At 44.5% G+C, this 72,089-nt stretch overlaps 1 long non-coding RNA gene across 1 annotated transcript; it reads left to right on the forward strand.

Annotated features, from left to right (window-relative positions):
- The first annotated feature begins 21,797 nt into the window (after positions 1-21,797).
- LOC120993515 lies at positions 21,798-37,425 on the forward strand. The gene is made up of 3 exons (XR_005777288.1): positions 21,798-21,809; positions 27,887-27,888; positions 37,274-37,425. It is a non-coding gene; the product is annotated as an uncharacterized LOC120993515 (long non-coding RNA).
- Positions 37,426-72,089: the final 34,664 nt, after the last annotated feature.

Here is a 72,089-nt window from a genome sequence, read left to right on the forward strand (position 1 = left end):
TCCTTTCTCAAGAATAGACCCCCCAAATGAATAGAGAGCAAGCCACACATCTGCAGCCACCCCTGCATTCACCACTATGTGACTTCTGAAAATAGCTGGGCGCTAGCTAGGTCTCCAGCAGCAAATGGAGAGGATGCAGTGCATGTGCTGTGTGCGATTTAAGATACAATAGTAATATTGCCATAGCAAGCTCATTGCATAAATACAGCACCAGAACCAAGCTCATTACATAAATACAGAAGCAGAACAAAGTGCATTACATAATTACAGCACCAGAACCAAGATCATTACATAAATACAGAACACAAATTAGTTTTTTGCCCAATTTGTCAAATTTTTATTTTATTTTTCTATTAGTACCCGAATCAGTTCGAAACTAATCAAAGTTATTCCAATTGCCTTGTAAATTGGTATATACACTCTCTAGTCTCCTAGGACTCTTTTTTTATGAACAGATGAACAGGTGATAATTTTGTACACACTTTTTCACTTTCTTCTCCCACCCCCCTTTTAAGCTCTTGAGCACAATTACAGCAATAAAAAAATAATATCAATGTAGCATATTAAGGTGTACGTAAATGCATGTTTGACAGTGTTAACAAACAGCATGTTTAAACCTCTGGCGGCAGATGATGTTTAAACACACACTGTTATGGGAAAAGACAGTGGCTTGTTGGAACCAAGCATCCAAAAATTATGCTTCAATGGGGGTACATCCCTGCCCCAGTTTATACACACAGATATTAATGTATTAAGAAACAGTGACTCGTTCTGTTCAAGAGTAAAAAAAATTATGCCCTAACAGGGGCAGAATTACGTCCCGTATTTATACACGCACAAAAAAAAAAAGAAGAAAGATTTGATCATTCTGCACAAATTTCCAAAAATTATACATTAACGGAGGTAGAATGCCTGCCCATATTTATATATCCACAAGTATTGCTGGTCAGAAGAAAGATTGTTCTGCACAAGCATTCGGAAATTATACATTAACAGAGTAGACTGCCTACCAGTATTTATACATGCACAAGTGTTAATTTTCAAAAGAAAGAGTGTCTTGTTCTGCAGAAGCATCCAATTATTCCTTAACAGAGGCAGAATGCCTGCTCATATTTATATATGCACAAGTGGCCATTGTCAGAAAAAAAGAGTGTCTTCTTTTGAATGAGCCTGGAAAAAGTATCCCTATTAATTGGGAGCAGCAACAGTACAGTGTGGATTTGGAAAGGTAGCAGCACAGCATGGAACAGACAAGGCAGTAGATGTGTGTGCAGCTGGTTAGGGGTGGTAGTAGTAGTTGTAGTGGGGACTGTATAGCAGGAATGGTAGTGGCAGTAAGGGTAATGGAAGTGGCTGTTGGGGATTAGCAGCAGGAATAGCAGCTGCAGCAGCCATACAGTACGGAATATGATGGTAGGCAGGCTGACAGCAGCAGTGGCATAATGGCGGCAGCAGGCATACAGAATTAAACATGATGGTAGGCAAGCCAACAGTGGCAGTGATATGATGACAGCAGCAGCAACCATACAGTATGGAACAGGATGGTAGACAGGCAGACAGCAGTGGCATGATGGGGCACCATTAGCAAGGGTAGATCTATTCATCAGCCTCAGCTGGAGGAGTGTGAAATCCTCAGAGATCCATGCCACGTTCATTTTGTCAAAAGTGATGTTTTGGACACTAGCAGAGGACAACTTTGTCCTCATGCCTCTCTGAAAACTCTCTGACATGATACTGGAGGTTGGGCCAGAAAGAACAGATAGAGCATACGGGGCCAGTTTGGGCCACAGTTCCATTCTGCCTGACAAAAAGCTCATGGGGTCAGGAAACACGGTATGTGCTGGAGGAGGGCCAAAGTCCATGTAGGACTGAACCTGGACATTGAGGCAATACATCTCTGTTTGCTGATTTGCCTCATTCTGGAGCCGCACATTGAAAAATGTATTCACCATGTTGATAATACTGAACTGGCTGCTGCAGCTCTTGCAACTTCTGCTGCTTGTGGTAGCAAAGACGGCAGGAGGTGGGTGACTCTGTGCGGAGCAGAGAAGGGACCTAGAAACGCGGACAGCAGACGTCTGCTCACCAAAAGCTATGGCAAGCTGTACACAGTGTTTCCTGTTAAATTAATTTTGCCTCCCATTTGGCAGGAAGAAAACATTGCCCCAGTTTGTTTATATAGTAAGGGTCTAAAACCATGGCTTTAGACTTCTTCATGTGATTGATACACCTGTCAGTATTTCAGAAAGCAAGCATACAGCTTGCCATTCTAGCAAGCATATCCAAGGACCCAGTTCTTTCCGGCTCCACCCCCCACTAAGATGATAAGCGTCATGGCCGGTGTCATTGTCATCATCATCCTTCTGCTCCTCCTCCACCACCAAAGTGGTGTATTGGCAGACTGTTATGTCTGCAAATCCGGAAGGGAGTTTCTTGCTACATACGAATGGCTGAAATGCAAAGACAGTCTCCTGGACATTGCCAGCACCTTCAGCAAGCCAGTGTAAAAAAAAAAAAAAAAAAAAAAAAAAAAAGCATTACACGACTAGGTTTATCACATGTGCCATACAGGGAGCATGTGCTATTTCCCCCAGGTTCTGCACAGTCACAATTCTGCAGCAATCGATGCCGACCAGCTCATTTGGTTGGAGTTGGTGGGGAGACAGCCATTGGGATGAGGCCGATCAGCTCTTACATGGAATGGCAATGATTCACTTTAGCAATGTAATAAGAGGGAAGAAGAGCTGGAGGGACACTCTTCCCTGAAGCTGTTTGGGACAGGAGGATGCCCATGGAGGAGGTGGAGGAGGCAGATAAGTGGCTGGTGTAGCTACCTTAAGGCACTTTACTACTTGGCTAAGTAGGAATTAGTCTCTTGCACCAGTGGATGGCTGGCCATGTAGAGTTCTTTCCTGGCAACAAATTCTGTTATCAATGCCTGATAGAGCAGAGGAGTCTGAGCGGGAGATGCAGAAACTGATGATTAGAGATAAGCGAATTTTGCGTTAAAAAACGCCTATTTCCTGGCTGCAGAGAGCCTGTACCGTGGTATAGAACACTGTGCCTTGCAGTAACACGCATAGGGAGTTTGCTTTGGTAGTGAAATAATACTGTGAGTCAGAATGGCATGCAGATGACAGGCGTCGCTCTTAGAATCACTGTGTAAGAAACAGTCATGTGATGTCTCTAAGTTTCATTATCCTGGTAAACTGTGTTGAAGTGACACGCCCCTTATGATGTCACCCTGCCTAAGTGTGAGCAGGAAGAAGGAGGAAGAGGGACTGGAACTGCAGCTGCCGACATATTGGCAAGATAGAAAACAAGTTCTGTGTTGTGTAAGACGTGTGTGGAGATACTAAAGGACATTCCTGTACAGCCAATCTGTGTGAACTTCGGTCTAGAGACTGATGGAGTACAAAGAAACCGTGCATTTAGTTAAGCCAAGTTAAAAGGACTGTGTGCAGCAACTAACCTGTGGAGCCGACATTGGGCTGTGTAGATTGCCCCAAACAGTAAAGAGACTCACAGTGCTGTCGAGGTACCGGACAGTAACTGTAATAATCCTGGATTATATTCAACTGGTTTTCCGGCCTGCTGAGGAGGACTTCTTTGTTGCGGATCCTGCGCTGATTAAAGAAAAGGACGACATCGGGCCCCACCGTGCACTTCTACAAACAGTAAGCGGTCCACTTGGACCACTGGGATAAGGGGGGTGCGCACCCGCTTGAAAGTTAGGGTCAGTTAGGGATAGTTTCTAGGACTATTCTTTCTTAGTGTCCGCACTGCAAATACGGACACAGCAAAGGAGAAAATTGTTGCAGTGTTTAACTTGTATTCTTTATACTGTTTTGAATATTTTGCTTGTCTTTACCTTTGTAACTGCATTGTTAACCTGCTTTTATTAATTTATAGTAAATGCAATTTTATTAATCTTGACTTCTGCGTACGCACTCTTTTCTGGTTGCGGAGTCAAATCACCTGCCTTGCTCTCGGTTCATAAATTGGCGTAGTCGGCAGGATCCGCCTACCAGAATGGACGGCGACGCACCCGTTAGGAGGGATGGTGCTGGAGGAAGAATGCCAGCAGGGGCTGTAATGAGTCAGTTAGCAAAGTTTGATGGCAATAATATGTCTGTGAGTGTGTGGGCAGAGCAGATACGAATGGTACAGCGCATGTACCAGACCGCACCAGAAGTACTAGTAGAGCTAGCCATATTGACGTTACAAGGAGATGCTAAGGCTACAGTGATATTGCGGCCATTTGAACAAAGACAGACATTTGAGCAAGTTGTCCAGATTCTAGAAACTATCTATGGAGAAACCGCATTGCTGGGGTCCCTGCAGGCACGGTTCTTCCAGAGGGTACAAAAGGAGAATCAAAGTCTCCCTCAGTATGAAAATGCCCTACAAGAACTGCTCCGAGATATTCAAGGGAAGGAAAGAGGGGGCTCACCAGCCTTCTGTAACCCTGATCGGACACTCCGTGACCAGTTTATTCTGGGGATCCATCCAAGCCCAGATGTCCGGACCCTACCAGAACAGATAAAATATGTGACCACTGATGAAGGCCTGTTGCGACCAAAACGTCTGGTCTTAAATCCACTGTTTGCACCAAGGATCTAATTGGGCTGTTTGGATGAATCACTGCTAATGCTTGAAAATATGATAAAATAAAAGAAGTTTTGTACGCAATAATCCAGCATCTGAGTGCTGCAATTTTCATTTTATATTTACTGACTGTTCGCAGTCCTTGACTGGCACCAGAGACATTTGATTGAGTGCGGTTCTTCACTCTACCACTTATTCTGGGGATCCGTGATGGCAGTTTGACTGTTGCTATGCAGGACTTTATACGACGGGAGACTGAGGCTAAATTTCATGACGTACAGGTAGAGGCCATCTCACGTGCCAATAGTATGGTTCAGAAGCCTCAGACCGCAGTTGGAGTTACATTGTCGCAGGGGGCTATCTCTGGGCCAGAAAAAGTGAAAAAAGGGACAGTTAAAGAGATACTTACAGTAATGCAGAAATTGCAAGAGCAAATGGAACACCTACAAACCAGTTGTAATGAGAATTCTATGAGAATTGCAGGCCTCCAGACAACTAGAGACGAAGGGGTGGGCCGTTCACACCAAAAAGGTCAGAATCACCCACAACTTTGCTGGAGGGATGAGGATAGGACCTACCGAAGGGGTCTCAATAATGTAGTACAACTCTCAGGAGAGACCGATGGGGCTTACCGAAGGGGCCCAAACCGATGGCCAGAGCGACGGGAAATACGCTGCTGGGAGTGTGGACGCGTGGGCCACATTGCTGCTAGATGTCCAGAGCAGCGACAAGCTTACGAAAGACCGCCGTTAAACTGAAATCCCCTGCTGCAGTAGGGTGGGCAGTAGGGGAAACTGAGAAGGAGACTATGAGGGGAGTATGCCCTGAAGAGGACCTGATCGCTGCAAGTCCCATTATACAGATGGAATTGGAAGGTATTCCGGTTACCGGGATGATTGACACGGGTTCCCAAGTAACGACCCTGAGTAGAGACTGTTACGAACTGTACTTTCAGCAACATGTGAAATATGATCCCCATACATTCATACGAGTGGTTGCAGCTAATCAGTTACCAGTACCGGTGGTGGGAGTGGCCTGGATAAATGTCAGAATATGTGCCCAAGACCTAGGCTAGAAAGCCATTGTGGTGGTACAGGAGTCACATGAAGTAAAGGTCCCTGTCACCTTGGGGATGAATGTGTTAAAATAATTGGATCAGATTCTCTTTGAAAAGAAAGGTCACGGTTATTGGAGAGAAACCACTAGCCATCGGCCTACTCAAACGGCCTTCCAGCGGCTGGGCCGAACATGTGGCTTACAGAAAAGTTCAGATGCACAGTGTCCTCTTGCTCGAGTTTCAGTCCCTCTGCATACAAAAGTTACGTTGCCACCCAGACAGGAGATGATGGTGTCCATGCCTGTAGGCACCTGTAGGAAACTAGAGGGCATAGCTGTGTTGATAGAACTACTGCCGACAGCTGGAAGAAGTGTTGATCCACTAGTAGCCCATTCCTTGGCAGTAGGCCGCAATGGGAGAGTACCCCTCCGATGTGTGAACACCCAGGATCAGAGTGTAGACCTAGCCCCAGGAAGGCTGCTGGCTTACCCCTATGTGACTCCGGAGGAAGTGAGGAAAGTGACCCCGATGCAGTTAAGGCCGGCTGAACGAGGTGAATGGACCGTAATGTGTGTATGGGGGAAGGCGATAACCCCACTCCTAAATGGAATGGCGGTGCAATTCGAGAACAGATGAAGATAGAGACTTCTTCGTGTTCTCTGGAACAGATCCGGAAGGTAGATGAACTGTTATGCCAAAACCGCACAACCTTTGCACGTCATGCTGAAGATTTTGGATGTACAACAGGGATCTACCATGAGATTCCCACAGGAGACACCCCTCCAATCAGAGAGCGCTACCGAAAAATTCCTCCACGGATGTATCAGGAGGTGAAAGAACTGTTGACCCAGATGCTGCAGAGTGGGATCATTCAAGAAAGCCAAAGTCCCTGGGCAGCTCCAGTGGTACTAGTAAGGAAGAAAGATGGGTCCATTCGGTTTTGCGTAGACTATCAAAAGTTGAACACCTGCACCGTACGAGATTCCTACCCCTTACCTCGGATTGAGGAGTCCCTTTCGGCACTAGGAAGAGCCCTGTACTTCTCCTCGCTAGATCTGGCTAGTGGGTATTGGCAGGTGCCAATGGCCGAGAAAGATAAGGAAAAGATAGCCTTTATCTTGCCATTGGGACTATACAAATTTAACCGGATGCCCTTTGGGTCGACAAATGCACCTGGAACGTTTCAACGATTGATGGAGAAATGTCTTGGTGACTTCAACTTTGAGTTCACTCTCATCTACTTGGACGACATTATAGTGTACTCTGCAACCTTTGAGGACCTTCTCCACCAGTTGGGACAAGTGTTTAAACGATTGCAAGAACATGGGCTCAAACTGAAACCCAGTAAATGTTGGTTGTTCCAATCTGAAATTGACTACTTGGGTCATCATGTATCAGGAGAAGGAGTAAGGCCGTCGAGGGACAAGATAGCGGCTGTTCAAGATTGGCCGACACCGACTACCCTGCGAGAGGTGAGAGCGTTCCTGGGAGTAGCCGGCTACTATCGACGGTTTATTAAGGACTTTGCTAGGGTAGCAGCACCACTTAATGCTCTCCTACGAGGCACCTCCGGGGGTCCAAAGAACCAGTCTGTGAAATGGGGCCCTGAACAGGAACACGCCTTCCAGGCATTGAAGGATGCTCTTACAACGGCCCCAATCCTGGCGTATGCTGATTACCACTTGCCCTTCCAGCTATATACGGATGCAAGCCTGTATGGTCTTGGAGCAGTGCTCTCTCAGTTCCAGGATGGCCAAGAGCGTGTCATAGCGTATGCCAGCCGATCTTTGCGAGATTCTGAAAGAAACCCTGACAATTATAGTTCATTTAAGTTAGAACTGTTGGCACTGGTATGGGCCATGACTGAGAAATTCTCTGAGTATTTGACCGGAGCTGAAGTCTTAGAACTGACTGACAACAACCCATTAGCTCACCTAGAGAATGCCAAGCTCGGGGCTTTGGAGCAGAGGTGGATAGCCCGAATGTCTAAGTTCAATTACCGCATTAAGTATCGGTCCAAGACAGAGAACCAAAATGCCAATGGACTCTCTAGGGTAACTACCCAGGCCCCCAGTGGAGACGTGGATCATGAGTTAGAGCATGTGGAGGTGCCTGACTTCAGCAGATTTTCACAAGCCTTGGTCATTGCTATGCAGTGTGCAGTGGAAGGGACTGAAACGGCTCCTTTCTTTGGCCCCTCACGACAGGAATGGGTGCAAATACAGCAGGCCCATGAGGGGCTGGCAAAAATGATCAAGTGTGTTGAGAAAGGCAAGAATCACTGTAAAGAGGAAAGAGAACGACTGACACGTGAAATGCTATCAGTCCTGAGTCAGTGGGAAAAGTTAGAGATGAAAAATGGAGTGTTATGCCGAAAAGTATATCTACCTTCTGAAATCAACATTCGTTATCAAATCGTAGTGCCTAGTGAACTGGCTCAATCATTGGCTATTGAGGCTCATAATAAGAATGGACATTTTGGTCATGAGAAGACCTTTCGTTGGCTACAGCGACTGATTTACTGCCCAGGCCTCCGTCAAATGGTCGAAGAAGTATGTCATAGATGTCGAACTTGTGAGATCCATAAGGCGATAGAACAAAGAGCTCCCCTGCAGACCATAGTGACCCAGGAACCTTTGGAGATCGTCATGATAGACTACCTAATGGTGGGCCCATCCAACAGTGGGCACCAGTACTGCCTCGTAATGGTGGACCACTTCACCAAATTTGCGGTGGTGACCGCCACCAAAGACCAGACCGCTGAGTCGGCAGCTCGAGCCCTATGCCAAGATTTCATCCGAGTGTACGGGTGTCCACAACGCATCCACACTGACCAAGGGGCTTGCTTTGAGGGACATGTAATGAAAGAAGTTAAAGTATCTACGGGATAAAGAAGTCGCACACGACTCCATACCATCCCCAAGGAAACGGAGCCTGCGAACGATTCAATAGAACTCTGCTACAGATGATGCGGACTTTGGAGGAGGACAAAAAGTTACAGTGGCCTCAGTTCTTGTCTGAGATGGTGTGGGCCTATAACAATCAGGTCCATTCTACAACAGGGTATTCTCCTTATACTCTCCTTTTTGGACGGTCTGGGCGAAGTGTCAGAGAGTTACAGCTAAATGATGTGGATGGGTTCCCTCCAAGAGATCCAGCCTCCTGGGTGCGGGCACACCGGCAGAGACTTGAGACAGTTCATCGATTGGTGCGGCAGCGTCTGCAAGAAAATTCTCATCCTGATAATACCCCGGTGCAAAGGGCACCATTGCAATCAGGTGACCTGGTGCTGGTACGTGTCAAGAAGCCTCAAGGAAAATTGGAAAGCAGGTGGGAGGCTGTGCCATATCGTGTAGTTGCCCGCAAGTATGCAAATGGGCCAGTGTACGAAGTCCAGAAGGAAGGAACTGATTGTGTCCGAGTACTTCACAGAAATATGTTGCGCCTGTGTCAATCTGAAGAAGCAAATTGTGATGGAACTGATAATGTCAACAAGCTCCCACAGTCAGAGACTGGTGGTGTGGAATGGGCTTATGATGATGAGGATGATTGTTGGCCAATCCCCACTCCTGAGGATGTTCCACCTATGACTACTGAGCCCCCAGCCTGTGCCCCCTCTGGTGCGGAGTCTGCTGGTTCTTCTCAGCCTATGGCTACAGCACCCCAGAGTATACCAGTGGTTCTCAGACACACCACTAGACCAAATGCTGGCACTCCCCCTGTTCGGTATGCGCAGGATGAGTTTATTTGGCCTGCCATACAACGGTACATTACCACTCTACATATAAGAGTACAGCCCTCTGGATATTTAGTCATTGGCAGGGACTGCCAATCTTAAAGTGGGGCGGAATATGTAAGAAACAGTCATGTGATGTCTCTATATTTCATTATCCTGGTAAACTGTGACAAAATTTAATGTAAAATGCCTGCAGTATTTGTTTGGTCAGTAGATGGCAGCATAGGAACAATTTGCATTGGAGGTTACCATAGAGAAAGTGTATTAATGTGATACTGGTCCTTTAAGGCAGCAGCTAAGTGTTGAAGTGACACGCCCCTTATGATGTCACCCTGCCTCAGTGTGAGCAGGAAGAAGGAGGAAGAGGGACTGGAACTGCAGCTGCCGCCATATTGGCAAGATAGAAAACAAGTTCTGTGTTGTGTAAGACGTGTGTGGAGATACTAAAGGACATTCCTGTACAACCAAGCTGTGTGAACTTCGGTCTAGAGACGGATGGAGTACAAAGAAACTGTGCATTTAGTGAAGCCAAGTTAAAAGGACTGTGTGCAGCAACCAACCTGTGGAGCCGACATTGGGCTGTGTGGATTGCCCCAAACAGTAAAGAGACTCACAGTGCTGTCGAGGTACCGGACAGTAACTGTAATAATCCTGGATTTTATTCAACTGGTTTTCCGGCCTTCCGAGGAGGACTTCTTTGTTGCGGATCCTGCGCTGATTAAAGAAAAGGACAACATCGGGCCCCACCGTGCACTTCCACAAACAGTAAGCGGTCCACTTGGACCACTGGGATAAGGGGGGTGCGCACCCGCTTGAAAGTTAGGGTCAGTTAGGGATAGTTTCTAGGACTATTCTTTCTTAGTGTCCGCACTGCAAATACGGACACAGCAAAGGTGAAAATTGTAGTGTTTAACTTGTATTGTTTATACTATTTTGAATATTTTGCTTGTCTTTACCTTTGTAACTGCATTGTTAACCTGCTTTTATTAATTTATAGTAAATGCAATTTTATTAATCTTGACTTCTGCGTACGCACTCTTTTCTGGTTGCGGAGTCAAACCACCTGCCTTGCTCTCGGTTCACAACTGCACACTTCACTTATTTGGGCAGTCACTGGGCCAAAACGGATCAAATAACTCAAGTATGACTCAGCCTTACAGGTCATTGTTGGCACCAAGAAGAAGTGCACTCCTTTTACACCGTCGTCAGCTGATTCCACATAGATGTCTACAGAACCTGTTATATTAAACGCTTATACAAGTAGAGCCCCCCCCGACCGAGTGGAGAGGGGGTCAGCAGTTTGTGTTGATGTCACTAATTATTTTGCCCGTCCCCTTATCTGTCAGAACAATAACCCACAAAAAACGGATCCTGTTTGTGGAGCATCCGCCTTCACTCGGTCAGCATTTGGTCAGTAATCCTTCAGTATTGCTAATGGAAAAAAATACAGGAGTGGATCTAAAAGAGAGATGACACATGAATGGAATATTTGTATGTCTTCTGTGTTTTGTATCCAGTCCTGCTTTTGGCTACAAAATCACAAGCCAATTCTGATGGGACCATACAGGCCTTACAGCTGCTACACTTTTCTTTCCTTCTGACAGATCAGAAGAAGGGTCAAATAAATGATGATGTCAGCCAGGCCAAAAGGCAACATAGTGGCCCAGTCATGAAGTGGGGAGGGTGGGAACAGCATGATAAGTCCACAGAGTGGCCCTATGACATAGTTATGAGGTGGAAGCAGCATGAGGAGACCACAGAGTGGCCCAATGTCAGAGTCTGGAGGTAGCGGCAGCATCAGGAGGAGGCCACAGAGTGGCACAATGACAGAATGTGGAGGTGGCAGCAGCCTCAGGAGGCCACAGAGTGGCAACGTGACATAGTGTGGAGGTGGCAGCAGCATGAGGAGACCATAGAGTGGCAAGGTTACATAGTGTGGAGGTGGCAGCAGCATCAGGAGACCACAGAGTGAGGAGGTGGGTGTCAATAACAGTACACGCTGATGATGGTGGGTGTGAGAATGAGCACTTCACATCAGATGTATGGCATCAGGCGGGTGGCAGCATAAGAATAGTAGCTGAGGCAGGTAGCCAGAAGAAATCGGTCTCTTTTGTCAAAGTGTTGGCGTGGCACCATAGATGATCTAGTCTGATGCATCAGGCATTGGTGGGTGGAAATCCTGCCTGGTCCATGCCTGATTCATCTTGATAAAGGTCAGTCTATCTGCATTTTGGGTGGACAGGCGAGTTCTCCTTGGGGTAACTATGGCCCCCGCCGCACTAAACACCCACTCTGATGCCACACTACTGGCCGGGCAGGACAGCTTTTCCAGGGAAAAGCTGCGGCCACAAATCCAGTTTGGCTGCCCAGTAGTCTAGTAAATCTTCAATGTGGGGTAGCAGGGTGCTGTCCAAGTATGCCACCACCTGCTGGTTCAGGTTCTGCTCTATGTCTATCTGCTGGTGAGCAGTTTCTTCACTATGCAGGTGAAGAAAGCTGCTCATCATCAAATCTAGACTCAGGCCTCTGCTGATGGAGCTGGTACTGCTCTTGCTACCCCATCCTTCCCTAGCAGCCGTGGCAGTGAAACGTGAGCGCAGAGGCCTCCCCCGATCAGACCTGCAAGAGGATGGACGATGGCGCAGATAGGCAGCGGCCAACTGACTACATAGGATGCCTCTATAGTAGTTCAGTTTGTCCTCCCTCTCAGTGGGTGTAAAAAAGGCCCCCATTTTGGACCGGTAGCGAGGGTCCAACAAGGTGGAGAGACAGAAGTCATCCCTCTGCAGAATGCTGACAATTCGTCTGTCACTACGCAAGTAAGTGAGATTGCATTGGGCCAATTGTTCAAGTGACTCGAAGGGACTCCCTGCCTCCATCTCCACTGCATACTGCCACGCTGTTTTGTCTTGGTCCTCTGCCTCGTCTTCCTCATCGCCCTGTAGCTCCTCTCCTCCTCTCCTGTCACCTATGTAGAAAAACCACCCATTTCACTACACATTGCTTGTGCTACAATGTCCTCCTCCTCCAGTTCAGCCCCCACAGGACTCATGTGGCTGTGAGATTTAGGTTCCACATCTCCAGTCCCCTGACCAGCCAGATTTACCAGCATCTGTTTCAGGACATAAAGCAGTGGAATTACATTGTTCATACCATAGTCCTGGTGACTGACAAATAACGTGGCCTCCTCAATGGGCCTGAGCAAACAGCAGATGTCACGCATGAGCTTCCATTGGCTGACATCAAAGTTACACAGGGTAGTACTCCTGTCCACTTGGATAATCAAGAAATTGTTTATGGCCTTTCTCTGTTTGTATAGTCGGTCCAACATATGGAGGGTCGAATTCCAATGGGTGGAAACGTCGCATATCAGCCTATGTTGGGGGATGCCGTTATGCCAATGCAGCTCAAGGAGGGTGTGCTTTGCGATGTACGATGGTTGAAGTGCATGCAAAGTTTCCTGGCCATTTTTAGGATGTCTTTCAGATGGGTGGAAGACTTCAGGAATCGCTTGACAACTATATTGAACACGTGTGCCATGCAGAGCGCATGGCTGAGCCCTCCATGACTCAGCGCCGACACCATGTTCTTCCCGTTGTTGGTTACCATGGTTCTGATTTTAAGGTTGTCACAGAGAAAGCCAGGATTCAATTTTTTGATAAAGGACACGGAGCAGTTCCTCCCCTGTGTGACTTCGTTTACCCATGCAAACAAGGTGCAGAACAGCATGACACCACCGTGCCCTGCACATGTGGTATGCTGGAGGGGCACTGTGAATTGTCCCTGCAGTGGAGGCTGAGGACACACTGGAGGGTGAGAAGGCAGAAGTGGTCATTGTCGCAGGACCAACAGCATGAGAACGTTGAGGCAGAAGCGGCAAGCGGCATCATCTGGCAAAGTTGCTGGTGTGTAGGAACCACATTCACCCAGTGGGCCATAAAGGACATGCATTGTCCCTAACTATAGTTACAGCTCCACCAGCAAGGCTGGTACTGCCTTTTTGGCAAAGAAATGACGGCTTGGGACTCTCCACCTCGGCTCGGCACAAGCCATCAGTTATCTGAAAGGTGCAGAGTCCATCACTGGGAAAGGGAGGGACTGCAGCACCAGCAACTTTGATAGGAGCACGTTCAGCTTCTGCACCGTTGGATGAGTACACGCATACTGTTGTCTATTGGCAATCGCTTCGGTGATCAATTGCTAACGGAATGACTGACAAGCAGTAGGAGGGCGAGGAGCAGGAGCATCAGGACCAGCAGATGATGGGAAGGACAGACAGCTCCCTTCGGCTGAGGTCGTGGAGCCTGCGTGCCACTGGGTTATGCAGTGGTTGTTATGGCAGGCTGGACCACCACATCGGAGCCACGGTTCTCCCAGGCCACTTCATGGTGATGCTGCATATGTTGACGCAGGGCTGTGGTGCCAACACTGACACCCTGGCCATGCTTCACCTTCTGCCCACAGATACTACAAATGGCTATGTTCACCTCCTTCGGTGGATTAACAAAATACTTCCAAACCTCAGAGTAGTTGATTTTACCCCCAACACTATGCCCTGACTGACTGCTACCGCCGCTGCCTCATTGAACCCATGCACCGCTACTTCCCGGGCAGGTAGGCTCCTGCGAAGCAGGTGGTCTACCCCGGGCACGTTTGGCTCCTGACCTCCCACTGATGCCAACCAGCTGACTCCCGGTCAATCTAGCGACTTGCTGGCTCCACTCTCCTCCCGATGATGATGAAGCCCCTTCGTCACCTGGCTCCCAAGTGCGATCAGATACATCATCATCGAGTACTGTCTGCACGTCACTGATGTCGTCCTCAACTGTCTCTGGGTCAGGAGCCTTACTGCTCGCAACACCAGCTCCCACGTCACTCTCCTCATCACTACTTTCCCGCCTAGTGGAGGAAATGGCAGATGTCTCCTCCACATCTTGACTTCCCAGTAGCTGCTGACTGTCTTCCAGTAGCTCTTCCTCACTGTATAGTGGAGCTGAGCCCACAGCATACAAGACTTCTCTGGGTGAGGGAACAGAAAAAGACAGAGGGAGATTGAGGACAGGTGAGGGCACAGGGCCTGCTCCTGGGCCATCTCAACTAAGGGTTGTGTCTGACGAACCCACTGACTCTCGGATCAGTTGAAGATAGTGTCAACCATTCAAGAACCACTGGGTTGCTGGTCAAGACACGACCGCTAGCTGACACTGGGAGCTCAGGCTTCTCGAAGTGACCCCTGCTGCCATGGCCCCTTACTCTGCTGCGAACTCTGCCTGCGCCATAAATATTTAGGCCTCTGCCACTCCCCTGTGCAGGGCCTGGCACTTCTCTGTCTGACATACTGTTAGATCAAAACACCCCAAAAAAGTCTGCAATTTTCTCACTTCACCACACAACGGCTAATAAGTAGGGATAAGCGAACCCGAACTGTAAAGTTCGGGTTCGTACCGAACTTTTGAATTTTTGGACCCCGAACTCGAACATTTCCGTAAAAGTTCGGGTTCGGGTTCAGTGTTCGGCGCTTTCTTGGCGCTTTTTGAAAGGCTGCACAGCAGCCAATCAACAATCGGTTAACTGTCTGACCTTAGAAGCCATCACAACCATGCCTACTAATGGCATGGCTGTGATTGGCCAGAGCAGCATGTGACCCAGGCTCTATATAAGCTTGAGTCACGTAGCGCTGCACGTCACTCTGCTGTTACAAGTGCAGGGAGAGGATGCTGCTGGACTTGTGATTTCAGGGAGAGAATAAGAGAGAATCTAACTCAGCAATCTACAGAGAAATAGTTGTGTGGGTGCAGGGCACAATCGTTTCACCCTGCCCTGAGGCCATTGACCAAAAAATAAAATAACTTTTATAATTCTGTTAGTTAGGTGGGTGGCGGCGGCGGGGCCATTTTATGCAAGCTCAGTGCACCAGCACTGCATCTGAGCTTTTGGGACATTGCAAATCACCATTTTTTTTGGGCAAACTACAACATCTGGATTAGGCCTAGTTCACACGAACGTCTGTGATCCGTGGCTGTATTGCGGCCCGCAAATTGCGGGCCGCAATACACAGCCACAGTTCCGTGTGCATTCTGCATCACGGATGCGGACCCATTCACTTCAAATCCGGAATTGCGGAACGGCCGCACGGAATGGGACCCTTCAGAAGCACTACGGAGTGCTTCCGTGGGGTTGCGTCCCGTACTTCCGTTCCGCAAAAAGATAGGACATGTTCTATCTTTTTGTGGAACGGGCGGATCGCGGACCCATTAAAGTGAATGGGTCCGTGATCCGATGCGGCTGACCTACGGTCGGCGATCGTGCATTGCGGCCAGCAATTTGCGGACCGCAGCACGGGCATTGGTCACACATGTTCGTGTGAACTCGACCTTAGGCCTCATACACACGACCGTTTTTTTTAAGGTCCGCAAAAACGGGGTCCATAGGTCCGTGATCCGTGTCCGTTTTTTCTTCCGTGGGTCTTCCTTGATTTTTGGAGGATCCACGGACATGAAGAAAAAGTCGTTTTGGTGTCCGCCTGGCCGTGCGGAGCCAAACGGATCTGTCCTTACTTACAATGCAAATCAATGGGGACGGATCCGTTTGACGTTGACACAATATGGTGCAATTGCAAACGGATCCGTCCCTCATTGACGTTCAATGTAAAGTCAGGAGTTAATATGCCATAGGATCTGAGTTTTCTCCAATCCAATGGTAAATTTTAACTTGAAGCATCCCCATCACCATGGGAACGCCTCTATGTTAGAATATACCATCGGATTTGAGTTAGATCGTCAAAACTCAGATCCGACAGTATATTCTAACACAGAGGTGTTCCCATAGTGATGGGGACGCTTCAAGTTAGAATATACTAAGAACTGTGTACATGACTGGCCCCTGCTGCCTGGCAGCACCCAATCTCTTACAGGGGGCTGTGATCAGCACAATTAACCCCTCATTAACGTACTCAGGAGAAGTAGGGCAATGTGTTTTGGGGTGTCTTTTTACAAATACCCATGCTGGGTGAGAGAAATATCTTTGTAAAATGACAACTTTGTATAAAAAAATTGGAAAAGTTGTCTTTTACAGAGATATTTATCTCACCCAGCATGGGTATATGTAAAAATACATCCCAAAACACATTGCCCTACTTCTTCTGAGTACGGTGATAGCACATATGTGACACTTTTTTTCAGCTTAGGTGCGCAAAGGGGCCCAAATTCCAAAGAGTATCTTTACGATTTCACAGGGCATTTTTTACGCATTTGGATTCCAGACTTCTTCTCATGCTTTAGGGCCCCTAAAATGCCAGGGCAGTATAAATACCCCACAAGTGACCCCATTTTGGAAAGAAGACACCCCAAGGTATTCCGTGAGGGGTATGGTGAGTTCATGTAAAATTTTATTTTTTGTCACAAGTTAGTGGAATATGAGACTTTGTAAAAAAAAAAAAAAAACATTTTCCGCTAACTTGTGCCAAAAAACTAAATATTCTAGGAACTCACCATGCCCCTCACGGAATACCTTGGGGTGTCTTCTTTCCAAAATGGGATCACTTGTGTGGTATTTATACTGCCCTGGCATTTTAGGGGACCTAAAGCGTGAGAAGTAATTTGGAATCCAAATGCGTAAAAAATGCCCTGTGAAATCCTAAAGATGCTCTTTAGAATATGGGCCCCTTTGCGCACCTAGGCTGCAAAAAAGTGTCACACATGTGGTATCGCCGTACTCAAGAGAAGTTGGGCAATGTGTTTTGGGGTGTCTTTTTACATATACTCATGCTGGGTGAGAGAAATATCTCTCTAAAATGACAACTTTGTATAAAAAAATGGGAAAAGTTGACTTTTAGAGAGATATTTCTCTCACCCAGCATGGTTATATGTAAAAATACACCCCAAAACACATTGCTCTACTTCTTCTGAGTACGGCCATACCACATGTGTGACACTTTTTTGCAGCCTAGGTGCCCAAAGGGGCCCAAATTCTAAAGAGCACCTTTAGGATTTCACATGGCATTTTTTAGGCATTTGGATTCCAGACTTCTTCTCACGCTTTAGGTCCCCTAAAATGCCAGGGCAGTATAAATACCCCACAAGTGACCCCATTTTGGAAAGAAGACACCCCAAGGTATTTCGTGATGGGCATAGTGAGTTTATGGAAGTTTTTATTAAGGGGGTTTAAGCTAGGGGAGATGAGGTGGTTAAAGTCATTTACCTATCCACATTTGTTTGCAGAGCACCTGCCATGCTCTTAACCACATTTTGACGACATTTGCAGCCCTCTAGCCCTTTCCATGACATTTTTACAGCCATTTTAGTGCTCAAAAGTTCGGGTCCCCATTGACTTCAATGGGGTTCGGGTTCGAGGTCAAGTTCGGGTCCCGAACTCAAACTTTTTTCCGAAGTTCGGTCAAACCCGAACATCCAGGTGTCCGCTCAACTCTACTAATAAGCCCATTTTTTTACACTAATACACACAAAAAAGGGCTTTAGAACACATAACTGCACTGCTGAACGGCAAATATAGTTTATTTTTTATGCTAATACACACCACAAAAGGCTTAAGAACATATAACTGCACCACTGAACGGCAAATATATTAATTTTTTCCACTTATACACGCCAGAAAAGGCTTTAGAACATATAACTGCACTGCTAAACGGCAAATATATTTTACTTTTGCCACTAATATACGACAAAAAGTGCTGTAATTTTAGCACTTCACCACACAACGGCTAATAAACCCTTTTTTCCCCACAAAGGCTAATTTCACACTCACGTTTGGTGCTGATCCGTCATGGATCTGCATAGACAGATATGTTAAGATAATACAAACGTCTGCATCCGTTCAGAACACCACTGAAAGTCAATGGAGGATGGATCTGTTTTTTATTGTGTCATAGAAAACGGATACGTCCCCACTGACTTACATTGTGTGTCCGGATCCGTTTGGGTCAGTTTTGTCAGACGTACATCAAAACGATGCAAGCAGCGTTTTGCTGTCCGCCTCCACAGCGGAATGGAGACTGAACTGATGCAAACTGATGCATTCTGAGCGGATCCTTTTCCATTCAGAATGCATTAGGGCAAAACTGATCCATTTTGGACCGCTTGTGAGAGCCCTGAACGGATCTCACAAATGGAAAGCCAAAACGCCAGTGTGAAAGTAGCCTAATACAAGCCAAAAAATGCTTTAGAACATATAATTGCACCGCACAAGGGCAAATAAGACGTGGAAATATTTCCTTGTAACAAACCCTGTTAATGCCTGTAAGACCACAATAACAAGAACGTTTTCCTGGAATTACAGAGCTGTATATTGGCAATTTTGGGTCTCCAGTCAGTGCATCAAGGTGTAATAGGATTGTTCCTATTACCCAGGCTGTCACCTCCCCTACTGAACCCTGTTCAACATAAATGCTGTGGAATGATTCCCCCCTATCCTTTCCCTACACCTTGAATTATCTTTCCCTGCAGTTCTAAATCCTTTTTTTAGCACAATGAAGTTTTTCCTAGCACTGTCCTTACACCTGCTGAAGTCTCTCCCTGCACTAAGCACAGTGGAAAACGGCAGAATTCAAGATGGCTGAGGCTATTTAAAGGGCTGTGACATCACAGGGCTGGCTGGCTGCTGATTGTCTGCATGCATGGCATTATGCGTGATCCCGCCTTCCCAGAGTTCCTTGCTCCATAACCACGAAGCGTGAGAAAATTCGGATTCGGTGCAAATTGAATTTTTCCTGAAATTCGAATCAAAATATATTCTGCAACTTCGATTCGCTCATCTCTAATGTATAAATATAAAAAATTGTATAAATATAAAAAATGGCCTGAAAATGAACCATATGCCATATACAATCGGCAAAATCCACAAACCGATTAACAAATCATGAACATGGTGAATACGGTACATAGACAAAGTAAATAGAATTAGTACATAAAATTGCATAGGAATAACAGAGACAATAAAGGAGATAATAAAAGCCCTTTAAGAGGTTAATTTCAAATGCCTCATTGAGACCGTGCGGATTGAGGCAGTTGAGTTTATACATACAGAACATCTCACGCCCTTTTAGTGTCTGAATGAAATTGCGACACTCTGGTTTAGCTTGTTCAATAGGCGTAATTGAAAAACCGGAAAACAGGCCCTGGTGGTGATCCGCAGCATGTCTAGAAACACTAGAAAGGGCAGTGAAGACAGAGAGGATGTAACTGGGGGTTGCAAGGAGGAGGAGCAAGAGGAATCCTGTGATCCCTGGCTCTGTGCCCCATGCTCTGTGCCTCCCTGCTCTTACCCCTTTGCTCTGTGCCTCCATGCTCTTTGCGCCCTGATATGTATCCCCATGATCGTCAGGGCAAGGAACCAAAAGGCCCCTTGTCCTGCCAGCACTAAACAGGATGCTCAATTATATCTGTGTCTCTTTACTTTGCTCCATTCAGATTTTCCTCAAATCTGACCAATATCCCTGTCCTAATCAAAGAAAAACGCCCCCACAACATGATGTTGCCACCACCATGCTTTACTGTAGGAATCATATTGAGAAGGTAAGGAGGAGTGCCTAGTTTCCTCCAGACATAACTCTTAGAATTAAGGCCAAAATGTTGGTTTCATCAAACCAGAAAATCTAGTGTTTAACAGTCTGAAAGTCCTTTAGGTGCTCTTGCAAACTCCAGGTGGGCTTTCATGTGTCTTTTACTGAGGAGAGGCATCTTTCTGGCCACTCTGCCATAAAGCTTAAATTATTGTACTGTGCACCAGATCTTTGGAGCTCAGCCAGAGTACTCATTGGGTTCTTACTCACCTCTCTTACAAAGACCCATCTCCCCTGATTATTTAGTTAGGTGGGATGACCAGCTCTGGGAAGAGTCCCGGTTGTTCCAAACTTCTTCCATTTAAGAAATATGGAGGCTACTGTTTTCTAGAGAATTTTCAGTGCAACAGAAATTTTTTACCCTTCTCCAGATACTGTATGTGCCCAAAAAATTCTGTCTCTGAGGTCCACAAGCAGTTTTATGCTCCTCGTGGCTTGGTTTTTGCTCTGATATGCCTTGTCAGCTGTGAGACCTTATATAGATAGGGGTGTGTCTTTAATCATGTCTAATCAACTGAATTTACCACAGGTGAAGTCAAATCAAAGTGTGGAACCATCTCAAAGATGATCAAGAGAAATCAGAGGTGCGCCATTTTCATTTTTCCTTGTCAATAAATTAGCAAATATCTCTAAAACTCTGTTTTTACTTGCTCATTATTGGGTATTTTGTAGATTGATGGGGAACACTTAATTTTTTTTAGCACTCTAACAAAATGTGAAAAAATATGAAAGGGTCTAAAGACTTTCAGAATGTATTATACAGCATTGTTTTATGCATTCAGTTACATGAAAATATTGAAAATATAAGGGCAAACCTGCTATTAATTCAGCAGTGCAGAATTGGCTGTTCTCCTAGAAGATGAATAAAAAGTTGCTCATATGACAAAATTCTGCCAGAATTCTGCCAGTCTATTTTTGTTGAAATAAATAAATGTTAAGAGCAATCATTTGATAAAACTGATTTTTGCTGTGACTATTAACTGTCTCATGTTCACTATGTAACATCCAAAATGAGCCAAATGTCCTGCTTTTCTCACATCTTTCTGTGGGGCAGTAAGAATTTCAGATTTACATAATGAATGCATATTCACGCCCACATTAATTCACACAATTTCACTTCTACCACAGGAAAAAAGGATGATGTTTGCAAATTACCAGGGAAATTCATTGTCAAAGGTCACTGTGCTATGTTTTGCATTTTAAGGTGTTTCCAATAGATAAGTAATACAGTTAGGGTTCAGCTGATAGAAGCTCACCTATTACTAGAATGTGTGACCGCTTCCTTGTAGCAGTGGCTTTATAATGGCAAGCAGGAGTTTGAATTAGCCTGACAGCATTTACTTAAAGGGAACCTGTCAACCATGTTCTGACATATGAAACCGAATGTACTTTAATATTTGTTTACCCTGATAGTTCCCAGCGATCGATCCATAATCTTCTCAGGACTAACCTGTCCTATTTTATCGCCCTATAAAGCTTTCCCGCTCATTTTCATAAATAATTCCTTCCCCTCACACCATCATAGCCTATTTCCCTCCCCCTAGACTTTGATTGACAGCCAATTTCTGCCCTTACTGCTTGCATTTATAAATGGCCTTGCGCCCAGCAGTTGTTTCGCGGCAAACTTTGCTCGTTCGCGGTTTGCCGAACAGGCGAACATATGGCAATGTCCGCCGGTGCCATATTCTTTTGCATTGTGTACAACTTTGACCCATAACACATCCATCAGGTGGGACAGGACAGCCAATTGAGACGTTTCAGCAAATGGACACACCCCTACCCAATAAATAAACCTGATCTGGGTGCCATTTTACATTCAGTCTTTTGCCAGAGTAGGGAGAGGTTGCTGTGTGGAGCAGGGGCAGACTGTTAGGGACACCAAACTCTAGCTAATAGGGCCAAAAAAGTCCTTTTAAAGACTGGTATAGGTGTGTTATGGATAGGTGTGACATACTGAGGGGTGTGATATACTTATAATATACTTTCTAACATAGAAAGTATATTATAGTGCATTTGTATTGTGTAGAAGTGTGTGCGGTTCTGCTGCAATACTGCAGCTATACAGAGAGACAAACACTATTGGCATAACTAATTGCAACTGGTGTGATATACCTATAATATACAGTACTTTTTATATAGTGCATTTGTATTGTGCAGCAGTTGCGTGCGGTTCTGCTGCGATACCGCAGCTATACAGAGGGACAAACACAAAAAAAAACTAATTGAAGCAGGGGTGTGATATACCTATAATATAATTTCTCTATAGTGCATTTGTATTGTGCAGCAGTTGTGTGCGGTTCTGTATTGATACCGCAGCCATACAGAGGGACAAACGCTATTGGAACAACTAATTGTAACTAATGTGATATACCAGTTTCCCCCCCAAAAAAAAAGATGGAGGAAGGGGTGTGATATACCTATCATATATTTTCTAAATAGTGCATTTGTATTGTGCAGCTGTTGTGTGCTGTTCTGCTGTGATACCGCAACTATACAGAGGGACAAATGCTATTGGAACAACTAATTGCAACTTCTGTGATATACCAGTTGCCCCCCAAAAAACTGATTGAGGCAGGGGTGTGATATACCTATAATATAATTTCTATATAATGCATTTGTATTGTGCAGCAGTTGTGTGCTATTCTGCTGTGATATCGCAGCTATGCAGAGGGACAAACGCAATTGAAACAACTAATTGCAACTGGTGTGATATACCACTGCCCCCCCCCAAAAAAAAAAAACTGATTGAGGCTGGGGTGTAATATACCTATAATATACTTTCTATATAGTGCATTTGTATTGTGCAGCAGTTGTGTGCCGTTCTGCTGAGATAATGCAGCTATACAGACAGACAAATGCTATTGGAACAACTAATTGCAACTGATGCGATATACGAGTTGCCCTCCAAAAAAACGGATTGAGGCAGGGGTGTGATATACCTATAATATAATTTCTAAATATAGTGCATTTGTATTGGGCAGCAGTTGTGTGCAGTTCTGCAGCGATACCGCAGCTATACAGAGGGACAAACGCTATTGGAGCAACTAGTTGCAACTGGTGTGATATTATAGGTGCCCCCCAAAAAACAGATTGAGGCAGGGGTGTGATATACCTATAATATCAGTTCTATATAGTGCATTTGTATTGTGCAGCAGTTATGTGCGGTTCTGCAGCGATACCGAAGCTATACAGAGGGACAAACGCTATTGGAGAGACTAATTGCAACTGTTGTGATATACTAGTTGCCCCCCAAAAAACGGATTGAGGCAGGGGTGTGATATACCTATTATATAATTTCTATATAGTGCATTTGTATTGTGCAGCAGTTGTGTGCGGTTCTGTTGTGATACCGCAGCTATACAGAGGGGCAAACGCTATTGGAATAAATAATTGCAACTGGTGTGATATACAAGTTGCCCCCCCAAAAAACTGATTGAGGTAGGGGTGTTATATACCTATAATATACTATCTATATAGTGCATTTGTATTGTGCAGCAGTTGAGTGCGGTTCTGCTGTGATACCGCAGCTATATAGAGGGGCAAATGCTATTGGAACAACTAATTGCCATTGGTGTGATATACCAGTTGCCCCCAAAAAAACTTATTAAGGCAGGGGTGTGATATACCAATAATATACTTTCTATATAGTGCATTTGTATTGTGCAGCAGTTGTGTGCAGTTCTGTTGTGATACCGCAGCTATACAGAGGGGCAAATGCTATTGGAATAAATAAATGCAACTGGTGTGAAATACCAGTTGCTCCCCCCCAAAAAATGATTGAGGCAGGGGTGTGTAATACCAATAATATGCTTTGTATATAGTGCATTTGTATTGTGCAGCAGTTGAGTGCGGTTCTGCTGTGATACCGCAGCTATATAGAGGTGCAAATGCTATTGGAACAATTATTTGCAACTGGTGTGATATACCAGTTGCCCCCAAAAAAACTGATTAAGGAAGGGGTTTGATATACCAATAATATAATTTCTATATAGTGCATTTGTATTGTGCAGCAGTTGTGTGCGGTTCTGCAGCGATACCGCAGCTATACAGAGAGACAAACGATATTGGAGCAACCAATTGCAACTGGTGTGATATACTAGCTGCCCCCAAAAAAACTGATTGAGGCAGGGGTATGATATACCTATTATATAATTTCTATATAGTGCATTTGTATTGTGCAGCAGTTGTGTGCAGTTCTGTTGTGATACCACAGCTATACAGAGGGGCAAATGCTATTGGAATAAATAAATGCAACTGGTGTGAAATACCAGTTGCCCCCTCCAAAAATGATTGAGGCAGGGGTGTGTAATACCTATAATATACTTTGTATATAGTGCATTTGTATTGTGCAGCAGTTGTGTATGATTCTGCTGAGATACCGCAGCTATACCGTGGGACAAACGTTATTGAAACAACTAATTGCAACTGGTGTGATATACCAGTTGTCCCACAAAAAAACTGATTGAGGCAGGGGTGTGATATAGCTATAATATACTTTCTATATAGTGCATTTGTATTGTGCAGCAGTTGTGTGCGGTTCTTCTGCAATACCGCAGCTATATAGAGGAACAAATGCTATTGGAACAACTAATTGCAACTGCTGTGATATACCAGTTGCCCCCCCCCCCCTCAAAAAAATAACTGATTGAGGCCGGGGTGTGAAATACTTATAATATACTTTCTATATAGTGCATTTGTATTGTGCAGCAGTTGTGTGCGGTTCTGCTGCGATACCACAGCTATATAGAGGGTCAAATGCTATTGGAACAACTAATTGCAACTGCTTTGATATACCAGTTGCTCCCCCCCAACAAAAAAAAACTGATTGAGGCAGGGGTGTGATATACCTATAATATACTTTCTTTATAGTGCATTTGTATTGTGCTGCATTTATGTGGCGTTCTGCTGAGATACCGCAGCTATATAGAGGGATAAACACTATTGGTGCAACTAATTTCAACTGTTGTGATATACCAGTTGCCCCCCAAAATGAACTGAATGAGGCAGGGGTGTTATATACCTATAATATACTTTCCATATAGTGCATTTGTATTGTGCAGCAGTTGTGTGCGGTTCTCTTGCAATACCATAGAGATATAGAGGGACAAATGCTATTGGAACAACTAATTGCAACTGGTGTGATATACCAGTTACCTCCCCAAAAAACTGATTGAGGCAGGGGTGTGATATACCTATTATATAATTTCTATATAGTGCATTTGTATTGTGCAGCAGTTGTGTGCGTTTCTGTTGTGATACCGCAGCTATACAGAGGGTCAAACGTTATTGCAATAAATAATCGCAACTGGTGTGATATACCAGTTGCCCCCAAAAAACTGATTGAGGCAGGGGTGTGATATACCTATAAAATACTTTCTATGTAGTACATTTGTATTGTGCAGCAGTTATGTGCGGTTCTGCTGCAATACCACAGCTATATATAGGGACAAATGCTATTGGAACAACTAATTGCAACTGCTGTGATATACCAGTTGCCCCCCCCCCACCAAAAAAATAATAATAAATTGATTGAGGCAGGGGTGTGATATACCTATAATATAATTTCTATATAATGCATTTGTATTGTGCTGCAGTTTTGTGCGGTTCAGCTGAGATACCGCAGCTATACAGAGGAACAAACGCTGTTGAAACAACTAATTGCAACTGGTTTGATATACAGATGCCCCCTCAAAAAAACGATTGAGGCAGGGGTGTGATATACCTATAATATACTTTCTACCGTATATAGTGCATTTGTATTGTGCAGCAGTTGTGTGCGCTTCTGCGGCGATACCACAGCTATATAGTGGGACAAATGCTATTGGAAAAACTAATTGCAACTGCTGTGATATACCAGTTGCCCCCCCCCCCCAAAAAGAAAAATGCTGATTGAGGCAGGGGTGTGATATACCTATAGTATAATTTCTATATAGTGCATTTGTATTGTGCAGCAGTTGTGTGCCGTTCTGCTGCGATACAGTAGCTATATAGAGGGACAATTGCTATTGGAACAACTAATTGCAACTGGTGTGATATACCTGTTGCCCCCCAAAAAACTGATTAGGGTGTTTGACATACCTGCTTCCAGCAAATATTTATTAAGGGGTTCTATATACCTGCTTCCACAAATACATTTCTTCTATAGGGACTTTGTCACAGTGTCATTTTGAAAATGATAGGCAGAAGAAGAGGCATGCCAATCCGCGAGGGTGGTAGGGGTCAGGCAGGTGCACCAGGCCGGAGCCTAAGTGGGAAGTTGGAAAGGGTGCGTGCGATTACGTCAAAGGATGCACCAGAGTTGGTTGAGTGGCTCACTCAGCCTTCCGCTTCTGCACCCTCCTCATCCTCTGTATCTGCACCCTCCTCACTCTTTGCTGTGTGCATCACCAAAGACACCACTATCATAGCCTCTCCACTCTAGGCAGAGGAATTATTTTCCCAGACCTTACCGATGCGCAGCCATTCTTGGCATCAGGTGAGGAAGAGGAGGTAGCAACGGCCACCACCCAGCGGTCTGACGACAGTTCCCAGATCAGCCCAAGGACAGAGGTCCCCGTTGTTGCTGCCTACTCCGATATCTCTAATGTCAGCGGTGGTGAAGGTGACGATGATGACATGTCGATGGATGTGACGTTTTTGCCCACAAGAGAAGAAGAGGAGGGGAGTTCAGAGGGAGATGCAGAGCAGCAGATAGGAGGTAGAAGTAGGAGAAGCAGGCAGAACTTTCAGTGCACAGGAGGCAAAAAGCAGACTGCAAATGTATCTGGAGCGAGCCATCCACCATGCACGGTCACATCTGGCGCTCCCAGGAAGCACATGGCTCCGCAGTGTAAGCTTTTTTTAACGTGTCCGCTGCTGACAATAGTGTTGCCATCGGCAGCCTGTGCTGTCAATGCATAATTTGCGGTAAGCCCAACACTCACCTAGGGACGACTGCCTTATGAAGGCACCTGGCCTTCAATGAACGAGCCCAATGGGAGTAACACCGTCAGAACCCACAAAGCCACACTCCCAGCGCTACACAACCTGCCTCTTCTCCTTCTCCTCCTCTCTCCTTTCATTTGTCCTCCACTCCACCTTCAACCGTGCCATCGTCGTGTTCATCTGGCAAAAGGCAGGCTTCCGTGGCCCAAATGTTTGAACGTAAAAAGTTGATGATGCCGGATAACCCTCTTGCCCAACGGCTGACAGCTGGCTTGTCGGTACTGCTAGCCCACTAACTACTGCCATATAAACTGGTGGACTCGGAGGCCTTTAGAAAATTTGTGGCCATTGGCACACCGCAATGGAAGGTCCCCGGAAGGAAATATTTCTCCCAGAAGGGCATCCCAAAGCTATATGGCCATGTTAAGCGGCAAATAAATGTATCTCTGGCACACAGTGTTGGTGCCAAGATACATCTGACCATTTGACCATAGACACGTGGTTTAGCAAACACAGGCAGGGAAGGTACATAACTTTTACTGCCCACTGGGTGAACCTTCTGACATCTGTCAAGCATGCAACCCGTGGCACTCGTGTGGATTTGGTGTTACCGCTATGAATTGCATGCAGGCCTGCCTCTTCTTCCCCTCCTCCTACTCCATACTCTGTCTCCTCCTCGGCTGACTCTTCCTTTTCCACTGCTACCGCCTCTTTCGCTGCACCCCCCCCCCCCCCAGCTCCCCAGAACCTATTTGACGTGCCAGGTGAGACTTTGCCATGCTGTGCTACGGCTGTTATGCCTGGAAGCCAAGAGCCACATTAATCCTCCACTCCTTTCAGCTCTGCGGTCACAGGCCGATCAGTGGCTAACCCCGCTCAATTTGAGTTGGCAAAGTGGTGTGCGACAACGGCGCCAATCTGCTGAGCGTGCTGAAACAGGGCAAAATGATACACGTGCCATGCATGGCACACATCCTGAACTTAGTCGTGCAGCTTTTTTTTGCCAAATACCCCGTGGTCCAGGACGTTTTGTGGCAAGCCAAGAAAATCTCTGGCCATTTTAGAAGATCTTACACGGCCATGGCACGCCTTGTTGACGTTCAGCGGCGACACCACTTGCCCATCAGATGTCTGATTTGTGACTTCCCAACGTGCTGAAACTCAACCTTGTATATGTTTGATAGGTTGCTCCAACAGAAACATGCCGTTAACAACTACCAGTATGAACTCTGCGGCAGGACAGGTTCTGTGAGCTTGTTTTATTTTCACCGTGCCACTGGTTGCTCATGCACGACGTATGCAGACTTCTGCGGCCATTAGATGAGATCACCAAACTGGTCAGTCGCAGCCAGGGTGCCTTCAGTGACATTGTACCTTATGCCTTCTTTCTGAAGCGTGGATTGCATCGTGTCATTGATCAAACCGTCGAGGAGCAGGAGTAGGAAAATGAGGAAGTCACAATGCTGAATGAATTCCCAGGGGAGGCTACTCCACCTGAGTCAAGTCAGCAGGAGTCTGAAGAGGAGTCAGAGGAGGATGGTGCCTGGGTGGAGGAGGAGCAAGAAGAGCAGGCTTTAAACTTTTCTGGGATCCCTGGTGTTGTCCGTGTATGGGGGGAGGAGACTGAGGACGACATTCTGCTGGGCGATGAGCAGGAGCTAGGCCGCTCCACCACTTCCAATTTAGTGCAAATGGAGGCCTTCATGCTCCAGTGTTTGAAGAGGGACCCCAGTATAAAAAGCATAAAGGGCAAGGACTAGTACTGGGTGGCAACGTACTTAGACCCCGGGTACAAACACAAAATGGTGGACATGTTACTAGCATCACAGAGGGCTGTCAGAATGCAGCATTTCCAGGCCTTGCTTCGAGAAATTCTGCATTCTGCTGTTGCAGGCTCTAGCAGTGAAATTTCCACCCACAGAGAAACAGTTGGGGTTGCCAATTCTATTGCGCATGCAAGAAGAGGGAGGTTTGAAGATGTGTTGGTCACTTCGGATATGAGATCATTCTTGCAGCCAACCCATCCACAGCTGCAGTGAGGGATCGGATTAGTAAGCATAAATCGGATATTAGAACTAAAAAACTGATGTTACCAGTTCCCAATCATTTTGATAAATTCAAACATACTGTTGCACAATTGTGATTTCAAGTATTAGAGCAGGTGAAGAGTCCAAGGAGAGGGGGTGATATCAAAAGACTTCTCCTCAAAAGAGAGGCCTTTTGGATACACACCCTTGATACATTGCACCCAAGGGGGTTGAACAGAGACTATGAGGTCATGCATTTTTGATGTTTTCATATAAATAAATATTTAATATACTTTTTATGTATCCCTTCTAGACTTCTGCCTTGTGATGAAAAGATGTTTAGATTCTCCAATAAGGTAGAAATAATCTCTACCAAATGTCGCTTTGTTTCATTTTGTTTCTGTTTTGTTATCTGATTGATAAGTTTATAAGCACCACCCACTAAAAAAGGTGGAGACGTCCCTGTGGGCGGCACTAGACCTATATATAGTCTGTGATATCTTTTGTTGGATGTACCCATTGAGAAAGGCTTGCATGCCGAAACGCGTCCTGGTTATAGGACATTTTCTTTTCTGAATGAAATAAAAGAAACCTACTTGTAAAAGACACCGCTGCTGGGATTTACCATTTCACCAAAACTCATGGTGGCTGGATATTTGCTACTGGCACATTGCCTACAGTGGTGGAATGTTCATAGTTATGGCTTCAGACAAGCAAACATGGCAAGTGGTCTCTGGACACAAAGTGCAGCAACTGTTAGTTCAATGAAAGTTGCATTTTGTTATGTTTGTTGAGGTGATGTGGTCCACAGGCATTTTTTAATTTGGGATAGAATTGTATTTTAGATAGAAATTACAACAAGCAGTAGAAAGGATCCAGCAGGCTTGTCTAAAAAACCATTACTATAATTTGGATACAGAAGTGTGAAAGTCAACTCAGGCCACTTACACAATAGTGAAGTAACGGCCAAACGGTGAGAGAGCCGCTCATAGGGTAAGTAAATCGAGGTACAACAGTTTCCTTCAAAGAGCTGGTGGATACAATAGACTCACCTGTTTTGGTTGCACCGGAGTTGAATGCAACCATATTGCAGGTGGGCTGTAAGGTATAAAAGTTGCAGGTCGGTGCTGCCAGATGTGTCAGGAGACCCCTTGGGGCGAAGGCCAGGTCGCCACTCGGGTATATATATAGGAAAACGTATCTCAGCTTGTCACTAAGAAATGATCCAGCTGATAGACGATCATAAGGCGCAATTACCACAACCCGGTACAGGATACATCAAAATTTATTATGAGACGTAAACATAAATTTTGATGTATCCTGTACCGGGTTGTGGCAATTGCGCCTTATGATCGTCTATCAGCTGGATCACTTCTTAGTGACAAGCTGAGATACGTTTTCCTACTTACACAATAGTGGCAGGGGTGTCCAGCAGGTAATCTCCCTGCCATAATTTTGCTGCTGCTAGAGAACGCTTATGTCTGGTAATCCAGGCCCATTTTCCTTTATGTGGTGGCGCCAGATTGGCAGCCACAGCATCGTCAACATGTCTATAGTAGGACAGAGTAATATTAATAATTTTCAAAGTTTAAGCCTGAGTTCACAACAGCGTTCTGCCTTTTCTGTTCTCTTAATGCGTTATAGTGGCCGGAAAATGGAAAGGACGGAATCTGCATAAAACTGAGCCAAACGGAGCCTAGGGACCCCATAGACTGTAAAAGGCTGCGTTTGGTTTACGCTCTGAAGATGATTTGGGAGCGGAGACAAAAGTAGTGCATGCAGGATTTTTTTATCTGCTTAAAAACACTTCCACTGGCTGAGAAACTAACGCACCCCATTTTAGTCTATGGGGCTCGTGGGCTCTGTTCCGCTCAGTTATGTGCCAAATCCATCCTTTCAGTTTTCCTGCTTCTAGAATGGAGTTGGAGAACTGACAGGCCAAACGCTGATTTGAACTTACTGAGGTCCCCTCTTGACATGTTTGCTATGCTTCTTTTGGAGAAGCAGTCCAGGACTGTTGTAGTCAATGTTGCATAAGTGGATTTACCTCTGCAAGGGTGCCATAGCGTAACTTTTGGTCTGGCCAGAAAGTCACCAAATGGGCCACACAGCTGAAGTCCCGTTCTTTGTTGAAAATTTTATTAAAGATATTTTATGGGTTAATTGTTTAAATTGGCTATGTATATTCTTATGTTTGCCCAAATGCTTTTGGATGGAATTATCCAATGTAAATGTGTTTCTTTGTTTAAACCCAAAAAACAAAAAATATTTAATTTGGTTCCTCAAAAACTGTATTTTATTAGATTTTTCTTAAAATGTGAAATAACGGTTAATTATATTAGACAAATATAAATGTGAAAAGTTTGACTATACACAAAACAATCAAAAAATATTAGTCATAAAATATTTTCACATAGACAAATCAAACCAACATTAGATATAAACTGTACTGTTTCAAATTAATATTGATACATAATGTTCAAAAAATCTTACAATTTAAAAAAAAAAAATGTGTAACACTATCACATTGCGAACATGGTGAATGTCAACCAAAGATAAAATTTCAAGGCTATTATCTATAAAATTATCTAACAAAAGATACACTAAGAAAAATTAACACATCAATGTATAATATTTATTAATCCAAAAAATGATTGGGTAATTTCACATCTAACAACATAACCATCATAATTTCCTTCTGCAAGTTGTATACCTTGAATACTTATTTCCTCTCGTAGATTTTCAGCAATATCAATTGATAATTTAAATTTGTTGGCTAAGTTGTGTAATATACAACAAGCGTCAATAATTTTGCACACAAAAGTGCACCACCGGTCATATCCAAACAACGAAATCTACTTTTTAAAACACCAAAAACTCTTTCAATCATTCCCCTTGTTTTTTTAGGTGCTTTGTTGAATCTTTTTTCTGCTTCCGAAGTTGGATTTAAATATGGCGTCAATAGCCATGTTTTCAGGCTGTATCCATTGTCTCCTTTTGAAAAAATAAATATCCAATAATGTGTATTATCAAATACATTGCGAACTTTAATTTTAAAACTATATATAATTTTTTTATTTTCTAAAATTAATATTTAAAAAAAAATAAAACAAGATTAATATTAATGAGCTAAGATACATATGTTGCCAAACATAATTTATAAAAAAATATCTTAAAACTAAAATTTATCTAAACTTAAAATTTTTATAAAATTCATAAAATAAAAAAAAATAGTGAAATGTTAAAAACAAATTCATAAAAAATACATTACCCAATAATAAGCCATTTCCAAAATCACCATCCATGAACTCTGTTGCGTCATATGTGCTTCCTGGAAACTTGGCAACAACATCAGTGATCTCCATATTGGGGCCACAACACATTTGTACATTAATAGAGTGGAACATTTTACGATTGCGGTAGATCATCTCCACATCACTGGGTGGTATAAGAGCAACGTGAGTGCAGTCTATTAATGATATTATGTTTGGAAATCCAGCCTTGAGAAAGAAATCTTCTTTGAATTTTAAAATTTCCCCAGGTGACCTTGGAAAGTGAATATATGTTTTTCACACAGAAATAATAGCCTTTATAACTTGGTGGAGTATTCTGGAAAATGTTGCCTGACTGAATCCAAAATGACCACCAATACAGTGTTGGAAGTTTCATGTGGCCAAAAAATGCAACACAGATAATAGTTTCAGTTTCCCACTGATAGCTTGGGATCTATTTGATGTGTTGTTTATGATACGTTTAATTTTGTCATAAAGTTCATAAAAAGCTTCTTCATTTAATCTGAAGGTTTTCTGAAAATTATCAACCGGTGTTGAATATAAAGCAAATCTGTTTCAAAAACGTATTTTTTTTCATAATCTGGGGATAATTATTTTTCCACACTGTAGATTGAGATACCTTTGTAACAGTAGAACATCCATTACAATATAGCCTGTGTGTGGTTAACAAAAAAAATATATAATTATTATAAATAAAAAACTGAAACAAAAACGATTAAATACGTTTCACACAAAATTCAAAACACAAAACACAGTGTAATACAGTAAGGGAACACAGTCCCGACTAATTGCATTAATGGGCACTGTATATATACATTAGCCAAGCGGTTACATGGAAGCTGATTTGTGTGCATAAGTGACAAAATACAGTGTAGTCTGTGCTACTTTTAGTGCAAAAAAATAAATAAAAAATGGACGACACAGGCGCCTGATTTCCAACACAAACAGGGACAGCTTGATGAGTTGAGCTCTGCCTGGACTCAATTCAATTTAGTGGGTCCGGTCAATATGCCAGAGACTTGAGGATGTAGGTGGCGGACCAAAGCACCACCTGCTCCAAGAGGCCAAGTAACATATTATGCAGGCACAATAGAGGTAATAACGTGGTTCTTGATTTAAGTGGAAAATTCAAAGTTTGAAGTACCTGACATTAGGACACAGCGAATGTCAGTTACAATAGCACTAAAAGTAAGGCTATTCTCACACCTGCGTTAGGTGGGGTTCTGTCTGGTATCTGCACAGACGGAACCGCACCTATAATGTACACAATTGTATCCGTTCAGAACGTGTCTGTTTGCATTACCATGACCAAAAAAGCTATCTAAAAAAAGATTTTGTAAAATTTTTCAAGATCATGCAAACTAATCAGTTTTGACTTACACTGAAACTCAATGGGAGGCGGATCTGTTTCCAATTGCACCATATTGTGTCTGTAAAAACGGATCCGTCCCCATTAACTTACATTGTAAGTCAGGACGGATCCGTTTGGCTCAGCATCGTTCGGCGGACATCAAAATGCTGCAAACAGCGTTTTGGTGTCCGCATCCAGAGCGGAATGGGGGCTGAACGGAGGCAAACTGATGCCTTCTAAACGGATACTTATCCATTCAGAATGCATTGGGGTTAAACTGATCCATTTAGAACAGCTTGCGAGCGCCCTGAAACGGATCTCACAAGGGGACCCAGAAAAGCCAGTGTGAAAGTAGCCTAAGGGCACAGAAAACCTTTAAAATGTGTCATGGACCCTGGGGGGGACACTCAAGGAGATGAGATTGGTGTTGCCCATCAAGGCAACACATAGACCCCCTTCCATGTACAGGAGCAGAGAGGAAAATCAGGACAGACAAGAACACACACACCCATCCATAACAGAACAAGGCTAACCCAAAAACTGGAACAAAGCATGTAATACAGACATAGGCATGGCATACAAATATGGACATAATGCCATATTGCAGAACAAGGAGGCACATTGAGACATAGATGGTCGGACCCATTGGAAAGCAATAAAGTGAAAACCTTTAAAGACCATACAAAAACATAAACAAGACAGAGCAGAAGGGTGAAACACACACGGCACTGACAGACTGACCCACAGCAAAGCACACACTGAAGGTGAAGGCTAATGTGCGCACCTGAGAGGACACAACCACTTAAAGGGGTTGTCTGTAATAGGGAACATTGCTATAATAATCCAAGTGTGGAATACACATTACATAAAAGCATGTAAACTTTTGCACAGATTTCAGCACCCCCGTTTTCAAATTTGAAATTCATAGCTGAAAGTTAATGGTTTCTACTCCACAGTGATGTACCGGGTCCCTTGCAGGTAAGCAAAGCTTCCTCTTCCGCTGCTCAGGTAGCCGTGTGTCGTCACTGGCTGCATAAGTAATTTTTGCAAAGTTGATTAAGGGGCGGAAACTAGGCTGGCCAACATTGCACTAAACTTCACCCCTCCAGTCCGGTGATGTCAACGGCCAAGGAGCTTTAGAATAAATGGGGGTGAATATTGATGAGGTGGCGAAGTTACAGCGGAGCAGAGAGAGACAGCTTTAGCCACCTGATGCTGCGCTGTCCCAGGACCCACAAGCCAGTGCAGCCGCAAGTTAGGGAAAGATAATCAGATATCTAATCAATGAGTGGGGGAACGTTGGAGCCGCATTGAAATGTTTTAAAATAGCTTTATTTATATGGTTGTTCATTTTTTTAGATGTACATTGTGAGTACACGTGTGTTTTCCAAAAACATCTGGTGCAGCACAACCCCTTAAAGTTACTAGTGGAAGATAACCACTTTAGGATCTAACAGGGAGGTAGGCAAACATTTTAAACATAATATGAAAACCCAGCTACAGGACAGCACATAAGCCACGAGTAACCTTGAAACCATCCATAAATACACAAGGAGATGTGATTTGCAAAATGAGAGAAAAGTACATGGATTGTGCACCACTATGGCAAATCCCCAGCAGGCTGCTACATGCCACATTCAACATAGACACAGATGAAAAGAGACAATTTTACCAACAATATTTACTTTAAAGAAAAAAACATAAACAAAGTCCAATTTAAGCTAAAATTAGACTTTTCTGGCTGCTCATCCCTATCATCTGCTAGCAAGCATGCATCTAAATTCACTTTAGTGTTGGCCGTGTTTAGTCGAAAATGGCTCATACATAATAAGCAGTAATGTTTATATACATTGGAAGTAATGCATGATAATTCCAAGCTCTTCTACACAGCCCCTTTGAAGTTAAATGGGGACCGAATCAGTGCAGGTGGATAGGGTCCACATCACAGAACTTGCTTAGAAAACTCACGCGTTTGAACGGGTGCTAAATGTCTATATCTCACGTTGTCAGCCATCCATATTATGTAAAGTTAAGGAAGCCACACCAAACTTCCTTGTGGAAAATCATTTGAACCAGTTTGCCCAAATCCACATAAATTACACTGTAAAGTACAAAATTTACCTACCAATTGAAAGGTCAAATACAGATAGCAAACAGACTTGTTTTTCCAATAAAATACCTGGGTTGCAACGCACGCTAAAGTCCAGACACATGCATAGACCCCCACAGAAAGCCACAAGCCAAACAATCAATCCATCTAACTAGCAAGCTAGGATTGGCTAATGGGGTTTATACTCCTCACTAATTACATGGATCTGCACCTGCGTGGTGAATGACTCTGCGCTCCACCAAACAGGTGTATATCGGGTAAGTAATCACCCCTCAGTAACTGTCCTCTGGTACACATCCAATTTTCGATTCAAAATATCACCAACAGTTGCTATTGACACTGTTGTCTCACCAGGCTTTTTTTTATTTTTATTTAGTGTATTTGTTGCATTTTTTATTGTTACAAAAACATACTGAATTGTGTTTAAGTTGACTTTAGATATACATTTCTCATTAAACCATATTAATTGACCATTTTGACAAAACTTGTCACCACAGTAACTACTCTAAACTGTCCTCAGTGATTGTGTGAACTGTTTGGATTTGAATCTTACTGTCCAAACCACAGATTTAGAAAAGCATTGTGCGACTTTTAAAAAAAACAAAACAAGCCAGGACCAATCAGAAGGCTTATTATTGCTAAGTTGCACTGGGAGTTAATTGAATGATGCAGCAAAGACACAGCCCAGTGGCAAAGCTGAAGAGAGGTTGTTGCTGGTAAGTTTGCTTACATGTGAGATGTATTTATGTATTGAACACTGATCAAAGTACCTGATAAAACAAAGGCCTCATGCACACGGCCGTGTTCCGTGGCCGAGAGCGGTCCGTGGTAACCCGACCGGGATTCCTGCTGACAGCAGGAGCGCACGGCGTCATTGGTTGCTATGACGCCGTGCGCTTCATGCCGCCGCTGCTGTACAGTGATACACTCGTATAGATCTATACGAGTGTATCACTGCACAGCAGCGGCGGCATGAAGCGCACGGCGTCATAGCAACCAATGACGCCGTGCGCTCCTGCTGTCAGCAGGAATCCCGGCCGGGTTACCACGGACCGCTCTCAGCCGCGGAACACGGCCGTATGCTTGAGGCCAAAAGCTGATAATTTACCACAAGAATAAAGGTCCAGGAAGTAGTGTGGTCAACATGTCGAGAAGACTGAGTGCATTCAGCAATAATAAACAAATATTTAATTCAATGGGGTTTAAAATCCTGTTAAAAGGCGTGAACAAACACACAGCTTAGGCTAATTTCACACTTGTGGAAGGTTGTCCATGGAAAAAAATTCGGACTTTGGAACTGGACACCGGATATCCCAATCTGGATGCGACAGACCAAATTTTCGAGACACATCCGGATGAGGATCGGTCTTACCAATGCGTTACAAGAACGGATCAATCTCTCCGCTTGTCATGTAGACAGACGGATCTGTCTTGGTTCATTTTACAAAATTTAACAGGTCTGCTCATGCACATACTCAAAAGAAAAATCTGTCATTGTGGAAATTTGGATGCTGGATCTGGCAGTACTACATTTTTAGGGGAACAAATGCCGAAACCCCCATTCAGGCAAGTCTACAGTTTTTAGCACCAGAGATAAAACAGTCGCATGAACTGAAAACATCCTTGTGCATTCTGAACAGATTACTCTCCATTCAGAATGCAAGGGGATATGCCTGAGCAGTTCTTTTTCAGTATTGAGCCACTGTGACGGAACTCTATGCTGGGCAAGATAAACATTATTGTGACAGTTTAGGCTACTTTCACACTGGCGTTTCTGGGTCCGCAGGGGAGATCCGTTTCAGGGCTCTCACTAGCGGCCCAAAACGGTTCAGTTTAGCCCCAATGCATTTAGAATGGATAAGGAGCCACTCAGAATGCATCTGTTTGCCTCCAAACAGTCTCCATTCCACTCTGGAGGCAGACAACAAAAAGGTGCTTGTAGCGTTTGGATGTCCGTCTAACGAAACTGATCCAAACGGATCCGCCCAGACTTACAATGTAAGTCAATGTGGACGGATACATTTACAATGACACTATATGGTGCAATTGAAAACAGACCAGGCTCCAATTGGCTTTCTGTGTAAGTCAAAACTGATCCGTTTGACTTCTCTTGAACCAAATTTATAAATTGATAATATTTTAAAAGTAATATAATTTTTCAAAAATGGAAATGCAAACAGATCCGTTCTGAATGGATACAAGTGTTTGCATTATAGGTGCGGATCCGTCTGTGCAGATCCCAGACGGATCCACACTTAATGCAAGTGTGAAAGTACAGTGTTTTTTAACCTTAGATTTTATGGCTTATTACAACATTAATGTAGTCTATTCTTTGTAATATGTAAAACATTTTATTATATTTTCTTTTTTTTTATGTTTTCAAAGAGAATACTTTTGCAAAATTTGCAAGCAGGTACAGTATTCCAAAATGATTAAGAGTTGTAAAAAATCCAAGACATCCAAATACAGTTTTTCAACTTAATTTTACCATTGTAAATTATTTAACAAATAAGGAATTGTAAAGTATGGACAAATGAGGCCCAAATAGTGTAGACCATGGATGTCCAACCTTGGCACCTTGAGATGTTTCTAAACTCAAACTGCAAGGTTGCTTACAGCTTTCAGCCTACAGCAGGGCTGGGTGGAAGTTGAAGTGTTTCAACAGCTGGAGGGCCAAGTTTGGCCATTTCTGTTGTAGACCATTATGGAAAAATCTGCCAATATTAGTAATGACCTACTATATTAGTGTACAGTGGCAAATCACTATCATATGACATCAGTGTATGTTATGTGTTATATATATTACACCACATTTTTATTATGACAAGGACAGTAGAGGGGGCCACACTCTGCTTTTTTTGCTGATATCCATTCTTTCATATTAAGTTCTGATAAAACGGCTATTGCTGAGTTGCAGAATAGCCAGCCAGATTGTTACTTTTGCAGGGTGAACTGCTCTCCTGCAGAATTGTTTACAATAGAGTATATCTGGCCTACACTCTGGAAAATGTGTACAATGCTGCTTTCTCAATATTGTTGAAACATTGGATATATCTCCAGTAGAGTTGAGCGAACACCTGGATGTTCGGGTTCGAGAAGTTCGGCCGAACTTCCCGGAAATGTTCGGGTTCGGGATCCGAACCCGACCCGAACTTCGTCCCGAACCCGAACCCCATTGAAGTCAATGGGGACCCGAACTTTTGGGCACTAAAAAGGCTGTAAAACAGCCCAGGAAAGAGCTAGAGGGCTGCAAAAGGCAGCAACATGTAGGTAAATCCCCTGCAAACAAATGTGGATAGGGAAATGAATTAAAATAAAAATTTAAAAAATAAAAATTAACCAATATCAATTGGACAGAGGTCCCATAGCAGAGAATCTGGCTTTAAGTCAGCAGAGAATCAGTCTCTTCATGCCATAGCAAAGAATCTGGCTTCATGTCAGCAGAGAATCAGTCTCTTCATGCCATAGCAGAGAATCTGGCTTCATGTCAGCGCAGAATCAGTCTTCATGTCATAGCAGAGAATCAGGCTTCACGTCACCCACCACTGGAACAGGCCACTGTCACATATTTAGGCCCCGGCACCCAGACAGAGGAGAGAGGTCCCGTAACAGAGAATCTGGCCTTATGTCAGCACAGAATCTGTCTTCATGTCATAGCAGAGAATCAGGCTTTACGTCACCCACCACTGGAACAGGCCACTGTCACATATTTAGGCCCCGGCACCCAGACAGAGGAGAGAGGTCCCGTAACAGAGAATCTGGCCTTATGTCAGCACAGAATCTGTCTTCATGTCATAGCAGAGAATCAGGCTTCACGTCACCCACCACTGGAACAGGCCACTGTCACATATTTAGGCCCCGACACCCAGACAGAGGAGAGAGGTCCCGTAACAGAGAATCTGGCCTTATGTCAGCACAGAATCAGTCTTCATGTCATAGCAAAGAATCAGGCTTCACGTCACCCACCACTGGAACAGGACACTGTCACATATTTAGGCCCCGGCACCCAGACAGAGGAGAGAGGTCCCGTAACAGAGAATCTGGCCTTATGTCAGCGCAGAATCAGTCTTCATGTCATAGCAGAGAATCAGGCTTCACGTCACCCACCACTGGAACAGGCCACTGTCACATATTTAGACCTAGGCAGAGGAGAGAGGTCCCGTAACAGAGAATCTGGCCTTATGTCAGCACAGAATCAGTCTTCATATTATAGCAGAGAATCAGGCTTCACGTCACCCACCACTGGAACAGGCCACTGTCACATATTTAGGCCCCGGCACCCAGACAGAGGAGAGAGGTCCCGTAACAGAGATTCTGGCCTTATGTCAGCGCAGAATCAGTCTTCATGTCATAGCAGAGAATCAGGCTTCACGTCACCCACCACTGGAACAGGCCACTGTCACATATTTAGGCCCAGGCACCCAGGCAGAGGAGAGAGGTCCCGTAACAGAGAATCTGGCCTTATGTCCGCACAGAATCTGTCTTCATGTCATAGCAGAGAATCAGGCTTCATGTCACCCACCACTGGAACAGGCCACTGTCACATATTTAGGCCCCGGCACCCAGACAGAGGAGAGAGGTCCCGTAACAGAGAATCTGGCCTTATGTCAGCGCAGAATCAGTCTTCATGTCATAGCAGAGAATCAGGCCTTACGTCACCCACCACTGGAACAGGCCACTGTCACATATTTAGGCCCAGTGTCACGGCGGAAGTGCACAGTTAAACAGATTACACACCAACCAGGCTCTGGACGAGAGACGGGGGAAGGGTCACCTCCTAATTTATCCCTGACCTCTTTCCCTACAATGCTCAGCCCACAGATCAAATCTTGATGGTAGATTTGCTGTGTCCACCAGCCTATGCTAACAGAACCCTGAACTCCCTGAGATGGTGAAGTGGGGTTAAAGGAGCTGCCAGCTCGCACAGAACCTGGATGGGATAGATGACATAAACAACCAAAGACACTTATCTGCTGAGAGCAGGAACAAACAGCCAACCTTCCATCCTAGCTTCTAAGACCACAATGAAGAGTATAATCCGCTCAGAGCACCTAAGCTGAAGACTATTTAAACTAATGACTCCACCCAGTGCACCTGATGCGAGGCGGATCCAGCATCAAAACAAATACTAGACTCGTGCTGCAATCCTGGCTGACCTCCGCACATCGTCAGAGTGGGGCATGACAGTACCCCCCCTTCTAAGGGGTGACCTCCGGACACCCTGGACCAACCTTATCCGGATGGGACCTATGAAAGGCCCTCACCAGACGGCTGGCGTTGACATCTGACGCCGGAACCCACATCCTCTCCTCAGGACCGTATCCCCTCCAGTGAACCAGGTACTGGAGGGAACCCCGCAGAACTCTTGAGTCGAGAATCCTGGAGATCTCGAACTGCAAGTTTCCCTCGACCAGAACAGGAGGAGGAGGCAATGGCGATGGTACCACCGGTTTAACATATTTTTTTAGTAAAGACTTGTGGAAGACATCGTGGATCCTCCAAGTCTGTGGCAGATCAAGTCGAAATGCCACAGGATTGATCACAGCAGAAATCTTATATGGACCAATAAATCTTGGACCCAGTTTCCAAGATGGCATTCTCAACTTGATATTCCTAGTGGACAACCACACCAAATCACCCACACACAGGTCCGGACCAGTCACACGTCTCCTGTCAGCCATTCGTTTATACCTCTCACCCATCTTCTCCAAATTCCCTTGAATCCCCCGCCAGATAGAGGATAAGGCAGAAGAGAATCTCTCCTCCTCTGGCATCCCGGAAGAACCAGACCCAGAAAAGGTACCAAACTGAGGATGGAAACCGTATGCGCCAAAAAATGGTGACTTACCCGTGGACTCCTGCCTACGGTTATTCAATGCAAATTCTGCTAAGGGCAAGAATGAGGACCAGTCCTCCTGATTCTCAGCCACAAAGCACCTCAAGTAGGTCTCCAGGTTTTGATTTGTACGCTCCGTCTGACCATTCGACTGTGGATGAAAAGCCGACGAGAAAGAAAGTTGAATGCCAAGTCGAGAGCAGAACGCCCTCCAAAACCTGGAGACAAACTGCGTGCCCCTATCAGAGACAATATCAGAAGGAATACCGTGCAATTTAACGATATTATCCACAAAAATCTGCGCAAGAGTCTTAGCGTTAGGCAGACTTGTTAGTGGTATAAAGTGAGCCATTTTACTGAAACGATCGACTACCACCAAAATCACTGTTCTCCCGGAGGAACTCGGTAGGTCCGTAATAAAGTCCATGGACAAATGTGTCCAAGGACGAGATGGAATAGACAATGGAAGAAGTGAACCAGGTGGTCGAGTATGAGCAACCTTAGACCGAGCGCAGGTTTCACAAGCTGCCACGTAATTCTCAATACTCTTACGCAAACCTGGCCACCAGAACCTCCGGGACACCAGATCTAAGGTGGACTTACCACCAGGATGTCCAGCGAGAACAGTATCGTGATGTTCCTTGAACACCTTGTATCGTATGCCCTTAGGAACAAACAACCTCCCTGGGGGACACGAACCAGCAGCTCCCTCCTGAGCTCCCAACACCTCCATCTCCAATTCAGGGTACAGAGCGGAGACCACCACTCCATCCGCCAAAATCGGCGCTGGATCTTCTGAATCACCTCCCCCGGGGAAGCTGCGAGACAAGGCATCTGCCTTGATGTTCTTGACCCCTGGGCGAAAGGTAACCACGAAATTGAACCTGGTAAAAAACAATGACCATCTGGCCTGTCTAGGGTTCAGACGCTTGGCAGATTGCAGGTAAGCCAAATTCTTATGGTCTGTATACACAGTAACGGGGTGAGAAGCCCCCTTTAACCAGTGACGCCATTCTTCAAAGGCCAACTTGATCGCCAACAACTCCCTATCTCCAACATCATAATTCCTCTCAGCGACCGAGAGCTTCCTGGAGAAGAAGGCACACGGGACCCACTTGCCAGGAGAAGGACCCTGCGAAAGTACCGGCCCAACGCCCACCTCTGATGCATCAACCTCGACCACGAATGGCTGAGAAACATCCGGCTGCACCAGAATGGGAGCAGACGCAAAACGCTCCTTAATAGCCGAAAAGGCCTGCAATGCCTCATCCGACCAGACAGAGACATCAGCGCCCTTCTTGGTCATATCAGTAAGAGGTTTGACTAGCGTGGAATAATTCAAAATAAATTTTCTATAATAATTCGTAAACCCCAAAAATCGCATCAAAGCTTTCTGATTCTCCGGTCGATCCCACTCCAGAACCGCCCGGACCTTTTCGGGGTCCATACGAAAACCAGAATCAGAAAGCATGTATCCCAAAAATGGAAGCTCTTGCACCGCAAACAAACATTTCTCCAATTTGGCGTATAACTTATTCTCCCACAGGATCGTCAAAACCTGTCTCACATGATCCTGATGGGTCTTCAGATCAGGAGAATAAATTAAAATGTCATCAAGGTAGACTACTACGAACCTCCCCACCAAATGATGAAAAATATCATTGACGAATCGCTGAAATACCGCTGGCGCATTCGTCAACCCAAAAGGCATTACCAGGTTCTCAAAATGACCCTCGTGCGTATTGAAGGCCGTTTTCCACTCATCCCCCTCCTTGATCCTGATCAGATTGTATTCTCCTCTCAAATCCAACTTGGAGAACACCTTGGCTCCAACAATCTGATCAAAAAGATCAGAGATCAAAGGCAGGGGATATGGATCCCGGACTGTAATACGATTCAGCTCCCGGAAATCCAAACACGGTCTCAGTGATCCATCTTTCTTCTTCACGAAGAACAAACCTACAGCCACTGGAGACTTAATATGACCCTTTGCCAAACTCTCGGCGACATACTTTCGCATGACCTCTCTCTCGGGTTGAGAGAGGTTGTAGAGCCGAGACTTGGGCAACTTAGCCCCCGGAATGAGATTCACAGGACAATCATAGTCACGATGAGGGGGCAATTCCTGAGCCCCACCCTCCGCAAACACGTCCGAAAAATCTGAGAGATACTGAGGCAAGGCCGTAACGGACACTTCAGAAATAGATGTGACAAGACAATTATCCGAACAAAACTTGCTCCAACCAATGATTTGTCTCGCCTGCCAGTCTATAGTTGGGTTATGTTTAGACAACCATGGCAACCCCAAAACTATTGGAGCTGGCAAATCCTTCATGACGAAACAGGAAATACTCTCAGTATGTGAATCACCCACCTTTAAATGAATATCATGAACAACGTGAGTAAGGCTCCCTTGAGAAAGAGGGGAAGAATCAATGGCAAAAACACGAATCTCGTTCTCTAACGTGCAAATACTTAGTCCCAAACCCTGAAGAAACAGAAAGTCAATTAAATTTACCCCAGCACCACAATCAATCAAAACATCAACAAACACATTTCGAGACTCTAGCGCCACCATAGCTGAAAGGAGAAAACGGGAACTGCAGGGAACTTGCACACCAGTCTGCTCCACCACACCATTCATACCACCAAGTGTGAGGGAGTTTTTTTTTTCTTTTTCTTTTTTCTTTATCACTCTCTCCTGTGGTTCAACATACGGACAAGAAAAAACAAAATGACCCCTCTTTCCACAAAAGAAACATAAATTGTGCGCTTTACGAAAGTCTCTACTATCCGAATGGAAAGATATCTGACCTAACTGCATGGGTTCCTCTCCTAGGCCAGAATAACAAGCAATATCTCCCTGGGCAGCTGGTGGAACAAAACTACACGCAGGAGGAATCCCCTGCACAGAGGGACCCTTACCCCTCTCTCTGATACGTCTATCCAAACGTATCGCCAAAGACATTGCATTTTCCAAAGTATCAGGGTATTCATGAAAAGCCAGAGCATCCTTCAACCTTTCCGATAACCCCTGACAAAACTGGCTACGTAACGCGGGGTCGTTCCACCCCGACTCAGTAGCCCAACTCCTAAACTCTGTGCAGTAAACCTCAGCAGTATGTTTACCCTGTAGTAAGTTACGTAATTTTGACTCTGCCATTGAAACTCGATCTGGGTCATCGTAAATCAATCCCAGGGCTTTAAAAAATTCCTCCAGCGACCGGAGAGCCAGAGAACCGGGCGGCAGGGAAAAAGCCCAGGATTGCGCGTCCCCTTTCAGCAAAGACATGACGATACCTACCCTCTGATCCTCATTACCTGATGAAAATGGGCACAAACGAAAGTACAATTTACATGATTCCTTGAAACGGAAAAAATCATCAGTACCCCCTGCAAATTTCTCCGGAAGAGCGACTTTAGGCTCCCCAACAATTTGACCTGTACCTGAAGCCAACACCCTCTGACACTGTGTGACCGTACTACGTAGATCCGCAACCTCCAGGGACAAACCCTGCATGCGGTCAACCAGTGCTTCAATTGACGCCATCCCATAAACACTGAGAAATGGCGGTCACAGTATGGCGGATTATAATGTCACGGCAGAAGTGCACAGTTAAACAGATTACACACCAACCAGGCTCTGGACGAGAGACGGGGGAAGGGTCACCTCCTAATTTATCCCTGACCTCTTTCACTACAATGCTCAGCCCACAGATCAAATCTTGATGGTAGATTTGCTGTGTCCACCAGCCTATGCTAACAGAACCCTGAACTCCCTGAGATGGTGAAGTGGGGAGAAAGGAGCTGCCAGCTCGCACAGAACCTGGATGGGATAGATGACATAAACAACCAAAGACACTTATCTGCTGAGAGCAGGAACAAACAGCCAACCTTCCATCCTAGCTTCCAAGACCACAATGAAGAGTATAATCCGCTCAAAGCGCCTAAGCTGAAGACTATTTAAACTAATGACTCCACCCAGTGCACCTGATGCGAGGCGGATCCAGCACAGCATCAAAACAAATACTAGACTCGTGCTGCAATCCTGGCTGACCTCCGCACATCGTCAGAGTGGGGCATGACACCCAGGCACCCAGGCAGAGGAGAGAGGTCCCGTAACAGAGAATCTGGCCTTATGTCAGCACAGAATCTGTCTTCATGTCATAGCAGAGAATCAGGCTTCACGTCACCCACCACTGGAACAGGCCACTGTCACATATTTAGGCCCCGGCACCCAGACAGAGGAGAGAGGTCCCGTAACAGAGAATCTGGCCTTATGTCAGCACAGAATCTGTCTTCATGTCATAGCAGAGAATCAGGCTTCACGTCACCCACCACTGGAACAGGCCACTGTCACATATTTAGGCCCAGGCACCCAGGCAGAGGAGAGAGGTCCCGTAACAGAGAATCTGGCCTTATTTCAGCACAGAATCTGTCTTCATGTCATAGCAGAGAATCAGGCTTCACGTCACCCACCACTGGAACAGGCCACTGTCACATATTTAGGCCCAGGCAGAGGAGAGAGGTCCCGTAACAGAGAATCTGGCCTTATGTCAGCACAGAATCTGTCTTCATGTCATAGCAGAGAATCAGGCTTCTCGTCACCCACCACTGGAACAGGCCACTGTCACACATTTAGGCCCCGGCACCCAGACAGAGGAGAGGTTCATTCAACTTTGGGTTGCCCCGCAATATAATGGTGAAATGAAAATAAAAAAAGTATTGAATGAGGAAGTGCCCTGGAGTAGAATAATATATTGTTAAGGGGAGGTAGTTAATATCTAATCTGCACAAGGGATGGACAGGTCCTGTGGGATCCATGCCTGGTTCATTTTTATGAACGTCAGCTTGTCCACATTGGCTGTAGAGAGGCGGCTGCGTTTGTCTGTAATAAAGCCCCCTGCCGTGCTGAATACACGTTCAGACAAAACGCTGGCCGCTGGGCAGGCCAGCACCTCCAAGGCATAAAAGGCTAGCTCTGGCCACGTGGACAATTTGGAGACCCAGAAGTTGAATGGGGCCGAACCATCAGTCAGTACGTGGAGGGGTGTGCACAGGTACTGTTCCACCATGTTAGTGAAATGTTGCCTCCTGCTAACACATTCCGTATCAGGTGGTGGTGCAGTTAGCTGTGGCGTGGTGACAAAACTTTTCCACATCTCTGCCATGTTAACCCTGCCCTCAGAGGAGCTGGCCGTGACACAGGCTGCATTGGCGACCTCTTGCTCCTCCTCTGCCTTCGCCTTGGGCTTCCACTGGTTGCCCTGTGACATTTGGGAATGCTCTCAGTAGCGCGTCTACCAACATGCGCTTGTACTCGCGCATCTTCCTATCACGCTCCAACGTAGGAAGTAAGGTGGGCACATTGTCTTTGTACTGGGGATCCAGCAGGGTGGCAACCCAGTAGTCCGCACACGTTAAAATGTGGGCAACTCTGCTGTTGTTGCGCAGGCACTGCAGCATGTAGTCGCTCATGTGTGCCAGGCTGCCCAGAGGTAAGGACAAGCTGTCCTCTGTGGGAGGCGTATCGTCATCGTCCTGTGTTTCCCCCCAGCCACGCACCAGTGATGGGCCCGAGCTGCTTTGGGTGCCACCCCGCTGTGAACATGCCTTATCCTCATCCTCCTCCACCTCATCCTCATCCTCGTCCTCCTCGTCCTCCAGTAGTGTGCCCTGTCTGGCCACATTTGTACCTGGCCTCTGCTGTTGCAAAAAACCTCCCTCTGAGTCACTTCGAAGAGACTGGCCTGAAAGTGCTAAAAATGACCCCTCTTCCTCCTCTTCCTCCTCTTCCTCCTGGGCCACCTCTTCTTCCATCATCGCCCTAAGTGTTTTCTCAAGGAGACATAGAAGTGGTATTGTAACGCTGATAACGGCGTCATCGCCACTGGCCATGTTGGTGGAGTACTCGAAACAGCGCAACAGGGCACACAGGTCTCGCATGGAGGCCCAGTCATTGGTGGTGAAATGGGTCTGATCCGCAGTGCGACTGACCCGTGCGTGCTGCAGCTGAAACTCCACTATGGCCTGCTGCTGCTCGCACAGTCTGTCCAGCATATGCAAGGTGGAGTTCCACCTGGTGGGCACGTCGCATATGAGGCGGTGAGCGGGAAGGCCGAAGTTACGCTGTAGCGCAGACAGGCGAGCAGCGGCAGGGTGTGAACGCCGGAAGCGCGAACAGATGGCCCGCACTTTATGCAGCAGCTCTGACATGTCGGGGTAGTTGCGAATAATCTTCTGCACCACCAAATTCAGCACATGCGCCAGGCAAGGGATGTGCGTCAAACCGGCTAGTCCCAGAGCTGCAACGAGATTTCGCCCATTATCGCACACCACCAGGCCGGGCTTGAGGCTCACCGGCAGCAACCACTCGTCGGTCTGTTGTTCTATACCCCGCCACAACTCCTGTGCGGTGTGGGGCCTGTCCCCCAAACATATGAGTTTCAGAACGGCCTGCTGACGTTTACCCCGGGCTGTGCTGAAGTTGGTGGTGAAGGTGTGTGGCTGACTGGATGAGCAGGTGGAAGAAGAGGAGGAGGAAGCTGAGTAGGAGGAGGAGGAGACAGGAGGCAAAGAATGTTGCCCTGCGATCCTTGGCGGCGGAAGGACGTGCGCCAAACAGCTCTCCGCCTGGGGCCCAGCCGCCACTACATTTACCCAGTGTGCAGTTAGGGAGATATAGCGTCCCTGGCCGTGCTTACTGGTCCACGTTTCTGTGGTTAGGTGGACCTTGCCACAGATGCCGTTGCGCAGTGCACACTTGATTTTATCCGACATTTGGTTGTGCAGGGAAGGCACGGCTCTCTTGGAGAAGTAGTGCCGGCTGGGAACAACATACTGTGGGACAGCAAGCGACATGAGCTGTTTGAAGCTGTGTGTGTCCACCAGCCTAAATGACCGCATTTCATAGGCCAGTAGTTTAGAAATGCTGGCATTCAGGGCCAGGGATCGAGGGTGGCTAGGTGGGAATTTACGCTTTCTCTCAAATGTTTGTGAGATGGAGAGCTGAACGCTGCCGTGTGACATGGTTGAGATGCTTGGCGACGCAGGTGGTGGTGTTGGTGGTACATCCCATGTTTTCTGGGCGGCAGGTGCCAACGTTCCTCCAGAGGCGGAGGAAGAGGCCGAGGCGGCGGCAGCAGCAGAAGAGGTAGCAGGGGGAGCCTGAGTGAGTTCCTTGTTTTTAAGGTGTTTACTCCACTGCAGTTCATGCTTTGCATGCAGGTGCCTGGTCATGCAGGTTGCGCTAAGGTTCAGAACGTTAATGCCTCGCTTCAGGCTCTGATGGCACAGCGTGCAAACCACTCGGGTCTTGTCGTCAGCACATTGTTTAAAGAAGTGCCATGCCAGGGAACTCCTTGAAGCTGCCTTTGGGGTACTCGGTCCCAGATGGCGGCGGTCAGTAGCAGGCGGAGTCTCTTGGCGGCGGGTGTTCTGATTTTGCCCACTGCTCCCTCTTTTGCTATGCTGTTGGCTCGGTCTCACCACTGCCTCTTCCTCCGAACTGTGAAAGTCAGTGGCACGACCTTCATTCCATGTGGGGTCTAGGACCTCATCGTCCCCTGCATCGTCTTCCACCCAGTCTTGATCCCTGACCTCCTGTTCAGTCTGCACACTGCAGAAAGACGCAGCAGTTGGCACCTGTGTTTCGTCATCATCAGAGACGTGCTGAGGTGGTACAGTAGGTGAACCCGATTTTGTGTCAATCTCGCTCTCTTTCTCGGCGAGATTGAGCACCTACGAGCCCCATCGCGGGAGCCAGCGCCGAGCTGGCTTGCCGCGATGGAGACAGAGCCGTCATAGAAGCGACGGGAGATCCGACTTGGATTCCCGCCAATTCTACACGTGTGCGGCGTTTGTTATGAATCCTGAGGGGGAAGTCCCCGCCGGATTTTAAATAAAAATCCGGCATGGGTCCCCCCCTCAGGAGCATACCGGGCCCTTAGGTCTGTTATGGGTTGTAAGGAGAGCCCCCCCTACGCCGAAAAAAACGGCGTAGGGGTCCCCCTACAATCCATACCAGACCCGTATCCAAAGCACGCTACCCGGCCAGCCAGGAAGGGAGTGGGGACGAGCGAGCGCCCCCCCCCCCCTCCTGAGCCGTACCAGGCTGCATGCCCTCAACATGGGGGGGTTGGGTGCTCTGGGGCAGGGGGCGCACTGCGGCCCCCCCCACCTCAGAGCACCCTGTCCCCATGTTGATGAGGACAGGGCCCCTTCCCGACAACCCTGGCCGTTGGTTGTCGGGGTATGCGAGCGGGAGGCTTATCGGAATCTGGGAGCCCCCTTTAATAAGGGGGCCCCCAGATACCGGCCCCCCACCCTAAGTGAATGAGTATGGGGTTCATCGTACCCCTACCCATTCACCTGCAAGAAAAGTGGTAAAAACACAAATAAACCACACAGTGTATTAAAATATTTTATTTTTCTGCTCCGGAGGCCGCCCCTGTCTTCTTTATTAGCTCTTTTACCAGGGGGGGCTCTTCTTCTTCCGCTATCCCGACGGGTCTTCTCCGCTATCCGGGGGGTCTTCTCAACTCTCCGGGGTTCTCCTTCTGTCTTCGCCGCTCTCCGTTGTTGACTCGGCGCACCCCGGTTCTTCGTCTCGCGAGATCTCTGATTTTAAATAAAAATTGAGCGAGACGAAGAACCGGGGTGCGCCGAGTCAACAACGGAGAGCGGCGAAGACAGAAGGAGAACCCCGGAGAGTTGAGAAGACCCCCCGGATAGCGGAGAAGACCCGTCGGGATAGCGGAAGAAGAAGAGCCCCCCCTGGTAAAAGAGCTAATAAAGAAGACAGGGGGGTCTTCTCAACTCTCCGGGGTTCTCCTTCTGTCTTCGCCGCTCTCCGTTGTTGACTCGGCGCACCCCGGTTCTTCGTCTCGCTAAATTTTTATTTAAAATCCGAGATCTCGCGAGACGAAGAACCGGGGTGCGCCGAGTCAACAACGGAGAGCGGCGAAGACAGAAGGAGAACCCCGGAGAGTTGAGAAGACCCCCCGGATAGCGGAGAAGACCCGTCGGGATAGCGGAAGAAGACAGAAGGAGAACCCCGGAGAGTTGAGAAGACCCCCCGGATAGCGGAGAAGACCCGTCGGGATAGCGGAAGAAGAAGAGCCCCCCCTGGTAAAAGAGCTAATAAAGAAGACAGGGGGCGGCCTCCGGAGCAGAAAAATAAAATATTTTAATACACTGTGTGGTTTATTTGTGTTTTTACCACTTTTCTTGCAGGTGAATGGGTAGGGGTACGATGTACCCCATACTCATTCACTTAGGGTGGGGGGCCGGTATCTGGGAGCCCCCTTATTAAAGGGGGCTCCCAGATTCCGATAAGCCTCCCGCCCGCATACCCCGACAACCAACGGCCAGGGTTGTCGGGAAGGGGCCCTGTCCTCATCAACATGGGGACAGGGTGCTCTGAGGTGGGGGGGCCGCAGTGCGCCCCCTGCCCCAGAGCACCCAACCCCCCCATGTTGAGGGCATGCAGCCTGGTACGGCTCAGGAGGGGGGGGGGGGCGCTCGCTCGTCCCCCCTCCCTTCCTGGCTGGCCGGGGTAGCGTGCTTTGGATACGGGTCTGGTATGGATTGTAGGGGGACCCCTACGCCGTTTTTTTCGGCGTAGGGGGGGCTCTCCTTACAACCCATAACAGACCTAAGGGCCCGGTATGCTCCTGAGGGGGGGACCCATGCCGGATTTTTATTTAAAATCCGGCGGGGACTTCCCCCTCAGGATTCATAACAAACGCCGCACACGTGTAGAATTGGCGGGAATCCAAGTCGGATCTCCCGTCGCTTCTATGACGCGCTTGCTGGGATGTGCTGTCACTATTCCAGTGAGTGCGAGATCTCGGCACCATGTCGCCGAGTATCAGCGCGACGCTGTCGTGCTAAAAGCACAATATCACAAACACCTACTGTATTCCCATGTCCTCATCATCAGGAAAAATAAGTGGTTGTGCGTTAGTGCATTCTATCTCTTCCACCCCTGGGGAAGGGCTAGGTGGATGCCCTTGGGAAACCCTGGCAGAAGAGTCTTCAAACAGCATAAGAGACTGCTGCATAACTTGAGGCTCAGACAGTTTCCCTGATATGCATGGGGGTGATGTGACAGACCGATGGGCTTGGTTTTCATGCGCCATCTGTGCGCTTTCTGCAGAAGACTGGGTGGGAGATAATGTGAACGTGCTGGATCCACTGTCGGCCACCCAATTGACTAATGCCTGTACCTGCTCAGGCCTTACCATCCTTAGAACGGCATTGGGCCCCACCAAATATCGCTGTAAATTCTGCTGGCTACTGGGACCTGAGGTAGTTGGTTCACTAGGACGTGTGGCTGTGGCAGAACGGCCACGTCCTCTCCCAGCACCAGAGGGTCCACTAACACCACCACGACCATGTCCACGTCCGCGTCCGCATCCCTTATTAGATGTTTTCCTCATTGTTCCCGTTCACCACAATTTTGAGAATGGCAAATTTGGGAATAGTTTTTCAACCCAGAACAAAAAGTGTGCTTTTACGGTCACTACAAATAACTTGACCAGCTAAAACAGTACAGATTTGGTTGAATAGAAATGTGAGGCCTGTTTTTTTTTGCGCTGTGTGACAGGTATAGGTTTAATCACAGAATTAGACTTGTATCTGCACGGTAGCGTGTGTGTTAAGTTTTTCTGAATGACACTATCAGCACCTTGAATGTAAGATATCCTTTTTGGGATAGATTTCAAGTAGGCCTCATATAGCAGAAACTAGTTATTTTGAGAATGGCAAATTTGGGAATAGTTTTTCAACCCAGAACAAAAAGTGTGCTTTTATGGTCACTACAAATAACTTGACCAGCTAAAACAGTACAGATTTGGTTGAATAGAAATGTGAGGCCTGTTTTTTTTTGCGCTGTGTGACAGGTATAGGTTTAATCACAGAATTAGACTTGTATCTGCACGGTAGCGTGTGTGTTAAGTTTTTCTGAATGACACTATCAGCACCTTGAATGTAAGATATCCTTTTTGGGATAGATTTCAAGTAGGCCTCATATAGCAGAAACTAGTTATTTTGAGAATGGCAAATTTGGGAATAGTTTTTCAACCCAGAACAAAAAGTGTACTTTTACGGTCACTACAAATAACTTGACCAGCTAAAACAGTACAGATTTGGTTGAATAGAAATGTGAGGCCTGTTTTTTTTTTGCGCTGTGTGACAGGTATAGGTTTAATCACAGAATTAGACTTGTATCTGCATGGTAGCGTGTGTGTTAAGTTTTTCTGAATGACACTATCAGCACCTTCAATGTAAGATATCCTTTTTGGGATAGATTTCAAGTAGGCCTCATATAGCAGAAACTAGTTATTTTGAGAATGGCAAATTTGGGAATAGTTTTTCAACCCAGAACAAAAAATGTGCTTTTACGGTCACTACAAATAACTTGACCAGCTAAAACAGTACAAATTTGGTTGAATAGAAATGTCAGGTCTATTTTTTAGGCGCTGGGTGACAGGCTCAACTTGCCCCTGATGTAGTATATGGCCAAAAAATAACCACACTATTGATGGTTAAATGCACTTGGGTGACACAGGCTCAGCCTGCACCAGATGTAGTATATGGCCAAAAAATAACCAGACTGTTGATGGTTAAATGCACTTCGGTGACACAGGCTCAGCCTGCAGCTGATGTAGTATATGGCCAAAAAATAACCAGACTGTTGATGGTTAAATGCACTTCGGCGACACAGGCTCAGCCTGCAGCTGATGTAGGATATAGCAAAAAATAACCACACTATTGATGGTTAAATACACTTGGTGATAGCTTGTGCTGGCGCACCACAAGCCACAAAATGGCCGCCGATCACCCCAGAAAAAAGTGATCCAAAAAACGCTCTGGGCAGCCTCAAAAAAGTGAGCAAGTCGATATTAGCACTTCAATGATCCACAGCTGCAGATCGATCACAGAATGAAGTCTTTTGGAGGAGTTAATCTGCCTAATCTCGCCCTAACATCGCAGCTGCAACCTGTCCCTATGCTTGAATCAGCAGAGTGACGTGGAGCGCTACGTGACCCAAGCTTATATAGAGGCTGGGTCACATGCTGCACTGGCCAATCACAGCCATGCCAATAGTAGGCAAGGCTGTGATGGCCTCTTGGGGCAAGTAGTATGACGCTTGTTGATTGGCTTTCAAAAAGCGCCAAGAAAGCGCCGAACACCGAACCCGAACCCGGACTTTTACGAAAATGTTCGGGTTCGGGTCCGTGTCACGGACACCCCAAAATTCGGTACGAACCCGAACTATACAGTTCGGGTTCGCTCATCCCTAATCTCCAGTAGTTGGTACGCTTTTCTTGTGTTGCTGTTTGCAGACCTCTGGACTTTCGCCAGGAAATTTGGCCCTGCTTGCACTTCCACGTGCCTTGGTATATCATGTTTGGATTTATCTGGCATTTTGTTTCTAAGATGTGGAAAACTTCTCTAATACAAATATGTAATACCTTATATTTTAAGGATAAACATGTTTTTTAGTTACAGATGAAAGTTAAAAATATTCATCAAACCAAGGAGACCGTTGTTTTACATACATTTTCGTGCAAAATGGCTTCCAGCAGTAAGTTTTTAATTTTTTTAATTATTTTCATATTTGTTTTTTTTGGGGTTTTAAAAATGTAATTTTATTGACACATGTAAATATAAAAAGAAGAGAGCAGCACCTTTTACAAGAAAGGAACTATTTACAATGGTTAAATATATGGATGAAATGGGTTATGAGGATGCGTGTCGTGGAGAAGTTCATGAGAAAAAATGTAGAATCCTACTTGAGCTTTCAAGCCTACTGTATAATGAATATGGCACAAAACATACAAGACGTCAAATTTTTTTTTTTACTTTCGATCAACGGCATATATTTGTGAAAAATAAATACAACTAGCATCTGTTTTTAAAGAATTCCATAGTTTTTATTTCTGTTAGTGAAAATTATTTACAAAACACACAAACTCCAAAAAATTAGGTTTCACAATAGCATTACAGGGAGTGCAGAATTATTAGGCAAGTTGTATTTTTGAGGATTAATTTTATTATTGAACAACAACCATGTTCTCAATGAACCCAAAAAACTCATTAATATCAAAGCTGAATATTTTTGGAAGTAGTTTTTAGTTTGTTTTTAGTTTTAGCTATTTTAGGGGGATATCTGTGTGTGCAGGTGACTATTACTGTGCATAATTATTAGGCAACTAAACAAAAAACAAATATATACCCATTTCAATTATTTATTTTTACCAGTGAAACCAATATAACATCTCAACATTCACAAATATACATTTCTGACATTCAAAAACAAAACAAAAACAAATCAGTGACCAATATAGCCACCTTTCTTTGCAAGGACACTCAAAAGCCTGCCATCCATGGATTCTGTCAGTGTTTTGATCTGTTCACCATCAACATTGCGTGCAGCAGCAACCACAGCCTCCCAGACACTGTTCAGAGAGGTGTACTGTTTTCCCTCCTTGTAAATCTCACATTTGATGATGGACCACAGGTTCTCAATGGGGTTCAGATCAGGTGAACAAGGAGGCCATGTCATTAGATTTTCTTCTTTTATACCCTTTCTTGCCAGCCACGCTGTGGAGTACTTGGACGCGTGTGATGGAGCATTGTCCTGCATGAAAATCATGTTTTTCTTGAAGGATGCAGACTTCTTCCTGTACCTCTGCTTGAAGAAGGTGTCTTCCAGAAACTGGCAGTAGGACTGGGAGTTGAGCTGGACTCCATCCTCAACCCGAAAAGGCCCCACAAGCTCATCTTTGATGATACCAGCCCAAACCAGTACTCCAACTCCACCTTGCTGGCGTCTGAGTCGGACTGGAGCTCTCTGCCCTTTACCAATCCAGCCACGGGCCCATCCATCTGGCCCATCAAGACTCACTCTCATTTCATCAGTCCATAAAACCTTAGAAAAATCAGTCTTGAGATATTTCTTGGCCCAGTCTTGACGTTTCAGCTTGTGTGTCTTGTTAAGTGGTGGTCGTCTTTCAGCCTTTCTTACCTTGGCCATAACTCTGAGTATTGCACATCTTGTGCTTTTGGGCACTCCAGTGATGTTGCAGCTCTGAAATATGGCCAAACTGGTGGCAAGTGGCATCTTGGCAGCTGCACGCTTGACTTTTCTCAGTTCATGGGCAGTTATTTTGCGCCTTGGTTTTTCCACACGCTTCTTGCGACCCTGTTGACTATTTTGAATGAAACGCTTGATTGTTCAATGATCACGCTTCAGAAGCTTTGCAATTTTAAGAGTGCTGCATCCCTCTGCAAGATATCTCACTATTTTTGACTTTTCTGAGCCTGTCAAGTCCTTCTTTTGACCTATTTTGCCAAAGGAAAGGAAGTTGCCTAATAATTATGCACACCTGATATAGGGTGTTGATGTCATTAGACCACACCCCTTCTCATTACAGAGATGCACATCACCTAATATGCTTAATTGGTAGTAGGCTTTCGAGCCTATACAGCTTGGAATAAGACAACATGCATAAAGAGGATGATGTGGTCAAAATACTCATTTGCCTAATAATTCTGTACAGGGTGTATGTCTGCCATTGTTGTTTAGGCCTCAGGCACACGATAGTTCTGTTTTTTGGGGAACGCAAACCACAAATCTGCCAAAACTGAAAGCTGCCCCGGTAGCTTCCACAATTTACCAAACCCAACGGCCGGCCCAATGTACAAATGCCTAATCTTGTCTGTAAAATGGACAAGAATTACTATTATTATTTTTTTTTATTGCAAGCCCCACGGAATGGAGCAGACGTAGTGGTGGGCGCATCTTTGGTGGGCCTATTGAAGTTAATGGTTCTGCATCTGAGCAGACAAAATGCTGTCTCGGATGCTGACCCAAACAACGGCCGTGTGCATGTGGCCTAAATGTTAGAACAAGATGTAAAAGAAAAATTGATGAATGAATAAAATTGAAGAACATATCTATTCTGCGGCCCTACACTTGTATTATGAGTGAAGCCTTTAAAAGTCATTACATTAGCTATTAAGCCTAATTGAAGTCTATTTTAAGTGTCTAAACACAGATCTATCTGGGTCCCGTTTTGCAAGATGGAAAACAATGCCAAATGTACAGGTCTTTGAATTCCTAGATGATGCATTTTGCTTTCCCATACAGTTTGATTAGGCTAGGAAGCCAATGAAATGGCTTTTTAAAAGCTGTCGTTTAGCATTATTTTTGGCCAATTCCATTATTTAACCTTATAACCATGTGATAACGAAGTCCAAACTCAAATCCTTATGCTAGCGTTACATCACCATTATCTGGAAGTTTTAACTCTTAAAATCTAAACACATTCAGATTATATGATTGAGTTGTTGGAGTCACCGTTGTTCCACAGCAACATATTTGCACTACAATAGAGGCTTGCTTAAACTTTAAATACTTTTTTAGTGGGCTGACAGGGTTGCAGTGCAACATGGCTGAATCCAATTGCTATTTTTACATTTTTAGAACCTTTCAAATCCTGTATGGTGTACAATTGTGTAAATTTTAAAAAGGAGCATAATCAAATTGGATATTGGCCCTTTACATACATTTGTAACACACACATATATATATATATATATATATATATATATATATATATAAATAATTTGTGAAATATAAAATTTTTACAGTCAACATTACTATTTGTATTAATAATATATTTGTCAATACAGATGGAAAAAGTGGAGAAAAAATAGTTACAGTTAACAAGAAAAAAAAAGATGTGAATCCAAAACAAGCAGAGGAACAATTACAGGTTAAGTGATATCTACCGTATTTTTCGCCCTATAAGACGCACCGGCTCATAAGACGCACCTAGGTTTTTGGGGAGGAAAATAAGAAAAAAATTATTTTTAACCAAAAGGTGTGCTTTTGGTGGGTTTGGTACTAATGGTGGTCTGTGGATGGCACTATTACTGGGGATCTGTGAAGGACACTGTTATGGGGGGATCTGTGGATGACGGACACTGTTATGGGGGGATCTGTGGATGACGGACACTGTTATGGGGGGGATCTGTGGATGACGGACATTGTTATGGGGGGATCTGTGGATGACGGACACTGTTACAGGGGGGATCTGTGGATGACGGACACTGTTACAGGGGGGGATCTGTGGCTGGCACTGTTACAGGGGGGATCTGTGGCTGGCACTGTTACAGGGGGGATCTGTGGATGGCACTGTTACAGAGGGGATCTGTGGATGGCACTGTTACAGGGGAGATCTGTGGATGGCACTGTTACAGGGGGGATCTGTGGATGGCACTGTTACAGGGGGGATCTATAACTGGCATCGTTATATATGTGCCATCCACAGACCCCCCCCACCCCATAACAGTGCCATCCACAGACCCCCCAGCCCATAACAGTGCCATCCACAGACCCCCTAACCCCACCCCTTAACTGTGCCATCCACGGATGAGACCATGGAATTAGCCTTCATGTAAATGAATCTCTAGACAGATTTACTATTGGGACTATTTAAAAAGTCGCAAAAAAGTCGCAAAAAAATGCGCAATTTCACTCCAGTGAGGACCATGCTTATCTTATGAGACTTTTTAATAGAACATGCGACTTTTTCGTAAAGATGTGCGACTTTTATAAAGCTGCTTACTGACAGATAAACTGCTACCATCAAACAACATTTATTACAGTCTAAAAGGGCCGATCATAAATCTGACTTTAGCCATATATGAAAGTGGAGTGAGCTGTCAGAGTAATGATAAATCTGGCCCAAGGAGTTTCGAACCCAAAAGAAGTTATATATAGAAACACTTTAAAACATTTCACATTTTACAGATTTGAGCTGCCAAACTTTACAAGGAAATAAGAATGTAAAAAAAGGAGTTCAGTTTCATAGCAATGTTAGTTGCACTGGACAATTATTCTCAACATAAGCATGGTATGCAGTGGAGTGTTTTAGCGCATTTTTCTGTGACCATTGTGTGATTTTTGGAAAAGTCGCAATAGTAAATCTCTCTAGCCAATCATTTGCATAAGGCAAAACGGCCATTTACACAAAACTGGAGTGCTTAGTGCTTTGCTTGAAAAAGTTGCAAAAAAAATGTGCAAATTATTCATTTGCGCATTTTTTTGCAACTTTTCCACTCCAGAAAAGTGACTTTGCCTAATGATAAATCTGGCCCATAGAATTTGCACAAACTCTAGAAGAAAGTATTCAGCAGAATCAACAAGGTCATCTTGAAATGCCCTTACCTTTCAGAGAACGACCTCGTCTGACAAATAACTGAAATCTTGCCCTAGCAAAATTGAAATGTTTGAAGAAAAGGATGAGAAGAAATCCCAAACTCAAGCAGGATTATTTGAAATTCATGGAAGGCATCCTCGAAGAAAGACTTGCAGAGAAAGTTAATAACCAACCTAAAGAAGAAGTGTGGTACATCCCACATCAAGGTGTTTACCACTCAAAGAAACCAGATAAGATTAGAATAGTATTTGATTGCTCAGCAAAGTATGATGGTGTTGCATTGAATTATCATCTACTAAAAGGACCAGATCTTACAAATACTCTGCCTGGAGTACTCTGTAGATTCAGAAAGTATCCCGTAACGGTCATATGTGACGTTGAAAAGATGTTCCACCAGTTTCATGTGAAGAATGAAGATAGAGTCGAGCTTGATGACAGGATGACGTGATGACGTAGGACGTCGCGCTCTCCCCTCCTCCCGTGGCTCGGCTTCCTCGCTCTCTTTGAGCATCTCTGCGGCCTCTCCCCCTCTCCCTAGACCCGTGGACTCGTGATGTACTCCCGATCCCTGCTTTAGTTGTGTCCCTGCCTCTGCCTCCGAGCGTGTCTCCTTCTCTCCCTCCCTCCTTACCCAATTGTGGGCTCCGCTTCGCTTTGTACGTCTGCCTCTGCTACGGCCCATTCCTTTCTGCCTCCTTGGCCGGCGGTGCTCAGCGCGGCATGGTCCGCGGTTCCTCTGGCGACTCCCGGTTTCCCTGTGCCCGCTAGTTGTGGTGTTCTTCTCCTCCTGGTGGATCTTCTTCGTGCCTGTGTCCTGGGCTGCTTGCGGTGGCCGTCGGTGCCTGGTCGGCTGCTCCTCCTGAAGGTCTTCTCCGGCTGTGTCCTGTGTCTCCTGCTCCTTTCCGGGCTGCCTGTGGTGGTGTTCTCAGAGCTTGGTCGGCTGTTCCTTCTGGCGATCCTCTTTGGCCATGTTGCTGTGCCTCCTGGCTCCCCTCCTGTCATCCGGCTGTTCTTCCAATGCCTAATGTTTCCATGATTGTCCGGTCTTCATGTGAAATTGGTGAGACAGTTCATTTTTTCGTTTTTCTCTTTGGCTCTTCTATTCTCCTACTAATTGACTAACAAAGTAACAAAGTAACAAACCAACCAAAGCTAATTGAAGGATACTAATGTACATTTAACCTATATCTCACATGAATCATTTCTGAGGGAGGACAAGGAGAAAAAGATAAAGAAACAGGAAAAAGGGGGGGCATGAGAGCAAAAGCAAAAAGAAAGAGAAAGGAGGGAAGGAAAAAAAAAAAGGAAAAAAAAAGGGAGAAAAAGAGAGGAAAAAAGAAAAGGAGAGAGAAGGAGAGAAAGAAAGAGAAAATAAATATCTAAAAAAGAAAAGAAAAAAAAAAAGAAAAAAGGAGGGAAAAAAGGGAGCAGAGAAGAAGAAAAAAAAAAAAAGAGGAACGCGGAATGGTCCCAAAAGCTAGTAGGCACTCAGCAGATCTCTCTGCTCAGAAACCGGCTACGAAATCCTTTGAAGCAACAAAAATAGACAATTCTTAAAGTCTCCAAGGGTTAATACCAGAGGTGGTCAAAAGGACATTAGTTCTAAAAGAATTGATAATACTGAGGTGATGGAAGCGGGGGCACAAAAAGTTTCTGGTACCCTCCAAGGGAAGGGGGAACAGAGGAAGAAGATATGTTTAACGTCAACTCTACCTCGCTAAAAGAAATACTATTGGCAGTAAAACCGGAATGGGGATTTAATACAAGGCATTAACAACCCAACTCGGGTCAATTCAAGCTGATGTGGGACTGATTAGAGATGATTTGTCAAAGATTCCGAGATAGAGTTAACAATGTGGAGAGTTTCTATGGCTATAATGCAAAATGAATCCCAAAAATTAAATACCGAGGTGGTCCACCCTGAAGATAGATCTTAATTCTCTTAAAAGAAAGGTGGTGGACCTGGAAGACAGATCACGAAGATATAATGTGAGAATTTTGGGGGTTCCAGAGGGTGTGGAAGATAAGAACCCTACCCAATTTATACAGACGATAATCCTGAAGAATTTTGGGGAGGGATCTTTTAACCTATGTTTATGGTAGAAAGAGCCCATCGGGTCCCAGGTGGGAAACCAATCCTGGAAAGAACCACGAACACTACTTGTTAAGATGCTGGTTTCAAGAGACAGAGATATGGTACTAAGAAGAGCGAGGGAATGTTCCCCCGTTTTAATATGTTGGGAACAGATTGGCCTTCTTTCCTGACTTCTCAAAGGATATCCAGGAAAAGAGACGCTCGTTTATGACTGTTAAAAAGAGGCTAAGAGAAAGGGATATTAAATACTCACTTATTTTCCCAGCAAAACTTCGGATTATTTTCAAAGATACAACTTTGTTTTTTGATACTCCGGATAAAGCCGCTGATTGGCTTGAACGAAACAATATGTGATCTAATTGTTGTAGGGTTGGTTGGGAATAACAATGGTTAGAGGGTGTTTATATTTTCCACTTTCTTTGTTTTCCTAGCGGGGAGGTGCCGAGCAGGGGGGGAGTATGGGAGGGATGGTCATAGGTTAGAGATCTGCTGCAATATGTGGTGGATTATTTGTATGGGGGGGTTGGGTTTGGGCTGCGATGCGTTTTTTTTTTTTTTTTTACTATTGCTTATAATGTCTATCAGAATTCTTACCTGGAATGTTAGGGGTTTGGGGGACAGAAGAAAGAGACAAGCGGTTTTTGATATGATGCGTATACATCTCCCAGCAATTGTATGCCTGATAGAAACATATCTTACTGGGAGACTTCCGGGGTGGTCACCAGGTGATGGGCTGCACATACATATCACTCGACCTTCTCTAGTTATTCTAGGGGAGTGACAGGTTTCATTCATAGAACGATTGAATTTTTTTGTGAGGTGTTCTCTGTTGACCACCAGGGAAGATTCGTTTTTCTTATACTGTAAGCTGGTCGGGAAGATGTGCATTTTGCATTTGTTTATATTCCACCTCCATTCTCTTTCTCAGTGCTTAACTCTTTGTTAACATTTATTGACAAATGGCCGGAATGCCTCACATTGATTATTGGGGATTTCAATTGTGTTATTAATACGACAGTAGATAGGGTTGCTATGGGTGTGGAGGGAGACGCCCCTGTTCAGGGGTCCCCCCTGATACGTTTCTGTTCCGAGGCCGGGTTCGAGGATGTTTGGGGAGGTCTGGGTCAGGGGAGAAGGGTCTTCTCATGTATTAGTAAATTAGGTAGATCTATGTCAAGAATAGACCATGCATGATTAATAAAAAATATGTACGATATGAAACACGAATGAAGTACGAGACTAGGTCACTTTCGATCATCTACCAATACTCCTTGAGTTTCTGCCCGGCCCAGGATAACAAATAGGGAGGTCTCCTTTTAGATTAAATCCTTATTGGCTATCACTAATAAAGAATCATGAAATAATACAAAAGGAAATAAACCAATTTTGGGTAACTAATTATGGGTCAACTAAAATCCAAATGGTACGGGATACCTTTAAGGCCTATATGAGGGGTATAATGGTCAGTCATATTGCAAATCCGAGAAGGAGATGGGAAAAATGAGAAAATTTTAAAAGAACAAGCTTCCTCAGCCACACAATCTTTCTATATAAATAGGACAGAGGAAAATAGGGAAAATATGCAGAAGACTGCACAAGCATACTCTGACTTCTTGTTGGAGAAGGCACAACAGAGTTTATTCTTCAAAGGGCAAAAATATTTTACGGAATCGGGGCGACCGGGGAAACTTCTATCTAGGGTGATCTCGAGTCAGGAACCCAAAAAGAATATAGATAATATACGATTAGCCAATGGGAGGATGGTTAGGGGACAAGACTCCATAGAGAAGGTCTTCCTTGATTACTTTTCAGATCTTTATAGAGCCGATTGTAGGATCACGGATGAATTGATGGACTCTTATCTTGATGGTATAGTCTTTCCTACTATCACTCCGGCTCAAAGGAAGGTACTTGAGGCCGATCTCTCTATTCAGGAGCTGGATGGTGCAATTAAGCTATGTTCGGGTAACTCCACCCCCGGTTCAGACGAACTCCCATATAAATTCTATGGTAAATATAAAGAGGATGTTTTTCCTAGATTGTTGGAGGTCCTTGCTGAATCGGTGGAGGAGGGAAACCTGCCGGGTTCAATGATGGAGGCTGTAATAATATTAATTCCAAAAAAGGTAAGGACCCCATAGATATGGAATCCTATAGCTCGAATTCGCTGTTGAACGCGGATGTAAAGCTCCTGGCGAGGATCTTGGCCACAAGACTTTCTGGGGTTATCTCCTCCATTGTCCACCCAGACCAGAACGGTTTCATTCAAAACAAAGGTACACAACATAATCTTCACCGGCTTTTTGCAAATATACAGGCTCCTGGGGGGTCTGCTCGCTCCATCCTGTCCTTAGATGCCTCTAAGGCCTTTGACAGGGTGGAGTGGCGTTTCCTATGGAGGGTTTTGGCGAGGATGGGCTTTGGGGAGAGATTTATAAACATGATCAAAACACTCTATAGATCCCCTACGGCCAAGTTGAGTATCAACGGGAGCCTTACTGCCAGTATTGATATAAATAGAGGTACTCGCCAGGGTTGCCCATTATCCCCACTCCTATTCGATATTTATATTGAGCCCCTGGCCTTGGCTATTAGGCAGGATGTCCAAATTAAAGGATTTGGAACATTGGGAGAGGAAGATCGTATTTCTCTATACGCGGATGATGTCCTTTTTTTCGCAGATAATACAGAGATAACTGTCCCAAGAATTATCTGCATGCTTAAACTATTTGGTGAGGTATCAGGCCTGGATATAAACTGGTCAAAGGACTATTCTGATGCCAATAGACCCAGTGTCTCAAGAGGAGTTCTTGATAACCCTGTTAGATGTTGCTGATACTTTTCAATACTTGGGTATGACGATATCCCCCAAGGTTGAAAATTCTGTACATCTTAATCTGACCCCATTGATAACAAAAACTAGGGCAGAAATAGGGATTTGGCTGAGACTTCCTTTATCCAGAGCTGACCGAGTTTCACTGGTTAAAATGGTAATTCTACCCCAATTCCAATATGTCCTTAGGAATGTACCTATTTGGAAAGAATAATCAATGATTTGATCTGGGGAAGAAAACGAGTGAGACTCAAACTAGAATATTTGAATAAGCCGCTGGAGCAAGGGGGTTTAAATCTCCCATGCTTTAAAGACTATTTCATCGCTGCTCAGCTATGGATGTGTAATGAATGGCCAAATAGTACTTCTTTAAGCAGCCTAGTAAGAAGCTCTGCACATAATAATATATTTACACTTTTGGAATCTGGGCTATTGAATAATAGGGACTGGGGTCATAAAGGGACTACAAAATTACTATTTAAAATGTGGGCTATTACTAGAGGATGGTTGGGGGTAAAGGGATCACTTATATTCACGCCTCTCTGGCACAATATCCACTTACAGACATTAGATAGTATAGCAAGGGATCAATTCTGGCAAAAGAATGTGATTCTCTATATGGCACAGGTTGTTAAGAATGGAGAAATTAAGTCGTTTGTGGCATTATCACATAGTGTAGAGAATCTATCTTGGTTTAGGTATTTTCAGCTTCGTTCAGCACTTTTTAGTTTGGATGATAAATCACTGCTAGAAATAGATAATTCTTCTCTGTTAAATGAGAGGTTTGGGAAGATACCACTAAGAATGAAGATTTCAAATATATATAAATTATTAATTAAGTCACGGTTTTCTGAGACACAATCACCAGGGCAAAAGGCCTGGGAGAGGGACTGCCCAAATATACAAATGGTAGGGTGGGGGAGCATTTTCACTAATCCAGATGTACTTTCCCATAACTTTAATCACGTTCTAATACAGTTTAACATTTATCACAGATTATATGTTACCCCTATTTGGTTAAACAAGTGTGGAATAAGAGATACCTCCAAGTGTCCTCGATGTGATACTGTTGGTGCAGATTATCTGCATATGATCTGGGCATGCCCAGAACTCGGGGCATACTGGAGTGGTATTAACAATTTCCTCACCCACAAATTAAAAATACGGATTCCTCTTGAGCACAATTGTTTTTACTGAACGATCTTTTGACATTAAGTAGCCATAAATCCCAAAAGATCCTACTAGGCAGAACATTACTATTGGCCAGGCTCTCTGATTAGTCGGAGCTGGTTTGCACGTCATGCCCCAGAGGTAAACAATTTGATAATCCTGGTTAACAAGGTGAAAAACTACAAACGGATTCTTTATAATCAGAGAGGTGGATTGAGAAATGGTTAAGAGTATGGGACGGCTGGTAGTTCTGATAGGACCGAATCTGGAATATATTTATTTATTTATATATTATAATAGTATTTTTATTTTATTTTTCTCTCTTCTCTCTTCCCTTCTCCTTATTTCTTTTCGAGGGGGGTTGGGGGGGGAGGCGGGGGTGGACGCATCGCAGGGTGGGGGGGGGGATAATGGGGTTAAGCGGGAAAAACTTTGAAAAATTTATAATAAGCTTGAACTGTACTTTGTGTATTTGCTTTTTATAGTAATAAAGATGTTAAATTGAAAAAAAAAGAATGAAGATAGAGACTTCCTGAGGTTCCTATGGTGGGAGATACAGATTCAGAGCCAGCAGAATACAGAATTAAAGTACACTTGTTTGGAGCAGCATCGTCTCCAGGTTGCGCCAATTATGGTATGAAGTACCTGGCCAATCAGAATGAAAAGGATTGCCCTTCAACAGCAAATTTTCTTAAGAAAACTTTTATGTGGATGATGGTCTTATAAGTCTAGAGTCTGATCCAGAAGAAAAAATTGTACAAACATTGAGCACTGCTGCCATGTGTCAAGATGACATACTTGAAAGACTAGCCAGATGTTCAAAATGGAATACGGTCATAAATGTAGAAAAAGGAAGATATGTCCAGCTTGTCTTGATGGAAATCCAAAAGCACTTTATTTAATGTTCAAAATAAAATCATCCAGGTACAGAATGCAAAGTCTACGCGTTTCGGGCAGGGAAATATTAGCCCTTACTCATGACTGTTTCAAATACACTGCAAGGTTTACCTTTATAGGAGGGAGGAGGCGTCCCACCTGAGATAATCAGGTAAGAGAAAACTCCTCCCCTCAACAAAGGTGCACAGAGGTAAAAACATACTAGAATTAATATATATAGTCATTCAAAACAATATCTAAGAAGTAGGGAAAATAAAACAGGATATTAATATTGCAAGATTAAGTCCAATCTTTTATTCAGCAAGCAAGACATCTCTATTCATGCTGAGAACATTTTTATTGCTTTTTAACACCAGTACCTATAAAAAACCCACATCAGGCAACACATTACTGCATGCTCAATCATGTCACCCTCTTCATACCATTAGGAACATACCCAAAGGGGAATTGATTAGGGCTAGAAGAAATTGTAGCCAAAAATCAACCTATGAAATTGAGGCACAAAACATCATTAAGAGACTGACATATAGAGCTTATTCTGAAAAAAACCATGTTAAAAAGCAATAAAAATGTTCTCAGCATGAATAGAGATGTCTTGCTTGCTGCACAAGTTAAAACAAAGGGAAAAGAGATGGACGAGACCATGCAATATAAAAAGAAAAATATTTTTGTCACACAATATAGCAATGAATATTCACAAATTTGCAACATTGTTAAGAAGCACTTTACAGTGTTAGCGTGAGACAAAAATTGGGTAACAATAGCACAGAATGGTATTAAGTGTGCAGCACGAAAGGCGCCCACTATAGCAAACACTGTGAGTCCCAGCTTGTTTCAGAGTAAAAAACCCCGAACCTTACAGGGTACATGGCTGTCGACGAAAGGAAATTATAAATGTGGGCATTCCATATGCACCTGTTGTAGACACATGAAAATTTCTCAAACCTTTGAATATACAAACTAAGAAGACAGGTTGGCATTAGCAGGAGGTGCTTCAGACCCACATGCAGTTGTGCATATATATAGGGGAGCAAATCCTGCACTTGTGGCCCGTTGCTAATGGCAATCCCCAGCAAAATGCATACAATGGAGGATGCCCGCGGCGAACCACAAGTACCACAATAGACATCCTACACAAGGTAACAAGTGCGGATGTAATAATTAATATAACAATATATCAAAACAATAACAAACACAGGTGCACTCTGCAGTATCACTAAATCCTCAAACTGATTTTTAAAATTGAGAGATTAGTCAACATGTCCTACGGTGTAGAACATGTCTAAGCCCGGACACCACGACAAGGTTTCTCAAGTAGCCCGGGACCCTACACTCTCCTACCTGAGCCGTATGGGCGATACCAGGAGCCAGTGGGCAAATTACAGGAGCATAAGGCCGACTCACAAACAACTCACCAGTTACCTCCAGCATGTGGCCATGCTTGCAATGGGAGGAGGGAGGAGTCTGTGAGTCCCACTCAAGACTTGCTGATATGTCCCAGGCCTCACAGGTGCACCTAAATGTGGCCTTTAGATGGAAAACAGGCACATTTAAATAGGAGTTTATACACCTCCAGAAATCTATATATACAAACTAAGAAGACAGGTTGGCATTAGCAGGAGGTGCTTCAGACCCACATGCAGTTGTGCATATATATAGGGGAGCAAATCCTGCACTTTTGTGTATAAACTCCTATTTAAATGTGCCTGTTTTCCATCTACAGGCCACATTTAGGTGCACCTGTGAGGCCTGGGACATATCAGCAAGTCTTGAGTGGGACTCACAGACTCCTCCCTCCTCCCATTGCAAGCATGGCCACATGCTGGAGGTAACTGGTGAGTTGTTTGTGAGTCGGCCTTATGCTCCTGTAATTTGCCCACTGGCTCCTGGTATCGCCCATACGGCTCAGGTAGGAGAGTGTAGGGTCCCGGGCTACTTGAGAAACCTTGTCGTGGTGTCCGGGCTTAGACATGTTCTACACCGTAGGACATGTTGACTAATCTCTCAATTTTAAAATCAGTTTGAGGATTTAGTGATACTGCAGAGTGCACCTGTGTTTGTTATTGTTTTGTTATATTGTTAATTATTACATCCGCACTTGTTACCTTGTGTAGGATGTCTATTGTGGTACTTGTGGTTCGCCGCGGGCATCCTCCATTGTATGCATTTTGCTGGGGATTGCCATTAGCAACGGGCCACAAGTGCAGGATTTGCTCCCCTATATATATGCACAACTGCATGTGGGTCTGAAGCACCTCCTGCTAATGCCAACCTGTCTTCTTAGTTTGTATATATAGATTTCTGGAGGTGTATAAACTCCTATTTAAATGTGCCTGTTTTCCATCTACAGGCCACATTTAGGTGCACCTGTGAGGCCTGGGACATATCAGCAAGTCTTGAGTGGGACTCACAGACTCCTCCCTCCTCCCATTGCAAGCATGGCCACATGCTGGAGGTAACTGGTGAGTTGTTTGTGAGTCGGCCTTATGCTCCTGTAATTTGCCCACTGGCTCCTGGTATCGCCCATACGGCTCAGGTAGGAGAGTGTAGGGTCCCGGGCTACTTGAGAAACCTTGTCGTGGTGTCCGGGCTTAGACATGTTCTACACCGTAGGACATGTTGACTAATCTCTCAATTTTAAAATCAGTTTGAGGATTTAGTGATACTGCAGAGTGCACCTGTGTTTGTTATTGTTTTGTTATATTGTTAATTATTACATCCGCACTTGTTACCTTGTGTAGGATGTCTATTGTGGTACTTGTGGTTCGCCGCGGGCATCCTCCATTGTATGCATTTTGCTGGGGATTGCCATTAGCAACGGGCCACAAGTGCAGGATTTGCTCCCCTATATATATGCACAACTGCATGTGGGTCTGAAGCACCTCCTGCTAATGCCAACCTGTCTTCTTAGTTTGTATATATAGATTTCTGGAGGTGTATAAACTCCTATTTAAATGTGCCTGTTTTCCATCTACAGGCCACATTTAGGTGCACCTGTGAGGCCTGGGACATATCAGCAAGTCTTGAGTGGGACTCACAGACTCCTCCCTCCTCCCATTGCAAGCATGGCCACATGCTGGAGGTAACTGGTGAGTTGTTTGTGAGTCGGCCTTATGCTCCTGTAATTTGCCCACTGGCTCCTGGTATCGCCCATACGGCTCAGGTAGGAGAGTGTAGGGTCCCGGGCTACTTGAGAAACCTGGTCGTGGTGTCCGGGCTTAGACATGTTCTACACCGTAGGACATGTTGACTAATCTCTCAATTTTAAAATCAGTTTGAGGATTTAGTGATACTGCAGAGTGCACTTGTGTTTGTTATTGTTTTGTTATATTGTCAAACCTTTGAATCCAGCGTTAATGGTCAGGTTTTTAGGATAAAATACTTTTTGAATTGTAACACTACCTATGCTATTTATCTAATAACTTGTACAAAATGTATGTTACAATATGTAGGCTGTACAACCAATGCAATCAAATCCCGAGTTAGAAAGCACATCTCAGATATACCGCATCATGAAAACCGCAACATATCTGCGGCAAGTCTTTACTTTGCAATAGTACATGATGGCGATATTTCTGATATGTGGGTACAAGGCATTGAAAAGGTTGATAGACCAGTGAGAGGTGGTGACAGAAAAAGGAAACTCTTGAACAGAGAATCATATTGCATTTTCCAGTAAGAAAGTCGCCAACCCCAAGGTCTGAATAAAAGATTAGACTTAATCTTGCAATATTAATATCCTGTTTTCTTTTCCCTACTTCTTAGATATTGTTTTGAATGACTATATATATTAATTCTAGTATGTTTTTACCTCTGTGCACCTTTGTTGAGGGGAGAAGTTTTATTTTACCTGATTATCTCAGGTGGGACACCTCCTCCCTCCTATAAAGGTAAACCTTGCAGTGTATTTGAAACAGTCATGAGTAAGGGCTAATATTTCCCTGCCCGAAACGCGTAGACTTTGCATTCTGTACCTGGATGATTTTATTTTGAACATTAAATAAAGTGCTTTTGGATTTCCATCAAGACAAACTGGACATATCTTCCTTTTTCTACATATTGTCTATTGGCTCCTATTTCGAGTGAGGAGTTGTTCCGTGCTACATCATTGGAATCCTTGGCAGGTGAGAGCTGCTAGAATTACTTACTGCTTTGGTCATAAATGTAGTAGCTCGAATTCAACGTTTGGCAAAGGGAATCAGAAAGAAGGAATTGTTGAATGTAGAAGAAACAATGAAAGCTGAAGAAACAGTCATAAGACTCATTCAACAGATGTTCTACAGTGAAAAGTTGAAGAGACTTAGTCAAGAACCTAAAAGGCTTCCCAACAACCACCCATTGTACAAGCTTAATCTTGTTCTGCAGGATGGTATGCTGAAGGTGGGAGGGAGACTAGAAAATGCACCATTACCTAGCAGAGTGAAGCTTTCAGCAATTCTACCGAAAAACTCTACCTTCACCAGATTGATTGTTGTACACTACCACAACAAATCCTTGCATCAAGGAAGAAGCTTTACCTAAAGCTGTTTGAGAGAAGGTGGTTACTGGATAGCGAAAGAATGCAAAGTTATAGCAAAGTATATAAGTAAATGTGTAGTCTGCAGAAAGGCACGTAGACCTACTGAAGAACAAATAATGGCAGATTTACCGGCAGGTCGTGTAAACCCATCACCACCATTTCTTTATAGCAGAAAGGATTGTTTTGGCCCATTCATCACCAAACAGAACCGCAAGGAGTACAAGAGATATGGACTAATATTTACATGTCTAAGCTCCAGAGCAATTTACCTGGAAATGTTAGAAGATATGTCAACTGACGCATTCATCAACACCTTGAGATGTTTCATAGCCATTAGCCATTAGAGAGACCTTAGATCTGACCAAGGCTCTAATTTTGTTGGAGCAAAGATTGAATTGAAGAAAGCTCTAAAAGAGATTGATAAAGAAACCGTAACTGAGTATTTGTTAGAGAAACAGTGGGATTTTTATATGAATGCTCCACATGCAAGCCATACAGGAGGAGTTTGGAAAAGACAAATAAGAATGGTAAGAAATGTGTTAAGTTCAGTGTTGAAAAAGAATGCCAGAAGAATAGATGATGCTTCACTTAGGACTCTATTCTATAAAGTAATGTCTATTGTTAACAGTCGTCTACTTACAGTTGATAACATCAACGATCCAACAAGTTTGGACCCTTTAACTCCCAACCATCTACTTCACCTTAAATCTGATTACATACAGCCACCACATGGCAAGTTCACCAAAGAGGATTTATATGCTAAAAGGAGATGGTGAAGAGTTCAATATCTATCAGAATAGATGGAGGAAAGAGTACTTAGCCAATCTTATGCTAAGAAGTAAATAGCAAACACCCAGAAGAAATGTCCAAGTTGGTGACATAGTGTTAGTAAAAAAAGATTTACCTAGAAGTCAATGGAACTTGGCCAAAATTCTAGACGTTCAAAAGGATGAAGACAAACTAGTAAGAAGAGTTTTGTTACAAATAGGAGACTCAAAACTTGACAAAAAGGGAAAACGTCTCACTACTCCACTCAAGTTGGAACGTCCTATGCAGAAGTTAGTTGTTCTACTTGAATGTACCTTATGGGGGAAGCAAAGTGTATAAATAAAAAAAATAAAAAAAAACTGTTTAAAAAATAAAAAAAGGTTTCACATGTAAAAAAAAAAAATCCCCAATTAAGTATTTAATAAAATGATAAAACTAGAAAAAAATTTAATAATAGACATATTTGGTATTTCTGCGTCCGTGATGGCCGGCTCTATAAATATATCACATTATCCACCACGTCCGATAAACACCATAAAAAATAAAAATAAAAACTGTGTCAAAAAAGCCATTTTTGTCATCTTACATCACAAAAAGTGCAACACCAAGTGATCAAAAAGGTGTAAGTCACACAAAATGGTACCAATTGAAAATTTTTGTTTCAAAAATTGTATTATTGTGTTAAAGTGAAATACATTTAAAAAAGTTTACATATTAGGTATCACCGCGTCCAAAACAACCAGCTCTATAAAAATATCACATGACTTAACCACTCACGTGAACAGCGTAATAAAAATAAAATAAAAACAGTGCCAAAAAAGCAATTTTTTGTCACCTAACATTACATAAAGTGCAACACCAAGCGATCAAAAAGGTGTATGCCCCCCAAAAATGTACCAATCAAACCATCACCTCATTCCGCAAAAATTATAGCCTAACTAAGACAATCGGTCAAAAAATGTAAAAGCTATGGCTCTCAGACTATAAACATACTAAAACATCATTTTTTTTGCTTCAAAAATGCTATTATTGCGTAAAAGTTAAATAAATAA

The sequence above is a fragment of the Bufo bufo genome, chromosome 3, assembly GCF_905171765.1.
Source record: "Bufo bufo chromosome 3, aBufBuf1.1, whole genome shotgun sequence".
NCBI lineage: Eukaryota > Metazoa > Chordata > Amphibia > Anura > Bufonidae > Bufo > Bufo bufo.